The sequence below is a fragment of the Anomaloglossus baeobatrachus genome, chromosome 3 (assembly GCF_048569485.1).
Source record: "Anomaloglossus baeobatrachus isolate aAnoBae1 chromosome 3, aAnoBae1.hap1, whole genome shotgun sequence".
Classification (NCBI taxonomy): Eukaryota; Metazoa; Chordata; class Amphibia; order Anura; family Aromobatidae; genus Anomaloglossus; species Anomaloglossus baeobatrachus.
In genome coordinates, this window is record NC_134355.1 from 671,028,628 (window position 1) to 671,097,305 (window position 68,678).

At 47.8% G+C, this 68,678-nt stretch overlaps 2 protein-coding genes across 2 annotated transcripts; one reads left to right on the forward strand and one right to left on the reverse strand.

Moving 5' to 3' along the window:
- Nucleotides 1-524: 524 nt before the first annotated feature.
- On the reverse strand, nucleotides 525-16,771 carry MCM3 (minichromosome maintenance complex component 3). Its single transcript, XM_075341236.1, has 17 exons — nucleotides 16,515-16,771; nucleotides 12,183-12,295; nucleotides 11,897-12,105; nucleotides 9,983-10,113; nucleotides 9,420-9,658; nucleotides 9,167-9,275; nucleotides 8,288-8,441; nucleotides 7,424-7,555; nucleotides 7,137-7,345; nucleotides 6,111-6,285; nucleotides 5,831-5,957; nucleotides 5,593-5,743; nucleotides 5,197-5,337; nucleotides 3,999-4,102; nucleotides 3,463-3,539; nucleotides 3,249-3,321; nucleotides 525-1,618 (listed from the first exon to the last, which is right to left on the reverse strand). The coding sequence occupies exons 1-17, from the start codon at nucleotides 16,596-16,598 to the stop codon at nucleotides 1,420-1,422; spliced, it is 2,427 nt and encodes an 808-aa protein (XP_075197351.1). The 5' UTR covers nucleotides 16,599-16,771; the 3' UTR covers nucleotides 525-1,419.
- Nucleotides 16,772-36,977: 20,206 nt separating this feature from the next.
- Nucleotides 36,978-39,076, forward strand: LOC142295743 (uncharacterized). The gene is made up of 6 exons (XM_075338834.1): nucleotides 36,978-37,078; nucleotides 37,154-37,231; nucleotides 37,312-37,389; nucleotides 37,488-37,701; nucleotides 37,782-37,938; nucleotides 38,067-39,076. The coding sequence occupies exons 1-6, from the start codon at nucleotides 37,037-37,039 to the stop codon at nucleotides 38,764-38,766; spliced, it is 1,269 nt and encodes a 422-aa protein (XP_075194949.1). The 5' UTR covers nucleotides 36,978-37,036; the 3' UTR covers nucleotides 38,767-39,076.
- Nucleotides 39,077-68,678: the final 29,602 nt, after the last annotated feature.

Consider the following 68,678-nt stretch of genomic DNA (forward strand, 5'->3'; position numbering starts at 1 on the left):
ATTTAGTCAGTAGGGCCTCACCTTTTTCTAATCCTATCATCTGTGTATTGTGTTTTCCTATATCACCACAGTCTTTGAATGTGGGGGGGCTTGCTATTCTTTATCTATTTTTTGAGGCAGAGAGTTATTCATCTTTCCTTCCTTTAGGATAGTTAGTTATCCGGCTGGGTTCGCGGTGCACAGGATGTTGGTTCACCCCTCGGCTACTTCTAGTGTTGATGGTTAGTAAGGGGATGGCGGCCAGATTAGTTGCCAATGCTCTTGTCACCTTTTACCAATGATTTATGGTGGTCTTCCATGGTTCCGGATCATAACAGAGCGCCAAAAAAGGAAAGCCGGGAAGTCGGGAGAGCGCCAAAAAAGGAAAGCCAGGAAGGGGGGAGAGCACCAAAAGAGGTTAAGACTGGAAAAGAAAAAGCAATGGCCGGAAAACAGTAGCTACAAAAGATATCCAGTTACGTCATGTGGATTTGAGTTAATCTTATAATATCAGTTTCATTTTAAAACAAAATTAGGACAAAAAGTGACGGATTATACATAAACGTGCCTTTATTTGGCGACTATAAACAAGACTTCCAGGGGTCGCCCCATAGACATATTCATAAGATGGATGGGGGAGCAGAATGATAGGATCGGTGCAGGTACTATGTGAATGGACAGTAGTGAGTCACACTCATTTCTCCAATCACACGGAACTATGAGGTCCCAGCCTCTATTACCCATTATAGAATATACGATGTTTGGGGAACATCCCCACCTTAGTCAGCACAAAGCAAGCACAAAAAACATTGTGGAATAGTCACTTAACTTACTCCTACCTAGAAAGAGGTAAAAGCTCTATACAAAACACAAGGGAGATCGCAGTGACAAGGAGGCGACATGAGGGTATGAAAATATACCGAGAACGCATCAAAAATCTTCCATGAAACAAAAATTAAAAATTAGGTATTAACATTAGCAAAATATTATAAATCTATAAAATGGAAAGTCAAAATAAAAAAGCTAAAACTTCGGGTCTTGGGAAAGCCAAACATCTGCAGTGTTGTCACCCAGCCTTCCCCGAGCCCTGAACAGCAAATCTGTGCAACAACATATATACACAAATAATTTCTTCTTTTTTGTAAGGTGGAAGACTTTGGTGTTAATCACCAAATGGATTGATCCACATACTTAAAAGGGACTGTGACTGCAGTGACTGATGGGCCAGAGAATGAGAAACTAGAAGAGAGCTATAATGTAGCGCTGTTCAGGGGATAATATATAGTCTTACGTTTTCCTGGAGGATCCCTTAAAAGTAAAACATACACATATAGTGTACGACAATGAACGACCAGAACCCGCACTACATTGAGGCCTTTCCTCACACTGCTGCACAGCCAGCACCTTATTAACCCCTTCTCACTGCTTCTTAGAAGTCCATTAGATTAAGAAAACTATGTTTTCGGAAACCATTATATGGTTGGCTTCTTCCATCAGCTCCAGCGCAGCCTTCACTTCCCCATCTGAGAAGGGAGCATCGTTGTTCTTATTAATGGCATCCATGAGGGTCGGAATGGCAATGGACTGGGCATGGGCTGATTTGAAGGCATCTAGCAGGGCGGCTTTGAAATCCTTCAGCCTGTAAGGGAAAAATTAAACCAAAAATTAAATTAAGTAATATAATATATTATATATATATTTTATTTAGAGATATTAGAGAGATATAGATATATATATATATATATATATATATATATATATATATATATATATATATATATATATATATATATATATATATATATATATATATATTGTGTATGTATGATATATATCTATGTATATATGTATGTATATATGTACATATGTATAAATATATTATATTTAGAGATAGAGAGATAGATATATATATATTTTATATATACACACACACACACACACACACACACACACACACACACAATAAAAAACACACAACGACGGCAAAAAACCCTTATCTGTGACCCTGTAGTCATGTCACAGATGGGAGCAGGGAATGGTGCGCTTTCAACCAGCGACTGTTAAAGGGAACCTGTCAGGTGCAATATGCACCCAGAACCACGAGAGTTCTGGGTGTATATTGCTAATCCCTGCTTAACCGTCCCTGTATCTAACAGCATAGATGGAGAGATCTTAAGACAAAGTATTTAGAAAGATCCTTTATGATATGCTAATGCGGCCAATGGCATTCAGCTTCAGAGTTCACCGCTGGTGACGCTGCATTGAGTAGCATGGTAATATAACCCTGTGGGTGTACTAACATGCTAAGAGGTCGGGGGATAATAACTATAGCGCTGTTAATTCCACAGCAATTTACATACATTGCCAATACTGTCCCCATTGGGGCTCACAATCTAAATTCCTTATCAGTATGTTTTTGGAGTGTGGGAGGAAACCAGAAAACCCGGAGGAAACCCACGCAAACACGGGGAGAACATACAAACTCCTTGCAGATGGTGTCCTTGGTGGGAATTGAACCCAGGACCCCAGCGCTGCAAGACTGCAGTGCTAACCACTGAGCCACCACAAGACTGCAGTGCTAACCACTGAGCCACCATGCCACATGTAACAAAATTGCAACTAGTCCTGTCGCTCATTAGCATATCAAAGGATCGTTACAAATACTTTTCTAAAGATCTCTTTATCCATGCTACTAGATACAGGGACAGTTAGGCAGGGATTAGATATATGCACCCAGAACTGCTCGTGGTTCTGGGTGCATATTGGACCTGACAAGTTTGCTTTACATCACTGGCAGCGGGATTTAACTGATTAACAGCTGCAAGATGATGTCCATCTGCTCATGGCTGTTCGCTGATTAAATCAGTTAACATTTACAGGCTCAGCGGGTGATCCTGCATCAAAGACAGGAATGTGGCCTTTTAGGTCAAAGGTTGAGAAAGGGTTAAGGGGTTAATGTGTATGTGGGACATTATACACTGACCAGTGAGAAACAATACAAAAGAAAACAATTAAGTGCATACACTAGGCCTCATTTACTTGAGGAAGGTGGTTACCCCTAGCAACCAATCAATGCTCAGCTTTCTCTTGTGAACAGCTTTTACAAAAATAAAAGCTTAGCTGTGATAGGTTGCTAGCGGTAACCGCTTCCCTTTTAGACAATATACCCTTCTATTAAAAGAACTCTCCTCCTGTACCGAATAAATGGCGACAACAACAACTTGTGCCGCAGACACAAGGGGACAGGATCCGTTACTGCAATGTCTCACCTGTCTCCGGACAGTCCACCGCCCTTCTCAGAGGATTCGGATCGTTTGCTTGATGGCGCCTTGGGAGAATGAACTGTATTGTAGTGGGAAGAAAAAATAAAATTAGGTTTAATACATACACCCAAGAGGGGGTTGGGTAAGGTGGTGGTAAGCGAGCAGGGTGAGACCACCACAACATCCCCAGGCGGGCACTTAAAAATATACAGCCACTTACCATCGGGAGTTTCCCCTTCTGCATCACTGAAGTCATAGGGGTCGTGCGATTCCCCTTCTGTCCCATCCGCAGTTTTCCTGCAAAAACATAAGATTCTTTCTTGACAATTTCCATGAATGTAACAATGCCAGGAGTGGGTCACCGGCAGCCATGTTTTCCCCCTGCACACTCGCTGCCACCATGCAACCTGTCTATTGAGCGCCCAATCCTGTCTACTGAGCGCCCAATCCTGTCTACTGAGCGCCCAATCCTGTCTACTGAGCGCCCAATCCTGTCTACTGAGCGCCCAATCCTGTCTACTGAGCGCCCAATCCTGTCTACTGAGCGCCCATCCTGTCTACTGAGCGCCCATCCTGTCTACTGAGCGCCCATCCTGTCTACTGAGCGCCCAATCCTGTCTACTGAGCGCCAATCCTGTCTACTGAGCGCCCAATCCTGTCTACTGAGCGCCCAATCCTGTCTATTGAGCGCCCATCCAGACCCAGCTGACAGCCGAACATATACAGTGCAATATTAGCAAATATTAAGACCCCGACCTCTTCTTCCGGGTCCTCCGCTCTGTAGGAGTCGGCTGCTCCTGCTCTTCTTCCGTATCGGTGTCCTCATCTCTCTTCCTTCGTTTCTTCTCTTTTTCCAACACCTAAGACTCCCAAGAGAAAGAAACAATTAGCTCCAGGGCTTATCACTTTTTTGCCTCCAAAAAAAAAAAAAAAAAAAAATTGCACCAAAGTAGTGTAAGTAGCACGTGTGCATATTGAGATTTTAGCTCTCCGAAATATCAATCTGCACTTCCACGGCCCATTTTCTCGAAGTCTATCGTGTTAACAGTCGGCCGGCTCAACGGAGCATGTAGCCCTCCGCGATATCTGAATCGCTGACCCTCCTAAGCCACGACACTGCTGCAACAGCCCTGAGCCACAGTATCGCCAAGCCTCCGTCCTGTGCCCCCCGCTCTGCCGGGGCAACCCAATAAGCTTTATCTGGATTATGAGACGCACACCTATTCTCCCTCCTCCCCACCTCAAATATTTTTGGGGGGAGGAAAGGAGTCTTATAATTAGCTATTGGGACCCTCACTTCATAGTAAACATGTCAAGTAGCAGCAGGGGTCATCATCTGACCCCACGCTGCCATAGCAACCCATTGGTGCCCCCGTGATCGCGTCAAAGAGCCGTGGATAGCACTGGGGGGAAGGCGTGATCCCCACTGGAGCGCTTTAGATCGCGCTGTCAGAGTATGACAGCATGATCTAAGGGGCTAACAAGTGCGGGTGGATCGCCGATCCACCCACGCCTGTTAGCGGCACATGTCTGCTGATTGAAGAGCCAAACAACCACTGACGTATAGGTACGTCATTGCTCTCGAAGGGGTTAGAAGCCATTTCTTTTAAGTTTCACCCATTATGCAATTAGGTTTGTTACTCTTTTCGTAACAATAACAGATCACTACTCTAAAAAGGGCAAAAACCAAATAGTTTTGCCATTCTGTGCAAAAATTAATGGAAGGGGACATGTTGAAGAATTTGATGCAAAAACAGCAAAATATGGAAAAAAAAAAAAAAGAGGCAGATGACCAACTGTTCACAAAGCAATAGTGACACACAGTGGCCGTAAGTGGGTACTGCAGGATGCTGGTTGTACATGAGCAGAGTCAACACCCTCACCACCATGTTAAGACAGCGATTGCTAGTTAAGCAGTTGTCATACTGGTATGGCTTATATACGGCCGCCTCACCTTTTTAAAATAAGCGTAATGAACGAGTTCCACCGCCGCTTCGGCGTCCTGCAGCTGCACAGTTTTGCTCATCCGCACCTTAGCATGAGCTGTGGACAGACGGATCAGAGTCTCCAAGGTACGAGCGGTCACCGGTGAGGTCTGAAGAAAAAAATAATAATAAATAATAAATTTATAAAATATTCTTTTTATTCCTAATAATTATATATTTATATAATTAAAATAATGGAGGTTTAGACCTATACCTGCTTAACTGGGTAAGAACAAAACAATTCACTGACAGCAAGCAGAGATCCTGGAAACAGTAATGAGACTAAAGGCCGATTAAAGTGAATATCGGCAGAATTTGTAACCACGTCCCTTTATGGCTAATGCATGCGGAGCTTTAGCACTTACCCGCGCCACATCGGAGCTCATCTGCTCCTGGCTCCTCAGCCGGGTGTACTCCTCAGCAATGTAGTTTGCAGCTTCGGCGGTGAGCTGTGGCTTGAACAGTTTGGCCACATGTATGTACTTGCGCATGAACTCCACACTGATCGTCTTCTCTCTGCAGGGGTGTATTATGAACAGTGACTCCATATGCAGCCAGCAGGGGGCAGCACAGCCCTGCTTATTAACATCTCGGGGGTCTTACCGCTTCTTCCGTACACCGTGCAGGAGGCTGTCGTGCTTCTCGTACACCTGTAATTCCTGCTGCTCCTCGTGGCTGACATTCGGGTCGTTGGTGGAGAGGATGTCCACAGAACTGCCCAGGGGCATGGCTGAAAAACAGCAGACACAGGATACCCAAATGTGCTGTGATGCTAAAACTACGTATACCATAATGCACTGCGGCAGGGAGCTAATGAAGTGGTGAATGCAGCTTTGGCTGTGATTAGAGTAGACTCAATCAGTACAAGCTTCGGCCTCCTTACCATCTCCATCCTGCTCTCCTGTAGCTCTATAGCGGTGCATGCGCAACACGTGGTCCGAGATCTCACGGTCCTGCTCTGGATCCATCTGATCCAGCACAATAAACAGGAGATCGAAACGGGACAGCAGCGAGTCCTGGAGACCGATGTTCTCCATGGGAGTTTTGTACTGATCATACTGTGAAAGAAAAAAAGAAAAAATTAAGCTACAAATTTATACTGATCCACAGACTGTTGTGTACTCTCTGCAGCCTCTACACCACTGGTAAGCCCATAACCTGGAACTCACCCCTCCATTGCATATGTACTGTACTCTCTGCAGCCTCTACACCACTGGTAAGACCATTACCTGGAACTCACCCCTCCATTGCATATGCACTGTACTCTCTGCAGCCTCTACACCACTGGTATGCCAATAACCTGGCACTCACCGTCGCATAGACTGTGCCCTATACTCTCTGTAGCTTTATGCTCTCTCATAAGACCATAACCTATGACTTACCCATCCATAGCATATGCACTGTAATCTCTGCAGCCTCTACACTGTTGGTAAACTCATAAGCTAGGAGTGACACTTCCATAGCATATGGACTGTACTCTCTACACCACTGGTAAGACCATAACCTGGAACTCACCCCTCCATTGCATATGCACTGTACTCTCTGCAGCCTCTACACCACTGGTAAGACCATAAGCTAGGACTGACCCCTCCATAGCATATGCACTGTACTCTTTGCACCACTGGTAAGCCCATAACCTGGAACTCACCCCTCTATTGCATATGTACTGTACTCTCTGCAGCCTCTACACTACTGGTAAACCCATACGCTAGGACTGAACCTCCATAGCATATGCACTGTACACTCTACACCACTGTTAAGTCCATAACCAGGCCCTCACCCTTTCATAGCATATGAATTGTACTCTGCACCAATGGTAAGCCCATAACCAGAACTTCTCCCCTCCATACCAAATGCACTACTCTCTGCAGCCTCTACACCAGTGCTAAGCCAATAACCTTTAACTCACCCTTCCATAGACTGGGTTGGCTGCGGCCAGCACACTGCAGCGTGCGTTTAGCCTAGCGTGGATGCCAGCTTTGGCAATAGTGACCCGACCCTGCTCCATGACCTCATGGATTGCCGTACGATCCATATCAGACATCTTGTCGAACTCATCAATACAGACTACACCCCTATCAGCCAGAACCATGGCACCGGCCTCCAGTCTCCTCTCCCCTGGTGATAAAAGACAACATGATGAGGGAGAGGTCATTTCTCAATAGATGAGACAGAAGAGCAGCCGTCAGTACTCACCGGTCTCTTGGTCCGTAGTGACTGCAGCAGTTAAACCCACTCCTGACGAGCCTCTGCCAGTGGTGGGGATGGCGCGGGGGGCCGTGCAGAGCACATACCGCAGGAGCTGAGACTTAGCCACAGAGGGATCACCTAAACAAAAACTCAGTGGGGTTATTTACTACTTGGGGCGGCCATAATCTATGGGGTTGGCCATACAGCCAGGATCAGAGTTACCTCTGATCCCGGACAATTAACCCCAAAGATTCTGCAATTATGGCCTCAAAAAGGAGCAGGAGCGATACGAGTAAGACGTACCCCATTTTTGAGATGGGTGTAGAACCCTAGTTGGAAAAGTGGTTACTTACTGCCCGGACCAGCAGTACTTATCGGTAGAGCTGACTATGGCCCCCCCATTCATCTCTTTGCTTCCTTTTGCACTGGGGGAGCCTCAAGTGACAGCTGCTGCTAATCATCGGCCATGGATTGGCTGCAGCAGTCAACTGAGGCCCAGCAATGCAAGAGGAATTAGGAGATATGCAGCTTTAATGAAGTGGTGGGAATCCATTAGTGTATCTTAGCCCCCTGCTTACACACACAACCCCCCCCCCCCCCACAGCTATTTAAAAAAAAAATATTATAATAATAATAATAATAATAATAATAATAATAATAATAATAATAATTAAAAACGCAGAGGACAGCGCCTTAAGGGGATTAAAAACTTCCAGAACCCTTTAAAGCAGCCAAGCCACTTGAGCACTAAGCGCTGGGTCACAGAAGCCTGATTTGGGGGGATCCTAAAAGAGACAGCAGCTTTCTAAGGGAATGACATGAGAAGTTGTAGGACAGGAGGGATTCACAGCAAGACTCTGGACCTCGTACCTATGAGGAGCACGTTGATGTCTCCTCTGATTCTGGTCCCGTTTTCCAGCACCTTCTCCACCCCTCCGAGCAGCATGCACAGGATGGCCTTCTTTATGTAATTGTGTCCGTGAATACTAGGGGCCAGAGAGCGAGACAGCTGCTCAAACACATCCTGGGGAGAAGCAGAAGATGCAGATTAAGGACCCCCGAGCCCCATACAGGACAGAACCCCATACAGAACCCCATACAGGACAGAACCCCATACAGGACAGAACCCCATACAGGACAGAACCCCATACAGGACAGAACCCCATACAGGACAGAACCCCATACAGGACAGAACCCCATACAGGACCCCATACAGGACAGAACCCCATACAGGACCCCATACAGGACAGAACCCCATACAGGACCCCATACAGGACAGAACCCCATACAGGACCCCATACAGGACAGAACCCCATACAGGACCCCATACAGGACAGAACCCCATACAGGACCCCATACAGGACAGAACCCCATACAGGACCCCATACAGAACCCCATACAGAACCCCATACAGAACCCCATACAGAACCCCATACAGAGCCCCATACAGAACCCCGAGCCCCATACAGAACCCCGAGCCCCATACAGAACCCCGAGCCCCATACAGAACCCCGAGCCCCATACAGAACCCCGAGCCCCATACAGAACCCCGAGCCCATACAGAACCCCGAGCCCCATACAGAACCCCGAGCCCCATACAGAACCCCGAGCCCCATACAGAACCCCGAGCCCCATACAGAACCCCGAGCCCCATACAGAACCCCGAGCCCATACAGAACCAGACACCCATACAGAACCAGACACCCATACAGAACCAGACACCCATACAGAACCAGACATCCTCTTTACCTTTGAGTGGACCTTGCTGAACTTCTTGATTTTGGCCAGATCGTCCGCTGAGAAGACCGGGGACACCTCCTTGCTCATCTGAACCACGTTGCAAGCGATCATTATCGTTCTTTACAAAAGAAGACAACATTATTATAATATTAGGGGAGGGGGGGGGGAGCCATGGTGGTCAGCTCCTTGTTCTGCCCCAATAGTTCACGATTCTAGTCTACTCTTAAGAGAATCACCGGTGGCCAGAAAGGCAGATAGTCACCTGAATGAGCCCGATGTGTAGCCACTTTTCTTGGATGGAAGGCAACGATAGGTCCCGATAATCTGCGCCCGATCCCCGGGCTTCACCTTATCCACCAAATCATCATCCAAAATGATGTCCACAGAGCGCGGCAGCTGACCGGCAGGAGCCTTCTCCGGCATCTCCTGGATGGTGATGGTCTGGTGGTCCTTGTACAGAGAAAGGCCAAACTCTGTCTCCAGGGGGTTATTCTCCTCATCCTGAGGGGGGGGGGGGGGGGGGGGGGGGGGGAGGGATAAAAAAAAAAAAAAAAAATCAGTACGACCAGAAGAGCCGTCTGCCAATGACCAACAACTGTATTTCAGCGAAACTTTACTGTGCTGACATCTAGTGGCCATTTGGTGTATCGCACAACAAAATAATATAAAAAAAAGTTTCACAAGAAGCTCAATGTGTACTGTTTCACTTCAACAATTGCGATAGGTTTACAGTCAATGAATGGACATTTTTTTTCTGGTTCCTCTTAAAGGATATGCATTTAGAGCCTCTGCACTCACTTTATACTATAAGATCGCCATTCTCACCTTTGTAGGATACACTGCACTGGAGGGAAAGGCATCCAGACTGGTCATATCCGTATACTTCCGCTCAATCGTCTTCTTTGTTGCCGGACAGTAATGGACGCTGCGTACCACTTTAGGGCGAACCAGAGAACCTGGAAAATACAATTATATTCTAGAGTCCATAGGGTGGCAGTATTATAGTAGTTATATTCTTGTATATAGGGGCAGTATTATAGTAGTTATATTCTTGTATATAGGGGCAGTATTATAGTAGATATATTCTTGTACAGAGGGGGCAGTATTATAGTAGTTATATTCTTGTACAGAGGGGGCAGTATTATAGTAGTTATATTCTTGTACATAGGTGCAGTATTATAGTAGTTATATTCTTGTACATAGGTGCAGTATTATAGTAGTTATATTCTTGTATATAGGGGCAGTATTATAGTAGTTATATTCTTGTACATAGGGGCAGTATTATAGTAGTTATATTCTTGTACAGAGGGGGCAGTATTATAGTAGTTATATTCTTGTACATAGGTGCAGTATTATAGTAGTTATATTCTTGTATATAGGGGGCAGTATTATAGTACTTATATTCTTGTACATAGGTGCAGTATTATAGTAGTTATATTCTTGTACATAGAGGCAGTATTATAGTAGTTATATTATTGTACATAGGGGCAGTATTATAGTAGTTATATTATTGTACATAGGGGCAGTATTATAGTAGTTATATTCTTGTACATAGGGGCAGTATTATAGTAGTTATATTATTGTACATAGGGGCAGTATTATAGTAGTTATATTCTTGTACATAGGGGCAGTATTATAGTAGTTATATTCTTGTACAGAGGGGGCAGTATTATAGTAGTTATATTCTTGTACATAGGTGCAGTATTATAGTAGTTATATTCTTGTATATAGGGGGCAGTATTATAGTAGTTATATTCTTGTATATAGGGGGCAGTATTATAGTAGTTATATTCTTGTACAGAGGGGGCAGTATTATAGTAGTTATATTCTTGTACATAGGTGCAGTATTATAGTAGTTATATTCTTGTACATAGGTGCAGTATTATAGTAGTTATATTATTGTACATAGGGGCAGTATTATAGTAGTTATATTCTTGTACATAAGGGCAGTATTACAGTAGTTATATTATTGTACATAGGGGCAGTATTATAGTAGTTATATTCTTGTACATAGGGGCAGTATTATAGTAGTTATATTCTTGTACATAGGGGGCAGTATTATAGTAGTTATATTCTTGTACATAGGGGCAGTATTATAGTAGTTATATTCTTGTACATAGGGGCAGTATTATAGTAGTTATATTCTTGTACATAGGGGCAGTATTATAGTAGTTATATTCTTGTACATAGGGGCAGTATTATAGTAGTTATATTATTGTACATAGGGGCAGTATTACAGTAGTTATATTATTGTACATAGGGGCAGTATTACAGTAGTTATATTCTTGTACATAGGGGCAGTATTATAGTAGTTATATTCTTGTACATAGGGGCAGTATTATAGTAGGTATATTCTTGTACATAGGGGCAGTATTATAGTAGTTATATTCTTGTACATAGGGGCAGTATTACAGTAGTTATATTCTTGTACATAGGGGCAGTATTATAGTAGTTATATTCTTGTACATAGGGGCAGTATTATAGTAGGTATATTCTTGTACATAGGGGCAGTATTATAGTAGTTATATTCTTGTACATAGGGGCAGCATTATAGTAGTTATATTCTTGTACATAGGGGGCAGTATTATAGTAGTTATATTATTGTACATAGGGGGCAGTATTATAGTAGTTATATTCTTGTACATAGGGGGCAGTATTATAGTAGTTATATTCTTGTACATGGGGGTGAGGGGTAGACGTATTGCAGTTATATTTCTGCATACAGTGTATGATCCTTACACTTGGTGACGATCCCCTCCACACAGACCATAGAACCCAGGAAACGTGACGTCAGTGTCCGGGGTGTGACGTGTTTTGCACCAAAGCTTCCTTCCAGACCGATGTAGAAGTCCTCGTACTGTTTGGCATAAGTTCCATCAATGGAAGCAACAAAGTCCTTCAGCGCTCGCTGGAAGGCGATCAGTCCCTCGAAGGCCTTGTCCACGAGCCTGGGTAGACAGAAGACGACACAGTGAGTGTGATGTCGGGCAGCACTGGCACAGGCCCCTGCACCTCGGATACTTACTGACTCGCCCTCTTGTCGTTCTTCCTGCGGAGATCGTTGATGTTCACGATCAGGCGGTATTGGTTATCGCTGATCATGTCCCGCACTTTGCTCTGGTAAATGCCCTGATCTTCCTGCAGAAAGGGGAGAAAGGAGAGGGTGAGAGGGCATTGTTCTATGATATTAAGTGACTGAGCCGCTAATCTCGCACCGCTAGATCGGGACGCACCGCGGTGGACTCCACAGGCGCCAAACGGACTTTGGGCATGGGTATGTGACACTGGTGGGAAATCAGTCGCCCAAATTTTAAACTGTCGGACTAATATTGACGCCAGCTGATGCCGAGAACCCATCAGAAATAGTCCGGAATGACCAGAGTGTAATGCGGGGTTCACTATATGCAAGATCAATGACCCAATATTATTTAACCCCTTAAAAACACAAGTTCCTTATTCAAATTTGTAAAAATTGGAAATTTGGCCACTCTGATGCCCAAAACTAGTTCAGGACAGGCTGGAGTGACCCAAATTTGATGTGGGGCATCCCCATCTGTGCAACACTGGTGTGATATCAGCAAAACCAAAGTAATTTAACCCTTTATAGACACCAGTTACATGTTTAAATCTGTGAAAATTGGCTATTGGCCCACTTTGACGCCACTTCTGAGGCCCTGAGCCCATTGGGTTCGGCCTGGAGTCACCCACGGGCATCTCTGTATGTAATGGTGATGTGAGATCAGTGGCCTCAAAGTCATTTAAGCCTTTAATAAAAAAAAAAATCATTTTTATTTTTTATATCGCGCTAACATGTTCCACAGCTCTTTACATATAATCAGGAACACTGTCCCCATAGGGACTTTAGATTGTGAGCCCCAATCAGTATGTTTTTGGAGTGTGGGAGAAAACCGGAGAACCCGGAGGAAACCCACGCAAACACGGGGAGAACATACAAACTCCTTGCAGATTGTGTCCATGATGGGATTTTAATCCAGGACCCCAGCGCTGCAAGACTGCAGCGCTAACCACTGAGTCACCGCAAGACTGCAGCGCTAACCACTGAGTCACCGCAAGACTGCAGCGCTAACCACTGAGTCACCGCAAGACTGCAGCGCTAACCACTGAGTCACCGCAAGACTGCAGCGCTAACCACTGAGTCACCGCAAGACTGCAGCGCTAACCACTGAGTCACCGCAAGACTGCAGCGCTAACCCCTGAGTCACCGCAAGACTGCAGCGCTAACCCCTGAGTCACCGCAAGACTGCAGCGCTAACCCCTGAGTCACCGCAAGACTGCAGCGCTAACCCCTGAGTCACCACAGGACTGCAGCGCTAACCCCTGAGTCACCACAGGACTGCAGCGCTAACCCCTGAGTCACCACAGGACTGCAGCGCTAACCCCTGAGTCACCACAGGACTGCAGCGCTAACCCCTGAGTCACCACAGGACTGCAGCGCTAACCCCTGAGTCACCACAGGACTGCAGCGCTAACCCCTGAGTCACCACAGGACTGCAGCGCTAACCCCTGAGTCACCACAGGACTGCAGCGCTAACCCCTGAGTCACCACAGGACTGCAGCGCTAACCCCTGAGTCACCACAGGACTGCAGCGCTAACCCCTGAGTCACCACAGGACTGCAGCGCTAACCCCTGAGTCACCACAGGACTGCAGCGCTAACCCCTGAGTCACCACAGGACTGCAGCGCTAACCCCTGAGTCACCACAGGACTGCAGCGCTAACCCCTGAGTCACCACAGGACTGCAGCGCTAACCCCTGAGTCACCACAGGACTGCAGCGCTAACCCCTGAGTCACCACAGGACTGCAGCGCTAACCCCTGAGTCACCACAGGACTGCAGCGCTAACCCCTGAGTCACCACAGGACTGCAGCGCTAACCCCTGAGTCACCACAGGACTGCAGCGCTAACCCCTGAGTCACCACAGGACTGCAGCGCTAACCCCTGAGTCACCACAGGACTGCAGCGCTAACCCCTGAGTCACCACAGGACTGCAGCGCTAACCCCTGAGTCACCACAGGACTGCAGCGCTAACCACTGAGTCACCACAGGACTGCAGCGCTAACCACTGAGTCACCACAGGACTGCAGCGCTAACCACTGAGTCACCACAGGACTGCAGCGCTAACCACTGAGTCACCACAGGACTGCAGCGCTAACCACTGAGTCACCACAGGACTGCAGCGCTAACCACTGAGTCACCACAGGACTGCAGCGCTAACCACTGAGTCACCACAGGACTGCAGCGCTAACCACTGAGTCACCACAGGACTGCAGCGCTAACCACTGAGTCACCACAGGACTGCAGCGCTAACCACTGAGTCACCACAGGACTGCAGCGCTAACCACTGAGTCACCACAGGACTGCAGCGCTAACCACTGAGTCACCACAGGACTGCAGCGCTAACCACTGAGTCACCACAGGACTGCAGTGCTAACCACTGAGTCACTATGCCACCCTATAATACACAAGTTACTTACTGAAATCTGTATAAAAAAAAAAAAAAAAAGATTGCCCATTTTGATGCCAGCTCTTATGCCCAGAAAACATTTGGGTGAATCTCCAGAGACCCGTGTTTGATGTGATGGTCCTAATGAGCGATCAGCGGCCCGGACATTTAACCCTATAAACACCAGTTATTTGATTCTGTAAAACTTGCCCATCTGCCAACTTTGATGCCCAGAAACGATCGGGTTCAGCCTGGAGTGACCCCCTAGGCATCCCCATCTGTAACAGTGGTGTCAGATCAGTGGCCTCAGTCATTTTTCATGCCCAGAGCCAACTGGGTCCAGGCTGGAGTCACCTGCGTTTGATGTGGGCATCACAGTGGCCAAAACTCATTTAACCCTTTCTAAACACCAGTTTTGATTTTGGAATTCTTCATCTGCCCAGTTTGATGCCAGTTCTGACACCCAGAACCTATTTTATTTGGACCATCATGAAGTAACCCTCTTTGCAGGGCATCGTTATCAGTATATCGCTGGCCTAAAATCATTTAAAGGGAACCTGTCACCAGTTTTTTTTCCTATTAAACCAAAAATATCCCCTTCTGCAGCTCCTGGGTTGCATTCTATGAAGGTGCACCTTGTTGCTGACCCCCTCCTTGCAGACCCCTAAAAGAAATTTATAAAATCTTACCGTTTCCTATGCAAATGACCTGTGTTGGCCAGATGGGCGGGCTCTAATTCGGTTCCTGTCCCACCTCCTGCCGCTGTTCGCCGTTGTCATCGTCCACGCTGCTGGTGTCTCGCGCAGGCGCAGTTCGCTGTGTCCCTATCGCTGGACTCAGCATAAGTTTCCCTCGCGTGAGCGCCGGTGATGTAGTTGCGCAGGCGCGAGATTATGGGTGGGTACGAGGATGATGACGCTGCTGAGGTCATGCACAGCGCCGCTAATAATCTTGCGCCTGTGCAAATACATCACCGGCGCTCGCGCAAGAGAAACTTTATGCTGAGCCCCGCGATAGGGGCACAGCGAACTGCGCCTGCGCGTAACTCCATCAGCGTGGATGATGACGGGGGCGGCGTCATCCATGTAAATCATAACAGGGGGATGGCGAACAGCGGCAGAAGGGGGGACAGGAGCAGAATTAGAGCCTACCCATCTGGCCAGCCAAACTCATTTCCATAGGAAATGGTGAGACTTTATAAAGTTCTTTTAGGGGTCTGCAATGAGGGGTCACCTTCCTAGAATGCAGCCCAGGAGCTGCAGAAGGGGATATTTTTGGTTTAATAGGGAAAAAAACTGGTGACAGGTTCCCTTTAACCCTTTATAAACACCAGTTATGTCTCAGAGCCTGTTAAAGTCGTCCATTTGTCCACTTTGATGCCAGTTGTGATGCCCAGATCCCATTGGGTACAGTCTGCGGTGACCCTTACATGCATCCTTATCTCCGTGATGGTGAGATCTGTGGTCCAAACAAATTTAACCCTCTTAACAACACCCGTTACTTGTCCAAATAGTCAAAACTGACCATTTGACCACTTTGATGCCAGTTTCAAAGCCTAGAGCCCTGAATTTGATGAGAGGCATTGCTATCGGTGTGACATCACTGGCCCGTTTAACCCTTTCAGTAACACCCTCCACTGCCCATTTTTCAGCAGAGGTTATATATTTGTATTGGCAGCAGAGCTCCTGACTGCATTCTATTATTTCTTGTTATTAAACCTGTAAATAAAAAAATAAAAATAAAACTAAAAGGCACCGACAGCAACTGTTTAATGCTCAAGTGAAGCCGATGAGATCGGTGCAATCTGTGGCCGATTTGATCTGTACACTGTAGAAGGAATTACACTTTATAGACCCCGCCGCACAGACCATGATAAGAATCGCCCCTCACCCACCTCATCGTCCAAGAAATCGAGGAATTCACGCTGAGCCTCCCGCAACTCCTGATCATCGACCTCCACAGCCCCGGGAGCCGCCATTTCTCCGGTTCTATACCAAGAAGTGAGCACTAACAGGCAGAGAGCAGCGTGCGCGGTGTCCGCTCAGAGCCTCCGGTAATGGCTGCTGACGATCTGTCTCTGCTCCGAATGGCGCGAAAATCCAGCGAGGCTCTAGTTTTCCCGCGAAACGCGCTGCCAGTCCCTCACTTCCGATAGGATACACGGCTTGGCGCGAACTCCCCGGCAGCCAATCACAAGTACAGCGCTTGAGAGGGGCGGAGCAACTAGAAACGAGCAAATACTCAGTTCAAGTGGTCTCTGGACAAAACCGGAAATGACGTTCAACTGCCGGAAGTACAAGTAACGCCATGTTTGATGTGGTGAAAAGAAAAGAAAACGTTTGCCCATTCTTTTCATCTACTTTTTTCATATCGGTATTTTTGTTACGTGTCGGATTATTGGAATTACTAGAGCATTTAGTGACAGAATAATGGAAATTTATTATATAAATATGGCACATCGAGGGGACTTAACAACCTCCCCTGCATCTGAGGAGCGTGAAGACAGCGCTGATTGGCCGCAGGGGTCACGTGACATAACACATACTTTAGTATGCCGCCATTTTGTTTTATTGTGTTGTGACGTAATGTCACACGATGCTCGGGAGAGCCAGAGCTGGCACTGCTGGAAGGCACCAGCACTGGAGGTGAGCATAAGGGGTTAAGTCTGAGTAGTGGACAGCCCCTTTAAAGTTATTTGAATAAATAATTCCCTTTTATTGAATTTCAGTCTTCCGGGTAATCAAACCCATAACCTGTATCACTGAAGGCAGCAGCAAAATGGAGGATCCACAGTCTACAGTTTAGGCCTCTTTCACACATTCGTGAAAAACCACGCACGTTTTTCCCGGACGTGTCAGAGGTGCGTTTTAACTTCCGTGACCCGTGTTTATTGCCTACGTGTGTTCTCCGTGATAACACGGAGAACGGGAACTTTCTTCTCACCTGTCCCTGGCGCTAATCTGTGGTCTCCGGTCCTGCCGACTCCCCGCTGCTGCTGCTTCCGGCCTCAGTGAAGTGAATATTCAATGAGCATAATGAGCGGCGGTCGGAAGCAAGTGACAGCAGCGGCAGAGACAGGAGGGCTGGAGAAGGTGAGTAATGTTTTGTTTTTTCCTCTCAGACACATGTCTTTTCTCCGGTGTGTGTCACACAGAACACATCCGTGTGACCCGTTTGCGTTCCGTGTGACACCCGTGATGCCGGAGATAAAACGGACATGTTGGCGTGAGAAACACACGGACACATGTAAGTACGGAACGGACATACGTTCCGTGTGAAAAAACTTACATGTGTCCTAAACCATAGGAATACCTAGGTCTACGTGTGTACGTGTCTCCGGTACGTGAGAAAACTGCCAAACACGTACCGGAGGCACGTACGTGTGAAAGAGGCCTAAAGCCAGCTTTACACCTTACAATTAGGGATGCGATCTCGTATGCGATGTGACACGCCCAGGTCACATATGCGATTGAATGAGATTGCACGTAGGTCGTTCATTTGCTGTCACACGAGCGTTAGTAGTCTATGTTAAATTGATCAATTTTGTGTGCGATCCTTTAGATCATGTGTTCTGTGACGTATGCATTGGACACCCTTTTTGTTTTTTATTTATTGACTTGCCAAGCGTGTGTAATGTGTAGGGATGCGTTTTTACTATGTCATCTGCCATTCAGCTCTGCTACATGGCCGCTAACAGCAGACACAGACAGCCATGTAGCAGCGGTGAATGGCAGATGACAGCAGACACAGACAGAGCCGCACTGTCAGAATGAACTCGGGTGAACCTCACCCGACTTCATTGTCATGCTGCGGCTCTGTCTGTGTCGCGTCCTGATTAGCGGTCACCTGTGAAGGACTCACCGGTGACCGCTAATCCCCTGAGTAACTGAATTGAGCAGCCCTCTCTCATATACTCACCGATCCCCGATCCCCAGCGCTGCACGGCATTCACACTGCTCCGGCGGCTTTTACTGTTTTGAAAAAGCCGGCCGCCCATTAAACAATCTCGTATTCCCTGCTTACCCCGCCCACCGGCGCCTATGATTGGTTACAGTGAGACACGCCCCCACGCTGAGTGACAGGTGTCACACTGCACCCAATCACAGCAGCCGGTGGGCGTGTCTATACTGTGTAGTGAAATAAATAAATAAATAATTTAAAAAAACGGCGTGCGGTCCCCCCCAATTTTAAAACCAGCCAGATAAAGCCATACGGCTGAAGGCTGGTATTCTCAGGATGGGGAGCTCCACGTTATGGGGAGCCCCCCAGCCTAACAATATCAGCCAACAGCCGCCCAGAATTGCCGCATACATTATATGCGACAGTTCTGGGACAGTACCCGGCTCTTCCCGATTTGCCCTGGTGCGTTGGCAAATCGGGGTAATAAGGAGTTATTGGCAGCCCATAGCTGCCAATAAGTCCTAGATTAATCATGTCAGGCGTCTATGAGACACCTTCCATGATTAATCTGTAAGTGACAGTAAAAAAACACACACACCCGAAAAAATCCTTTATTAGAAATAAAAAACACAAACAAATTCCCTCATTACCAATTTATTAACCCCGACAAACCCTCCATGTCCGGCGTACTCCACAGTCCTCCAGCGTCGCTTCCAGCGCTGCTGCATGGAGGTGACAGGAGCAGCAGAAGACACCGCCGCTCCGGTCACCTCCACGCAGGTAATGAAGACAGCCGTGCGATCAGCTGATCTGTCACTGAGGTTACCCGCTGTCACTGGATCCAGCGGTGGATGCAGCGGTGGCCACGGGTAACCTCAGTGACAGCTCAGCTGATCGCGCTACTCACCTCAGTTGCTGACTGGAGCTGACCGGAGTGGAGGTGAGTAGCGCGATCAGCTGAGCGGTCACTGAGGTTACCCGCGGCCACCGCTGCATCCACCGCTGGATCCAGTGACAGCGGGTAACCTCAGTGACAGCTCAGCTGATCGCCGGCTGTCTTCATTACCTGCGTGGAGGTGACCGGAGCGGCGGTGTCTTCTGCTGCTCCTGTCACCTCCATGCAGCAGAGCTGGACGCGACGCTGGAGGACTGTGGAGTACGCCGGACATGGAGGGTTTGTCGGGGTTAATAAATTGGTAATGAGGGAATTTGTTTGTGTTTTTTATTTCTAATAAAGGATTTTTCGGGCGTGTGTGTTTTTTTACTGTAATTTACAGATTAATCATGGAGGGTGTCTCATAGACGCCTGACATGATTAATCTAGGACTTATTGGCAGCTATGGGCTGCCAATAACTCCTTATTACCCCGATTTGCCAACGCACCAGGGCAAATCGGGAAGAGCCGGGTACTGTCCCAGAACTGTCGCATATAATGTATGCGGCAATTCTGGGCGGCTGTTGGCTGATATTGTTAGGCTGGGGGGCTCCCCATAACGTGGAGCTCCCCATCCTGAGAATACCAGCCTTCAGCCGTATGGCTTTATCTGGCTGGTTTTAAAATTGGGGGGGACCGCACGCCGTTTTTTTTAATTATTTATTTATTTCCCTACACAGTATAGACACGCCCACCGGCTGCTGTGATTGGGTGCAGTGTGACACCTGTCACTCAGCGTGGGGGCGTGTCTCACTGTAACCAATCATAGGCGCCGGTGGGCGGGGTAAGCAGGGAATACGAGATTGTTTAATGGGCGGCCGGCTTTTTCAAAACAGTAAAAGCCGCCGGAGCAGTGTGAATGCCGTGCAGAGCCGCGCCGGGGATCGGGGATTGGTGAGTATATGAGAGAGGGGGTAAGAGGGATAGACTGACATGGACAGAGAGAGAGGGACAGAGATAGTGACCGACTGACAGAGATTAGTGAATGACAGACATTGTGAGGCTTTTCAGCTGCGCTCTGAAGCGGACCTTTTTTAAGCTGCGGTGCAGAGCGCACACCTGCGCACATAGCCTCAGACACCAAAATCGTATGAGGGATGTCACACGTTACAATTGACTAGTTTCGTACTACCAAACGTCCAATCTATGAGGAATAAACGACGTGTATGCGATCACCGTATTTTCGTTCAATATCGATCGCATGTAGGTGTCACACGCAAACACGTCACGAACGATGCCGGATGTGCGTCACTTACAACTTGACCCCGACGACGGATTGAAGGATTTATTGAAGTGTGTAAAGCGGGCTTTACAGCATTGGACAGTGCTTATTTGTAGGCCTGACGCAACGTTGTGGAAGCAGCGCGCCTATGATGTCAGCAGGTAGAAGGGTCATAGGACTTTGGACCGGTGACCACAGAATACTGACCCCTGGACCAGGGCCTGAGAATCGATTCTCTCATCTCTACCACTGACATATTGTGGGGTCAGATCAAAGAAGACAATTTATACACGAAAAAGATAATAACACTTTTACAGATCTTGCAATAATATGAATTGTTGTCTGTTCCACGGGGCCTTTACATTCTACTCCCGACATGATGGGTTGTTACCTGTGCACGGATTGGTGGAATCATATGAATGGATGAATGGGATCATGTATGACATTCATTTTTATACCGCCATTATTTATATTCCATTTTTATTTTTAGTGTAAGCCCTCCCTACAAAGGCTGTGTATGGTAGTATGAGGGCTCTGTATGGTAGTATTATGTGGGCTCGGTATGGTAGTATTATGTGGCCTCTGTATGGTAGTATGAGTCCTCTGTATGGTAGTACAGTATTATGTGGGCTCAGTATGGTAGTATTATGTGGGCTGTGTATGGTAGTATTATGTGGGCTGTGTATGGTAGTATTATGTGGGCTCGGTATGGTCGTATTATGTGGGCTCGGTATGGTAGTATTATGTGGCTTCTGTATGGTAGTATGTGGGCTCAGTATGGTAGTATTATGTGGCCTCTGTATGGTAGTATGTGGGCTCAGTATGGTAGTATTATGTGGCCTCTGTATGTGGGCTCAGTATGGTAGTATTATGTGGCTTCTGTATGGTAGTATGTGGGCTCAGTATGGTAGTATTATGTGGCCTCTGTATGTGGGCTCAGTATGGTAGTATTATGTGGGCTGTGTATGGTAGTATTATGTGAGCTGTGTATGGTAGTAGTATGTGGGCTCGGTATGGTAGTATGTGGGCTCGGTATGGTAGTATGTGGGCTCGGTATGGTAGTATTATGTGGCCTCTGTATGGTAGTATGTGGCCTCAGTATGGTAGTATTATGTGGCCTCTGTATGTGGGCTGTGTATGGTAGTATTATGTGGGCTTTGTATGGTAGTATATGGACACTGTATGGTAGTATGTGGACACTGTATGGTAGTATTATGTGGGCTCGGTATGGTAGTATTATGTGGCCTCTGTATGGTAGTATGAGTCCTCTGTATGGTAGTACAGTATTATGTGGGCTCAGTATGGTAGTATTATGTGGGCTGTGTATGGTAGTATTATGTGGGCTGTGTATGGTAGTATTATGTGGGCTCGGTATGGTAGTATTATGTGGCCTCTGTATGGTAGTATTATGTGGGCTGTGTATGGTAGTATTATGTGGGCTCGGTATGGTCGTATTATGTGGGCTCGGTATGGTAGTATTATGTGGCTTCTGTATGGTAGTATGTGGGCTCAGTATGGTAGTAGTATGTGGGCTCAGTATGGTAGTATTATGTGGCCTCTGTATGGTAGTATGTGGGCTCAGTATGGTAGTATTATGTGGCCTCTGTATGTGGGCTCAGTATGGTAGTATTATGTGGCTTCTGTATGGTAGTATGTGGGCTCAGTATGGTAGTATTATGTGGCCTCTGTATGTGGGCTCAGTATGGTAGTATTATGTGGGCTGTGTATGGTAGTATTATGTGAGCTGTGTATGGTAGTAGTATGTGGGCTCGGTATGGTAGTATGTGGGCTCGGTATGGTAGTATGTGGGCTCGGTATGGTAGTATTATGTGGCCTCTGTATGGTAGTATGTGGCCTCAGTATGGTAGTATTATGTGGCCTCTGTATGTGGGCTGTGTATGGTAGTATTATGTGGGCTTTGTATGGTAGTATGTGGACACTGTATGGTAGTATGTGGACACTGTATGGTAGTATGTGGACACTGTATGGTAGTATGTGGACACTGTATGGTAGTATGTGGACACTGTTTGGTAGTATGTGGGCTCAGTATGGTAGTATTATGTGGGCTGTGTATGGTAATATTATGTGAGCTGTGTATGGTAGTATTATGTGGGCTTTGTATGGTAGTATGTGGACACTGTATGGTAGTATGTGGACACTGTATGGTAGTATGTGGACACTGTATGGTAGTATGTGGACACTGTATGGTAGTATGTGGACACTGTATGGTAGTATGTGGACACTGTATGGTAGTATGTGGGCTCTGTTTGGTGGTAATATGTGGGCTCTGTTTGGTAGTATTATGTGGGCTCAGTATGGTAGTATTATGTGGGCTGTGTCTGGTAGTATTATGTGGGCTTTGTATGGTATTATGTGGACCCTGTATGATAGTATTACATCGGCTCTTTATGGTAGTATAATGTCGGCTCTCTATGGTAATATGTGGGCTGTGTTTGGTAGTATTATGTGGGCTCAGTATGGTAGTATTATGTGGGCTGTGTATGGTAGTATTATGTGGCCACTATATGGTAGTATGTGGGCTCTGTATGGTAGTATTATGTGGGCTGTGTATGGTAGTATTATGTGGGCTGTGTATGGTAGTATTATGTGGCCACTATATAGTAGTATGTGGGCTCTGTATGGTAGTATTATGTGGGCTGTGTATGGTAGTATTATGTGGGCTTTGTATGGTATTATGTGGACCCTGTATGATAGTAGTACATCGGCTCTTTATGGTAGTATAATGTCGGCTCTCTATGGTAGTATGTGGGCTGTGTATGGTAGTATTATGTGGGCTGTGTATGGTAGTATTATGTGGCCACTATATGATAATATGTGGGCTGTGTATGGTAGTATAATGTCGGTTCTGTATGGTAATATGTGGGCTGTGTATGGTAGTATAATGTCAGCTCTGTATGGTAGTATTATGTGGCCACTATATGGTAGTATGTGGGCTGTGTATGGTAGTATAATGTCGGCATTGTATGTTTGTGCAGCACCCTATGGTGTCAGGTGTTGCTAGGAGACAATGAAATCCCCGTCTCCTGGAGTGCAGAGCTGGCAGCCGACAACAGACATTCAAATTGTCCACTTCCCAGCCCAGGCAACAGGTTAGCAACGGGTTTAGAGGAGTCGCTGCCCATTGGCTGGGACCTGCCCAATCCGGGAGCTGGAAGCCCAGGGAGGGGAGTGGTCAAGGAGTCAGTTAAAAAGTAATGGTTTGGTGAGGAGAAAATGAAGGAGGAGTGGAGGACGGATGTGTGTGTGGAGGACGGATGTGTGTGTGGAGGACGGATGTGTGTGTGGAGGCTCAGCTCCACTGCAAGGGCCTGAGGTGGTCTTAGTTGGCGCATAAGGCTAAGTTCACACTTCAGTTGTTTTGCATCAGTCACATGCATTGCTTGACGCATGTGACTGATGCGTTGTACAACGGATGACAACGGTGACAAAGAAAAGAATTTCTTTGTCGGACTCCGTTGTGTGCTGGGGGCGGAGTTCGGGGGGCGGAGCTGAGGACGTCAGTGCCGCGGTCTGCATGGCTGGGGACAGGTGAGTGAGTGTGTGTGTGTGTGTGTGTGTATGTATGTATGTGTATGTGTGTGTGTGTCTACATGTGTGTGTACATGCGGAGAGTGCGGGAGGGGGCGGAGCCGTGGAGCTGAGGATGTCAGTGCCGCGGGGACTGCATGGCTGGGGACAAGTGAGTGTTTGTCTGAGTGTACACATGCGGAGTGCGGGAGGGGGCGGAGCCGAGTGGTGAAGTGTCGGCCTCCTTGCACACTGTATCCAGGGTAAATATCGGGTATAAGCAAAGCACTTTTTGCTTGATTACCCGATATTTATCTTGGATACCAGCTTAGCGCGGGCTCCCTACACCCGTAACCACTGTAAATATCTGGTAACTAACCAAAGCGCATTGCTTGGTTACCCGATGTTTATCCTGGTTACGGGGGCGGGGAGCCAGAGAGCGCATGCGCAGCGAAATCCTACTGATCTCGCTGCTCAAAAAACGTTACATGCTGCGTTGCTCCCGCCCGGCGGTCAGTTAAAAAACAACTGACCGCGACGCAGCGGATGCAACGCAGCATCATCAGTCACAATCCGTCACTAATAGAAGCCTATGGGGAAAAACAGGATTCCTGCAAAATATTTTGCAGGATACCGTAATTCCTCAAGGCGACGGATTGTGACTGATACAAAACAACGGAAGTGTGAACTTAGCCTAAGGAGTTTTTGCCAGGGAGTTGAATAACAGGAACTCCAGGGACCAAGGCACGGCAGGGTACAGAGCTTTAGGCCAGGTGGACGTTTCAGGCCCATTTGGCAAGTCTGCAGGTGACGGGGACTTTCATGGTTCATCACCACCAGAGTGTCCGGGACACAGTGGCAGAGAGGGAACCAGGGAGCGACACGAAGGTCCGGCCCCGCATCGGTTCTCGCCAACAGTCATACGGGCCAGCAGCAGGAGAGCGAGAATCAGGAAGAGACCCCAAACAGCTTCACTCCACGGGTACCCCCAATTACGAGGTGCCAGAGACAGAGCCAACGGAGCCACAGGACCAGCACTGGACGAAGGGAACCTTGGACCCCCGCAACCAGCACCAGGCTGCATCTTACCACCTGTGTGAGTAAAGAACCGCTTACCTTCAGTCCCTGTGTGGTCTCCATTACTGCTGCATTCCTGCATCACGAACTAAAATACCACCAACATCCTCCCCTGGGGCACTGCTCTACTTGTGGAGAGTGATAACACCCAGGCTGCCCTATACCATCAGCCCCAGTGGTGAGATATTGTGCAGGGGCGGCTTCTACACATTGCCGCATACCGCAAGTGGCGTCACGGACATTAAAAACTATCCCCTGTAAATATAACCCCTTTTACAAGCGGCCCCTGGGGTCTCGGAATCGGGCACTGGCCACCACTGACATGGACTATGAGAACCGGACGCCCAGGTCCGATCAGCTCCCCTGCAGGCCCCGGGGCGCGGCAGCTTGGCCTCTGTATGGTAGTGTTATGTAGGTTCTGTATGATAGTATTATGAGGGCTCTGTATGATAGTCTTATGTGGACACTGTATGTGAGTATCATGTCAGCTCTGTATGGTATTATTATATAGACACTGTATGTGAGTATCATGTCAGCTCTGTATGGTACTATTATGTGGACACTGTATGTGAGTATCATGTCAGCTTTGTATGGTATTATTATATAGACACTGTATGGTAATATGTGAGCTCTGTATGGTAGCATTATGTTGGAGTTGTATGGTTGAATTATGTGGGCTCTGTGTGGTAGTATTATGTAGGTTCTATATGATAGTATGTGGGATTTGTATGATAGTATTATGTCAGCTCTTTATGGTAGTATAATGTCGGCATTGTATGATTGTATTATGTGGCCTGTGTATGGTAATAATGTAAGACCTGTTGACATTTTTATATATATATATATATATATATATAGGTTAAAAGACTGTTTGGTGGACTTCCTTGTGTTATGCTGCCACCTGCTGTCAAAACAGAGAACAGCGGGAAAAAGTCCTGCTGCTCAAGTGATTTGATTGAGTCTGGAACAGGAGGAGGAGGAGGAGTCTACATGTGGCTGTTTGTCTGAGAGGAGTGTGCTGGAGTGGGCTGTAAGATAGAAGGCCTCAGTCTGCCCTGTTTTTCCGAGGTCCAAGTACCTCAGAGTGTTGCGTGGTGTCCCCCCCAAGACACAGATCCAAAGAGGCTGGATGTGGAGCGAGGGGCCAGACAGCACGTGCAAATTACAAAATTACAGATCCAAAGAGGCTGGATGTGGAGCGAGGGGCCAGGCAGCACGTGCAAGTTACAGACCCGGGACAAAGACTGAACTTTAGAGGTGTCTGCGGCGGAATACGGGCCCCAACGGTGACGAGGTACCCCACGCTGAAACCTGCAGTTAAGTGTGCACACTACTTTTAGTTAGGGACAGATAGGAAAAGACTCTGCACTGTGTTATACAAGTAAGATAACAAGGACTCTGCGTTTTTTTTGTTTAATAAGGATTTCTGTGTTTTGCTTTTGGGAGTACAATCTGAGGCTTCCTACCCTTGACAAGTTATTCAAAGTAGTTGTATATATATTGCATTATCTGTACTGCTGTGCACATTCCCGCTTTTCTCCCCTTCCCACACTTTTCCTCTACCTGTGTTGTGCAATACATTATTAAATTTGCATTGATTAACCCCCATGGTTCCGTGCAGTCCTTGCGTATCCCGTTACCTGCAGGTTATTACATTTGGCGTAGTCGGCAGGATACGCAGGCTGGTACGGAACAATGGACGGACAGGGGGGTGTCGCTGATGGGGGTGTCGCTGATGGAGGCGTACTAATACAACCTGATGGGGGAATACCAGCAAGGCAGCTGTCCCTGGGGGCTATGCTGACCCATATACCAAAATTTACTGGCAGCAATGTACCTCTCCATGACTGGGCGCAGAGAGTGAGGGGCATGTTGAGAGTAGCAGGAGTGACTGCAGAAAATCAAGGGGAGATATTGCTGATTGCCCTTGAAGGCCATGCTCAAGAGACTATTTTATTGCGCCCTGAGAGTGAACGAAAGACGTTAGAGCAGGTGGTGAAGATTCTCGAGAGAGTGTATGGCGGGAAACCAGAAGCAGGAGATTTACAGGCGCAACTGTTCTACAGGCTGCAGGGTGAAGAAGAAGGTCTGCCACAGTATGCAAATGCACTCCAGAGAATAATGAGACAAATGCTTACAGCAGAGCCAGAGCTAGCACAAACCCCCGGTTATGCTGACCGTACCCTACGAGATCAATTCCTCCGTGGATTACATAACCCCAAGATCAAAGGTGCCCTCCGTGAACGGCTCAGGGTAGAAAAAAAACTAACTTTCCAGGAAATATTGGAAGAAGCAGTCTCCCACACACAAACTGAAAATTGCCACCCGCAGAACGCCTGGGGTGAAGTTTGTATACATAAGATAGTCCCGGGTGAGAAAAACAAAGAACCGAGCCAGCTTGAGGCTAAAGTGGATCAGTTACAAGAGACTGTTACTGCTCTACAAGAGTTGCTGAAGAATATGCAAGCCCCGGCGTCAGAAGTAAGAACGACAGCACCGCGATCAAATACCCACACGCATACCTATCAAGAAGAGAGGGGACAGATCGAGCAGAGACGACCGAGAGCTGCTGGAGACTACCAGTGTTGGAACTGTGGAAATCAGAACCATTTATTCCGACACTGTCCGGAGAGGAAGACGTCGCAAGAAAGACCGCCGTTAAACTAGTGCCTCCCTCCATGGATGGGCACATGGCGGGGAGACCAACTGAGCTTAGAGAAAACCAACGCCCTGAAGATATAGCAGCCTGCACGCCGACGATCACGGCCGAATTTGAAGGGAAAGAAGTAAAATGCCTGATGGATACTGGGTCCCAAGTGACCACCATGCCAGAACAGTTCTTCTACCAACATTTTGGACAAACTGTATCCATTGACAAAGGGGCACATATCAAACTGAGGGCTGCAAACAATCTTCCCATTTCGGTTGTAGGGGTCGTGTGGATGAACATACGTGCCTGTGGCCAGAACTTAGGCAAAAAAGGGATTGTGTTAACGGAGGGCCAGTACGACAGAGAGGTGCCAGCTATCGTGGGCATGAACGTCCTGAAAGAATTAGACCAGTTGCTCTTCAACAAGGGGGGCTGTGATTACTGGAAGACGACAGTTGCTAACAGGCCTGCCCAAAAGGTCTTCCAACACCTTATCCGTGCCCGAGGACTGTGGAAGAATGGTGGGAGCCGCTACCCGGTGGGGAGGGTTCGAGTCCCAAGACAGACAACAATTACTCTACCTCCAAATCGTGAGACAGTCCTCACCTTGCCAGTCGGGGCTCACCGTACACTCGAGGGGATGGAGGTGTTGGTGGAGCCTTACCGTGGTGAAGAGAACGGAGACGAACCGTTGGTGGCTCGCACTTTAGCAACAGTAAGAAATGGAAGGGTCCCTTTCCGTTGCGTGAACACCGGTGAACAGGCCTACACCTTGACCTCGGGAGTTGTTCTGGCCCATGTCTACCTGGCGCCTGAAGAGGTGGCGGCTGCAGAATCGATTGAATTGCAGCCCATGGCAGGGGAAGCCTGGACTTGGGCTGTTTCTATGGAAAGAAAAGAGAAACCCACTGATCAGTGGAACAGTCGCGTCATCTTAGGGCAGATGGGAGTGGACCTGAGCCCCTTCGATTCGGAGCAAGCCCAAGCCATAGAGGACTTTATTTGGGAGAATCAAGCCACGTTCTCCCGTCACGCAGAAGATTTCGGCTGTACTGACAAGATTCAGCACGAAATACCCACAGGAGATGCCCCACCGATCAGGGAAAGGTACAGACAAATACCCCCAAAGCACTACCAAGAGGTAAAAGAGCTTTTGGCGCAGATGCTGAAGAGCGGGGTGGTAAGAGAAAGTCAGAGTCCATGGGCTGCCCCAATCGTGCTGGTCAAGAAAAAGGATGGGTCTACCCGCTTCTGTGTTGACTACCGCAAGCTTAATGGATGCACGGTTCGTGATTCCTACCCTCTGCCCCGGATAGAGGAGTCCCTGTCGGCGTTGGGAAAGGCACGTTACTTCTCCTCCCTCGATCTGGCCAGCGGATATTGGCAGGTCCCTGTGGCAGAGAAAGACAAGGCCAAGACTGCATTTATTGTACCCATGGGACTCTTCGAGTTCAATCGCATGCCGTTTGGACTAAATAATGCCCCAGGAACTTTTCAGCGCCTCATGGAAAGTTGCCTTGGAGACGTGAACTTCGAGGCCACATTGATTTACCTGGACGACATAGTAGTGTATTCTGCAACCTTTGAGAAACATCTAGAAAACCTGGGCCAAGTGTTTCAGCGGTTACGGGGCCATGGGCTTAAACTGAAACCAAAAAAATGCCGGATCTTTCAGGAAGAGATTGAATATCTCGGACACAAGGTGTCGGAAGCCGGCGTACAGCCCTCCGATGGGAAAGTGAGAGCAGTGCTACAATGGCCCACACCCAGCACAGTGCGGGAGGTTCGAGCTTTCCTAGGGCTAGCCGGTTATTACCGTCGCTTTATCAAAGATTTCGCGAAGGAGGCAGAACCTTTGCACGAATTGCTCCGAGGCACTGCGAAAGGACCAAAAGCACAGAAAATTTGCTGGGGACCAAGACAAGCAGAAGCCTTACACCGATTGAAAGAGGCCTTGGTTAGCGCCCCTGTGCTTGCCTATGCAGACTATAACCTCCCCTTTCGGTTGTATACAGACGCGAGCCTCTACGGCCTGGGTGCAGTACTGGCCCAGGTACAGAATGGTACTGAACGGGTGATTGCATATGGAAGTCGGACGTTGCGAGAAGCCGAGCGCAACCCCGAGAATTACAGTTCCTTTCGGTTGGAGTTACTGGCACTAGTATGGGCAATAACCGAAAGGTTCTCGGAATATCTCACGGGAGCTCAAATTGAAGTCTATACGGATAATAACCCCCTGGCTCACATCTCCACCGCCAAACTGGGAGCAATGGAACAGAGGTGGCTGGCACGACTCTCCAGATACAATTATCATGTGCAGTACCGCTCTAAGCATGAAAATCAGAATGCGGATGCCCTTTCTCGTGTTACCACCGAAGCCCCAGTGGGGGAGAGAGATGAACAGTTGGAGGAAGACGAAATTCCGGACTTTAGTAAATTCACCGCTCAAGTGGTAGAGGCTCGTATGCTGGAAATTACGTCGGGCACGACATCACGCCTGCTTGGCCAAACCAGAGAGGAATGGGTGAAAATCCAGTCATCTGACCCAGAACTGCTTCAAGTGAAAGAGTGGGTGATCCAGCAGCGCAAGCCTAGAAAGGAAATACGGGCCACGCTGTCGCACGTGGCCCTCCAGATTCTCAGCCAGTGGGATAAGCTGTCGGTGCAAGAGGGGATGCTGTATCGGAAGGTGCACCTAGCTACAGAGTTGGAAGTACGGTGGCAAGTAGTGATACCCCAGAAGATGGCAGTACCATTGGCCCGAGAGGCGCATGAGAAGGGAGCCCATTTCGGACCGGACAAGACTTACCAGTGGTTGCAAAGAATAGTATACTGTCCTCAGATGCTTCGGGCAGTAGAGAAGGCCTGTAAACTGTGCCGTTCCTGCGAGTTAAGTAAGGCTCCTCCACAGCAAGCACCAGTACAGACTATTGTAACCAAAGAGCCGTTGGAAGTACTCATGATCGATTATCTCAAGATTGGCCACTCCCACCGGGGCTATCAGTTCTGCCTTGTGATGACAGATCACTTCTCCAAATTTGCGGTGGTGACGCCCACCAGAGATCAGACGGCTGAATCAGCTGCTCGAGCCATCAGTGATGACTTTATCCGGGTGTACGGCTGCCCCAAAAGAATACATTCTGACCAAGGAGCTTGCTTTCAGGGCAGTGTCATGAGAGAGCTGCAAAGGATTTACGGAATGCAGAAGTCAAGGACTACGCCTTATCATCCACAGGGCAACGGAGCCTGCGAGAGATTTAACCGGACCCTCCTACAAATGCTACGCACGTTGGAGGATGATCGTAAGAATCACTGGCCCGGCTATCTCGCAGAACTCGTGTGGGCGTACAATAATCGTGTCCACTCCACCACTGGGTACACCCCGTACGTGCTACTGTTTGGAAGAGCCGGAAGAGGCATTGAAGAGCTGAACCTAGCTCCCCCCGAGATCAGTGAAGGTCAGAGCGTAGGTTCCTGGGTTGATTGTCACCGTCGACGGCTGGAGACTATCCATCGAATTGTCACCAAGCGGTTGCAAGAAAAGACACACCCGCAGCGGAAACCTATGTGTGAAACCCCGTTCTTACCAGGAGACAGAGTACTAGTTGCAGAGAAACACCCGAGACACAAGTTGAGCGAGCGCTGGAAAACAGAGCCGTACATTGTGATCAGAAGAATCTCGCCCCATGGATCAGTATACGAAGTGAGAGGCGAGCAAAGAGGCGGCACCCTCATCCTGCATCGTAATATGCTGAGGCCCTGCTATTCAGAAGACAGGACCAGACAAAGTACCTCGGAGACGGTGCCCGTGCCTGTTCCTGTTACCTTCGAAGAGGGCTCTGACGATGAAGAATGGTGGCGGGCCCCGACCAACCCAGCAGACTCGGAGAGATCCACACCCCCATCCGTTCAAGACACAGGTGCCACCCCTGCAGAGCAGGAGTCACCAATCGCCAGAGATGGGAACGAGAATACTGTACTCCCTGATACGGCGCCGACGTCTGGTGACTTAGCCGTAGTACCACGCCGGACTGAGCGGGCTAATGCTGGTATTCCCCCTGATCGGTACTTGGCAGATGAATTTGTGTGTTCTGTCACTGAATCCTGTTTTACGACATTGGCTCCCAAGCAACAGGTTGTGAAGCAGGGCAGGAGTTGCCACCGTGTGCCCCTTTGCAGAGTGCCTCAGGAGTGTATCGGCCGGGACGGCCGAGGTTAAAGAGGGGGGGAAATGTAAGACCTGTTGACATTTTTATATATATATATATATATATATATATATATATAATATATATATAATATATATATAGGTTAAAAGACTGTTTGGTGGACTTCCTTGTGTTATGCTGCCACCTGCTGTCAAAACAGAGAACAGCGGGAAAAAGTCCTGCTGCTCAAGTGATTTGATTGAGTCTGGAACAGGAGGAGGAGGAGGAGTCTACATGTGGCTGTTTGTCTGAGAGGAGTGTGCTGGAGTGGGCTGTAAGATAGAAGGCCTCAGTCTGCCCTGTTTTTCCGAGGTCCAAGTACCTTAGAGTGTTGCGTGGTGTCCCCCCCAAGACACAGATCCAAAGAGGCTGGATGTGGAGCGAGGGGCCAGACAGCACGTGCAAATTACAAAATTACAGATCCAAAGAGGCTGGATGTGGAGCGAGGAGCCAGGCAGCACGTGCAAGTTACAGACCCGGGACAAAGACTGAACTTTAGAGGTGTCTGCCAGCGGAATACGGGCCCCAATGGTGACGAGGTACCCCACGCTGAAACCTGCAGTTAAGTGTGCACACTACTTTTAGTTAGGGACAGATAGGAAAAGACTCTGCACTGTGTTATACAAGTAAGATAACAAGGACTCTGCGTTTTTTTTGTTTAATAAGGATTTCTGTGTTTTGCTTTTCGGAGTACAATCTGAGGCTTCCTACCCTTGACAAGTTATTCAAAGTAGTTGTATATATATTGCATTATCTGTACTGCTGTGCACATTCCCGCTTTTCTCCCCTTCCCACACTTTTCCTCTACCTGTGTTGTGCAATACATTATTAAATTTGCATTGATTAACCCCCATGGTTCCGTGCAGTCCTTGCGTATCCCGTTACCTGCAGGTTATTACAATAATATGTAGGTTCTGTATAATAGTATGTGGGCTCTGTATGATAGTATTATGAGGGCTCTATATGTTAGCATTATGTGGACACTGTATGTGAGTATCATGTCAGCTCTGTATGGTAGTATATAAACACTGTATGGCAATATGTGGGCTCCGTATGGTAGCATTATGTCGGAGTTGTATGGTTGTATTATGTGGGCTCTGTGTGGTAGTATTATATAGACACTGTATGGTAATATGTGGGCTCTGTATGGTAGCATTATGTTGGGGTTGTATGGTTGTATTATGTGGGCTCTATGTGGTAGTATTATGTAGGTTCTATATGGTAGTATGTGAGCTCTGTATGGTAGTATTATGTGGACACTGTATGTGAGTATCATGTCAGCTCTGTATGGTAGTATTATATAAACACTGTGTGGCAATATGTAGGCTCCGTATGGTAGCATTATGTCGGAGTTGTATGGTTGTATTATGTGGGCTCTGTGTGGTAGTATTATGTAGGTTCTGTATGGTAGTATGTGAGCTCTGTATGGTTGTATTATGTGGGCAGGGTATTGTAGTATGTGGACACTATATTGTAGCATTATGTGGCACTGCATGGTAGCATTATATGGGTTCTGTATGGTAGTATTATGTGGGTGCTGTATTATGATGGCGTTGTACACTCCCCTGCAGGAACGTAACTATTGCTATGGCCTTCGGCCCATCCATGATCCCCGTCCTCTCTGCCTCCTTCCTCTGGACGTAGATGGTAGAGTGAAGACAGCACTGATTGGCCTCAAAGGTTGCGTGACATATCAATGTTATTCTATCCCCGGGTGAGTAAGTAATGACACCTCTGGAACAGCGCCAGCATCAGAGGTGAGTATAAAGGGTTGAGTATAAGAACTGTGAATGCAATGTCCGAGTATTGGACAACCCCTTTAAAGTCATTTGAATAAATAATTATTTTTCTTGAATTTCGGTTTCCCTGGAAATCGAGCCCACAACCTGTATCACTGAAGGCAGCAGCAAAACGGAGGATCCACAGTCTGCACTGTAGAGCATGGGAGAATTTTCCTTACTTGAAAATGCAACGTATTGTACAGGCTCAATGCACTGGTATACATTAATATTATTTATTTATAGAGCAACATTAATTCCATGGTGCTGTACATGAGAAGTTACATGCAAAATACAGATATAGGGGCCCTGCTCTTGCATCTTAACATTGTACAGCATAATGGGGAAGGAGGCAGTAGGTTGGTCAGCTCTGGTGATGGTGAGGTGACAGCGGGGATATTGCAGGCTGTAAGGATGAGTTTTCAAGTTCCATCTGAAGGCTCTGAATGTTGGAGACAACTGACGTGTTGGGTCACCGAATTCCAGAGAATGGGGGAAACATTGGAGACGATCGGGTAAGGAATAGAGATGAGAGATCCTGCCAAGGATCAGATTGGTTCAGGATTGCCGAGCCCGCTTAAAGATCGCCGATCCTAGCCGAACCCATTAACTTCAATAGGAGGCAAAAGTGATGTGCTGAAAAATGGTGTAGGGGGCTGTAAAAGAAAGAAAATAAAAAAAAAAGGGGGTTAAAGCAGTACCTACTTACCGAGTCCCCATGACTGCAGCACTGCTTCCGGGTCCGGCAATTATATCTAATGCATATTCACTGATTTTTCCGCCCACCGGCGGCTATGATTGGCTGCAGTCAGACTGCGCCCACAGACAGTGTCTGTGATTAGTTGGAATCACAGATGCTGTCTGCGGGTCTATATTGTGGTATAAAAGAAATAAATAAAACAATTGGCATAGGGTCCCCCCTATAGTGATATCAGCACAGATAAAGCCCACGGCTACAGGCTGCAGCCCCCAGCCGTGCGCTTATCTTGGCTGTGTATCAAAACAAGAGGAACCGAATGCAGCTTTTTTTTTTTTTTTAATCTAAATAAATAATTAGAAAAACTACCATGCGGTCTTTGGCACGGTGGCAATCGGGGTAGTAAGGGATTAATGACAGCCCTGAGCTGCCACTAAGCCCAGAATTAGTAATGGGCAGACGTTTGAGACTCCCCCCACCCATCAATAATACTATAAGTAAAGAAAATAAAATACAAACATCGAGAAAAAGCCTTCATTTGAAATAAATACAGCAGCCTCTTTCCCCTGTTTATTAACCCCAAAAACACCCTTTAAGTTCTGCCGTAATCTACACGACGTCCCACGTCGGTCCTGACTGCTACATCCGAGCCTGGAAAGACCGAAAACATGTCCGATCTCTCCAGGCTCCGGGAAACACTGACAAAGGGGACCCAGCTGGTAGCAGTGATGTCACTCAGTTCACCGGTCACACCCGGGTTCCCACGATATGACCTCTGGTGACCTGAGCACCGCACTCTGGTTTAAAGTGCGCGGCCGTGGCTCGCACCCCTCCAGCCCTTTAGCAGTGACAGTGACAGTCGGGGAGTGCAGGAAATCCCCGCATCCACCTCCCTGTGGTCGACAATGTCACTGTTAAAGTGCAGGGCCATGCCCCGCACCCTGCCAGTTTTTTAATACTGACAGTGCCAGGCACTACAGCACCAACCGCTGTAGTGCCTTAAGGGCCTTTTTGTGTCCTATTTCTGCCTTTTTTACATGCTCATTGTTTGCTGGGCCTTTTATGTGGCCCATTTCTGCCTTTTATTTGTGGTCACTGTTTACTGGGCCTTTTTGTGGCCCGTTTCTGCCTTTCTTACATGTTCTTCGTTTGCTGGCCTTTTTGTGGCCCGTTTCTGCCTTTTTTACATGTGCACCATTGATTATGTTTCCTGCTGGTTACCTCTCTCTTCTGGCATGGCCACAATGTAACATAGATATTGGCACTGACTGGCTGCAGCGGTCATGTGACATTCTATATGGTAGGTGAGTATCTGTTCTTTTATATTGTGGGACCGCCATGGGTCTATATTTAAATATTAGTGAAAAATTAGGATTTTGTGTAGAGTAACTGACAGACACCAGGGGCAGTCCTGCTGACAGAATTACCATATGGGCCATGTGGGTCCAGCTCAAATATAGGACTCACTAAATACAAAGAAAGTTATAAAACTTTTAAAATTAATATAATATGAACATTGTTGTCTGTCACTCGGAGACTCCACATCCCACCCCAAGCATGTGATACTATCCATAGTACACTGTACTACTTATGTTGTGCAGTGCATCACCAGATCTATCAATGGGTAAGGCTACTTTCACACATCAGTTTTTTGCCATCAGGTACAATCCGGAAAAAAAAGGATAAAACGGATCCGGTATCGCATCCGGTTTATCCCCATAGACTTGCATTGTAACCGGATTGTACCTGATGGCTTTGCGTTGCATCCGGTTTTTTCCGGATGCGGCAAAATAATTAAATGCGGCGGCCGGATAGAACGTATCATGTAACGTTTTTTTGCCCCTTAAAAAAACCGCATTCTGCCGGATCCGGTACAATGCGGCATTGTATACAATGGGTGTCTATGCATGCCGGATCCGGCGCAATGCGGTTTAAACCGGATGCGGTGACCGCATCCGGTTTGGTAAACAGAGCATGCGCAAATTTTTTTTTTTCATCATCACAAAACTTATAAAAGGATCCAGCACATTCTACACACCTCCTGCCGTTGGTTCCTGACTTCAACTTCTGCTGTCCTCCAGTCCAGTGCTCCAGGGAAGAGGTAATGTCCACAGTACTGTCCACAGATAACTGTTGTGAGCTGCGTACATGTACTTAGACATTTTTTTTTCTTTTTTTACAGGTGCAGTGTTGCGGTCAGAGTTTGGTCCAGCCAGTTGCTGGGTACGTTCGCTTCAGTGCCAGTCAGAATTTCTTTGGAGGAGAGTGTTCCTGAGGTAATGTCCACAGTACTGTCCACAGATCACTGTTGTGAGCTGCGTACATGTACTTAGACATTTTTTTTTCTTTTTTTACAGGTGCAGTGTTGCGGTCATAGTTTGGGCCAGCCAGTTGGTGTGCGAGGCCTGTAATAAAAAAAGATATGTCGTCTTCTGGTAGCCCGCCCTCCGGTTCACAAACTGAGGTATATTTTTTTTTTTGGGGTGTTTTTTTTAAAAAAAAAAAAAAAAAAAATTTTAAATAAACGACATTTACACAGGTGGCCGAAACATCACAGGAGATGCTGCCAGAAGAGGACGGAAGGGGTGGAGAAATACACGGAGCGGGCGGTCATAGTGTAAGTTTCATACAGGAATTGTTTACCACAGCACACCAAACACATAAGTAAATAATGGTTTTTTTTTTTCTTCACTAAAGGCTTCAACTTCTAGGGCTCACGATAGAGCTCCCCCAAGACCGTCCCAGGGTCGTCGTCGAGGTGGCGGTGGTCATAGTGTAAGATTTTTTTTTTATTTTTTATTTTTTTTTTCATGTCAGTGTGAATTTATGTCTAATATTTTTTTTTTTAATTTCTTTTTTCTTTCTTTGAACAGGCATCACAGCGTGCTCCCGATTCTGACGGTGAGGAGGCCGGATTTATCAATATCGACCTCCTCATCGATGAAGTTAGAGAGAGGGAGCCGCTGTGGAACATGGCTGACCGCCGCCACGCTGATTCTATCGTAACCCGTCGACTCTGGGACGAGGTATGCCACGCAGCGATAGAAGGTTGGGGGGAGCTCAATTCTCGTGGCCAGAAGAAAGCGCGTAAGTATTCACAGTTCAGTAGGTTATGCTGCAGGATGTAATGTGTTGTATACTAACCACTTTGTGCTTTCCACTTTCAGGTGACAAACTTCAGAAGCGGTGGCGGTCTATCAGGGATCGCTTCAAAAAGGAGTTGAATCAAGAGATGCAGGCCCCGAGTGGATCCGGAGGACGCAGATCCAAATACCGTTACTTTAGAGCGTTGTCGTTCCTCCGGACAACTATGGTGTGCAGAAGGTAAATATTCCCCACAATATGTACAAAGTATAATATTTTATGTCTGATTTTTTTTGCCTTTTTTTTTAGTCAGTGCCAATGTATAGCAATTAAATTAATTATTGTTTTGTTTTTCCTCTTTTTAACAGCACCGTCTGCAGCACTCGGGAGCCTGCATCGAACCCGACAGGAGCGATCCCTGAACAGTCCGCCACTGGGGAACACAGGCACAGACCCCACCCATCTGAACCTTCCCTTCCATCTACATCTGTCCCATCCACCTGCGCTGGAGCTTCCCGTGAGACTTCATTACCTGAAGCTGCTGGTGACGAGATAGCTTTTCCCCTACCCCACCCCTCTGACACTGCTGCCCTCAGTAGAACACCTTTGGGTTCTGGGCGTCAGCGTCATAGGGGTCAGGAAAAGAGCTATGCGCCCGAGTTCTTGCATCTAAATGCAGCCTTCCAGAACGCCATTCAATTATTAGCCGAACAAAATCGTTCAAGTTTTAGCTTCATAAATGCCAATATGGAAAAAAATACACACGAATTGTGCACGCGTCTGGACAGGCTGCATTTAGATGCAAGTAAATCACCCAATCATTGTTTTTTTCAAGCCGTACTAGAGCGCATGGAAAAGCTATCTCCTGACCAGCAGATGCATGTAATGCAAGCCACAGGTTTCCTCCCAACCACCTCCACCCACCCCTCCTCCAGCACCTGCCCCCCCTCCAGCCATTGTCCCTACTCCCCCTGCTGCCCAGTACCAGCCTGCTGCCCAGTACCAGCCTGCTGCCCAGTACCAGCCTGCTGCCCAGTACCAGCCTGCTGCCCAGTACCAGCCTGCTGACCAGTACCAGCCTGCTGACCAGTACCAGCCTGCAGCCCAGTACCAGCTCCCAACCACATCTGCCCCTACACTTCCTACCCACTACCACATCTCGCCTTCCACACCCATCATGACCCCAACTCAAGCCACTAATTCACCCGCCACCTCTTCTGTCTCACAATCCCTCCACTCCACCCCTCAATCCTTACCAAATCCCATCCCATCTCCTGGTTTCCCTCTTGGTTTCTCAACCACACCTTCACCTTCTGTTACTTCCCCACCACCACCACCAACACCACTTTCCATCCTCAATACTCCAACTGTGCGTGTGTTCCCATCTGTCAGCCCCTCCAGTACTATCTCCACCCCAAGCCCAAGATATACAAATTTATAATTTATGTATGTAATAAAAATAAAAGTTTTTTGTTGAAAAGTATTTTTCTTTGTCGCTCCATTGGGAGACCCAGACAATTGGGTGTATAGCTACTGCCTCCGGAGGCCACACAAAGTATTACACTCAAAAGTGTAAGGCCCCTCCCCTTCTGGCTATACACCCCCAGTGGGATCACTGGCTCACCAGTTTTGTGCTTTGTGCGAAGGAGGTCAGACATCCACGCATAGCTCCACTGTTTAGTCAGCAGCAGCTGCTGACTATGTCGGATGGAAGAAAAGAGGACCCATACTAGGGTCCCCAGCATGCTCCCTTCTCACCCCACTTTCTGTCGGCGGTGTTTGTAAGGTTGAGGTACCCATTGCGGGTACGGAGGCTGGAGCCCACATGCTGCTTTCCTTCCCCATCCCCTCAGGGCTCTGGGTGAAGTGGGATCATATCGGTCTCCAGGCACTGAGACCGTGCTCCATCCACAGCTCCTGGGAATCTGCTGGACATGGAGCGGAGTATCCTCAGGGACATGGCCCTGCTACGTTGAGGTACTCTGTGTCCCTGTGGGGACCGCGCACGGACACACGGCAGCATTGCTGGGTGTGTTAGTGCGCCAGGGACGGCGGCGCTGCCCGCACTAGTGCCATCGCACACTACAGCTTGCTGGGTGTGTTAGTGTATTAGGGGACTACCGCGCTAACCGCCGTTGCCATTTTTATTTCGGGCGCGGCTGGGACTTGTGGTGCGCCGGGGACTTCCGCGCCGACCAAGGCTTATATGCCGGCCGCGCTTATCACTCGAGTCCCCGGCTTGCGCGGCCTAGTCTCACTTCGTTTCCGCCCACAGACCTGCCAGTCAGGGTAGGGGCGTGACGCTGCACAGCACGGCAGCGCTGAGAGCTGGAGTATGCTTTGCATACTCCACCCCTCTCACTGTGTGCACTGTGAAACCGGCAGCGCTGAGAGCTGGAGTATGCTTTGCATACTCCACCCCTCTCACTGTGTACACTGTGAAGCCGGATTCCCGCATTTTCTCAGGCACGCCCACGGCTTCCTCCTTTACACAGGACGCCGGCAGCCATTCTTGTCAGTGTTTTCTGTAGCGACAGAAGAGACAAGTTTGGGAATCCCTGGCAGGGATTCGGATAGTCACACAACCGCTGTGACCAGGCGTTAAGCAGCACCTGTGGGGCTGACTCCACTAGTGCCGAAGTGCACATATACATATATGCTTATTCACTATGCATTGCACTGTTTAGCTGCATTTTTGTATATACCCTCCTTGATTGTGCGGAGGACATAACAGCATATTGTCTGTGTAAAACAGAGGTGCAGAAGCACATGTTTTCTATGCAGCCGGTACAGCATGTACGGCTATATGGCCGGCAGTGTACATAGACCCCCATTGTATACTACGGAGTCTCTGCTAATCGTCAGGACATGGGGACGGAGCCTGCAGTATTTACTGACAGATCTTCTGAGACTATGGCTATGATACTAGAAGCCTTGCAGTCCAGACAAGTCTCTCAAATCCATGGACACTGTTCATTCATTATCCATGGTCCCCTTCAGTGGGAACAGCTTTGAGCTCCGAGGGTGTCATGTGCTTCCCAGAGTGACGGCTCTGACACGGACGACAGTCCCAGACAGCCTGAGAGGCTCACTATGAGCGGCCCTCGACTTCATCACACTAGTCAGGGTCCCAGCAAGCGGACTCTCTGTGTGATGTGGCGGAGGTAGCTGCTCAAGATCTTATCCTGAGACCGATCTCAATCTGGATACACCTGATGGTGACGCCATAGTCAATAATCTCATAGCGTCCATCAATAGAATGTTAGTTATTTCTCCCCCAGCTCCTCCGGTGGAAGAGTCAGCTACATAGCAGGAGAAATTCCATTCACGTATCCCAAGCGTAAATTAAATACTTTCCTTGGCCACCCTGACTTTACACAGGCAGTCCAGGAACACCACGCTTATCCAGTTAAGCGCTTCTCCAAACGGCTGAGGATACACGTTATCCCTACCCCCTGACGTGGGCAATGGCTGGACCCAGTGTCCCAAGGGGCATCCTCCAATCTCCAGCTTGCAGCTAGATCCATAGTTGCAGTGGAAGATGGGGCTGCACTTAAAGATGCCACTGACAGACAGAGGGATCTCTGGTCGAAATCCATCTATGAGGCTATCGGCGCGCTGTTAGCTCCAGCATTCGCAGCCGTAGAGGCACTCCAAGCTACTTCAGCTTGTCTTACACAGATGCACACGGTCACACGTACATCTGTTCCGCAAGTGTCATCCTTAACCGCTCATATGTCTGCATTTGCGTCTTATGCGATTAATGCTGTCCTAGACTCTACGACCCGTACGGCAGTGGCGTCCGCTAACTCCGTGGTTTTTACGCAGGGCCTGGGCGTTAACTGAATGGAAGGCAGATTCCGCTTCCAAAAAAGGGCTTAACCAGTGTGCCTTGTTCTGCTGACCGACTGTTTAGTGTGCGTGAGATGTAATCATTAAACAGTTCAAGAGTAAGGATTCTTCCTTGCCTCAGCCCAGACAAAACAAATCCCAACATACCAAGGGACAGTCGGGGTTTTCGGTCTTTTCAAGGCTCGGGCAGGTCCCATTCTCCTCGTCCAAAGAGGACTCAAAAGGATCAGAGGAGCTCAGTTTCTTGGCGGGCTCAGTCACGCCCAAAAAAGACAGCCTGAAAACCCGCTTCCAAGAGGCTTCCTCATGACTTGCGGCCTCCTCTCTCCGCATCCTCGGTCGGTAGCAGGCTCTCCCGCCTTGGCGACATTTAGCTGTCACAGGTCAAAGACCGTTGGGTGAGAGACATTCTGTCTCACGGGTACAGGATAGAGTTCAGTTCTCGTCCTCCAACTCAATTCTTCAGAACTTCTCCACCTCCCGACCGAGCCGATGCTCTTCTGCAGGCGGTGGGCACTCTAAAGGCACAACGAGTGGTGACCCCCGTTCCTCTTCAGGAACAAGGTCACGGTTTTTACTCCGAATTATTTGCGGTGCCAAGAAAGGACGAGTATTTTCGTCCCGTTCTGGATCTAACACGGCTCAACCAGCTCGTGAACACCAGGCGGTTCCGGATGTAATCCCCCCGCTCCGTCATCGCCTCAATGTTTCAAGGAAATTTCCTAACATCGATACACGTCAAGGATGCTTATCCCCACGTGCCGATTGATCCAGAGCTCCAGCGTTTCTACGCTTTGTTATAGGACGCGAACACCTTCAGTTCGTAACTCTGCCTTCCGGCTGGCGATAGCCCCACGGGTCTTCGCTAAGGTCATGGCAGCAGTAGTACCAGTCCTGCAATCTCAAGGTCACTCTGTGATCCCGTATTTGGGAGATCTACTTGTCAAGGCACCCTCTTAAGGAACATGCCAACACAGCCGAACGTTGCGCTGGAGACTCTCCAGAGTTCGGGTGGATCATCAACTTTTCAAAGTCAGATCCGACCCCGGGCCAATCACTAACATATCTAGGCATGGAGTTTCATACTCTCTCAGCGATAGTGAAGCTTCCGCTAGACAAACAGCGTTCACTACAGACAAGGCTGCAATCTCTCCTTAGGATCAGTCGCACACATTGAGACGCCGCATGCACTTCTCACGTAAGATGGTAGCAATGGCGGCAGTCCCTTTCGGGCAGTTTCATCTGCGTCCACTACAATGGGACATTCTCCGCCAATGAGGCGGGAGGTCGACGCCCATCGACAGAGACGTCTCCCTTTCTCAGGCGGCCAAAGAATCTCTACGGTGGTGGCTTCTTCCCACCTCAGGGTCAGAAAAAAGGTCCTTACTACCCCCATCCTGGGCGGTAGTTACGACAGGCACGAGTCTATCAGAGTGGAGAGCAGTTTTTCTCTACCACAGGGCTCAAGGTACGTGGATTCAGCAAGAGTCCACCCTTCAGATCAATGTTCTGGAAATCAGAGCAGTGTATCTTGTCCTACAAGCCTTCCAGCAGTGGCTGAAAAGCAAGCACATCCGAATTCAGTCGGATATCTCCACAGCGGTGGCATACATCAACCACCACGGAAGAACACGCAGCCGGCAAGCCTTCCAGGAAGCCGGCGGATTCTGACGTGGGTGGAAGACACGGCATCCACCATATCCGCAGTTCACATCCCAGGCGTGGTAAACTAGGAAGCAGACTTCCTCAGTCGCCAGGGTATGGACGCAGGGGAATGATTTCTTCACCCGGACGGGTTTCAGGAGATCTGTCGCCGCTGCGGGATGCCGGACGTCGACATAATGGCGTCACGGCACAACAACATTGTCCCGGCTTCATAGCACAGTCTCACGATCATCGAGCTCTGGCGGCGGACGCCTCAGTTCAACATTGGTCGCAGTCCCGGCTACCTTATGTGTCCCACCTCTGGCATTGTTGTCCAGAGTGCTGCGCAAGATCAAGTCCGACTGTCGCCGCGCCATCCTCGAGATTGGCCGAGGAGGTCGGGGTTCCCGGATCTGTGGTACCTCACGGCAGGCCAACCGTGGGCACTACCAGACCGACCAGACTTGCTGTTTCAAGGGCCCTTTTTTCCATCTGAACTCTGCGGCCCTGAACATGACGGTGTAGCCATTGAGTCCTGGATCCTGGCGTCTTCAGGATTATCTCAGGAGTGGTTGTCACCATGACGCAGGCCAAGAAGCCAACGTCCGCCAAGATCTACCACAGCTCGTGGAAGATATTCTTATCTTGGTGCTCTGCTCAAGGAGTTTCTCCCTGGCCATTTGCATCGCCTATTTTTCCTTCCTTCCTACAATCTCGGTTGGAAAATGGTTGGTCGCTCAGCTCCCTTAAAGGACAAGTGTCAGCGCTATCTGTATTTTTTCAGAAACGCCTAGCCGACTTCCGCAGGTACGCACGTTCCTGCAGGGAGTTTGTCTTCTCATCACTCCGTACAAGCGGCCGTTAGAGCTCTGGAGTCTGAACAAGGTTCTAATGACTCTCTTGAAGCCGCCTTTCGAGCCTTTGAAAGTTGTTTCCCTTTTCCGTCTTTCACAGAAAGTGGCCTTTCTAGTAGCGGTCACGTCTCTTCAGAGAGTGTCCGAGCTAGCAGCGCTGTCATGCAAATCTCCATTCCTGGTCTTTACCAGGACAAGGGGGTTCGGCGTCCGATTCCGGACTTTCTCCCTAAGGTGGTATCCCACTTTCATCTCAATCAAGATATCACCTTACCTTCTTTGTGTCCTCATCCAGTCCATCAATTTGAAAAGGATTTGCATCTGTTGGATCTGGTGAGAGCACTCAGGATCTACATTCCCGCACGGCGCTCCTGTGCCGCCCGGATGGACCCTTTGTCCTTGTCGCTGGTCAGCGTAAAGGGTCGCAAGCTTCCAAATCCACCCTGACTCGGTGGATCAAGGAACCAATTCTTGAAACCTACCGTTCTGCTAGGCTCCCGGTTCCCTCAGGGCTGAATGCCCATTCTACCAGAGCCGTGGGTGCGTCCTCGGCATTACGGCACCAGGCTACGGCTCAGCAGGTGTGCCAGGCACCTATCTGGTCGAGTCTGCACACTTTTACCAAGCATTATCAGGTGCATACCTACGCTTCGGCAGACGCCAGCCTAGGTAGACAAGTCCTTCAGGCGGCGGTTGCCCACCTGTAGGACAGGGCTGTTTGACGGCCCTATCACGAGGTATTCTTTTACCCACCCAGGGACTGCTTTTGGACATCCCAATTGTCTGGGTCTCCCAATGGAGCGACAAAGAAGAAGGGAATTTTGTTTACTTACCGTAAATTCCTTTTCTTCTAGCTCCAATTGGGAGACCCAGCACCCGCCCTGTTTTCTTAGGGTTTTTTTCGGTACACATGTTGTTCATGTGAATGGTGGCAGTTCTCCGATGTTTCTTCGGATTGAATTGGTCTTTAAACCAGTTATTGGCTTTCCTCCTTCTTGCTTTTGCACTAAACTAGTGAGCCAGTGATCCCACTGGGGGTGTATAGCCAGAAGGGGAGGGGCCTTACACTTTTGAGTGTAATACTTTGTGTGGCCTCCGGAGGCAGTAGCTATACACCCAATTGTCTGGGTCTCCCAATTGGAGCTAGAAGAAAAGGAATTTACGGTAAGTAAACAAAATTCCCTTCATTTGTTCTTGTTTTTTTGGGGGGGAATATTATTTTGCAAGTTAAGTTAATAATAAGGTAATACAAAAACATAACATGTTGTAATTTGACGGTGTAAAAATTACAAATTTTTAAAGCGAGTGAAAGATTAAAATTAACAAGGTTAACAAGATATTTTTTAATTTATTTTTAACTATTTTTATTTGTTATAAAACTAAACAAAAATCTTATACCATTTGATCTTGCCAATCTACTCTACCTTCTGGGGACACAAAATAGTCAGCATATTTGTCACGTATTGTTGAACAGGCAACACTACTCCTAAATCCAGGACTGGTGTAGTCAGTCAAAGAGGTGGATTCCAAACTCTGGTCATCCAAGGACAAAGGTTCCTTTGTTAAAACAAAATTGTGCAGTACCACACATGCTTTCACTATTTCATCAACAGTTTCAATGTTTAAATTAATGGCTGTTAACAACACTCGCCATTTGCTGGTTAGTATCCCAAAGGAGCATTCCACCATTCTTCTGGCTCTGGATAATCGGTAATTATATATTTTTTGTGTTTGCGTCAATCCACGGCTTGCATATGGCTTCAATAGATGTTGGGAGAGTTGAAAGGCTTCGTCGGCCACAAAAACAAAGGGCATTGGGGGCTCACATGTGCCAGGAAGAGGTCTTGCAGGAGGGAAATCAAAAGTATTCCCATAGATTCGCCGCCCCATTGGGGACATTTTAAAGACCTGAGAGTCATTGGATCTCCCATATGCGCCAATGTCCACTGAGATAAATTTGTAGTCCGCATCCGTTATTGCCATTAGGACAATTGAGAAATACTTTTTATAATTGTAGTATTCTGACCCCGAAGCAGCAGGTTTCACAATTCTTATATGTTTGCCGTCCACTGAGCCAAGGCAATTTGGAAACTGACAAATGTTATAGTATTGTTCAGCAATTGCAAGCCATCTGTCCCTGGTGGGCTGGGGGATGAAATCCTCATGGAGGCAATCCCACAAGGCTTGGCAAGTGTCTCTAATGATTCCCGAGATGGTGGAAATTCCTAGTCGAAACTGGTAGTGGAGGGACGAAAGCGACTCTCCAGTTGCAAGGAATCTGTAAAGGAAAGACAATAATTATAAAAAAATAATAGCAAACACATTACAGTTAAAAGTCAATTTACAGGAGGATACAATTAAAAAAAAAAAACTTACCTAAGCGTAACCAGCAAACGCTCCTCGGGTGTTATAGAGTAACGGCAGAAGGTGTCCGTTTTACGTATGTTGTCCGCAACAAGGCCAAGGAGGACGTCAAAATTATTCACTGCCATCCGGACATAGCTTGTGAATTTTTCATGGTTTCCACGGAGCTCCAGGTATAGGGTTGAAAACACCCCACGTGTCAGTCTCTGGGCAGTCAGGGGATGGATCCAAAAGCGTCGATGTCGCTGACGCCTCAGTCGCTGTCGCTCCTTTTCTCTGACGATGATAGCCAAGCGATTTGCCTCAAATATAAAATCTGCAGTGATCTTTGTGTAATTTGCAAGAATAGCATCCATGGTTTCTGATTGTCTCTGTCTTCATTCTGTAATATATGCTTCAAAATACTGTATATATACTATATTTTCCCAATAGCCAATCAGAATACGGAACACGTTAATTGTTTGTTTAGTGTTTAAAAAACGGATCCGTAAAAAAACGGACAGAACGGATGCAAAACGGATGCAAACCGGACCCACCGGATCCGTTTTTTTCCGGATCCGGCCCCGACGGATCCGCTTAAAACCGGATCCGGTGGGTCTGGTTTGCACAACAAAACCGGAAACGTTGGATACGGAAAAAAAAAGGACTGTACCTGAATACAGAAAACTGATGTGTGAAAGTAGCCTGAGATGTAGCTTATCAAGTCCCCACCTCCTGCAGGATCTGATACTTTGAGGCCCTCACCGACCGGATACTCTAAGAACAGTTAATTCTGGGACTCTATAATGCACCCTTGAGGTGGGTTCTGTCAGAAAAGGTCCAGGCACATCCGGCCTTTACAGTTTGTCAAATTCTGGCTGAGGTGGTGTTCGAAGCAAGGAAGAGAGCTACAGTTAGGTTCAGAAATCTTTGGACAGTGACACAATTTTCGCGAGTTGGGCTCTGCATGCCACCACATTGGATTTGAAATGAAACCTCTACAACAGAATTCAAGTGCAGATTGTAATGTTTAATTTGAAGGTTTGAACAAACATATCTGATAGAAATTGTAGGAATTGTCACATTTCTTTACAAACACTCCACATTTTAGGAGGTCAAAAGTAATTGGACAAATAAACCAAACCCAAACAAAATATTTTTATTTTCAATATTTTGTTGCGAATCCTTTGGAGGCAATCACTGCCTTAAGTCTGGAACCCATGGACATCACCAAACGCTGGGTTTCCTCCTTCTTAATGCTTTGCCAGGCCTTTACAGCCGCAGCCTTCAGGTCTTGCTTGTTTGTGGGTCTTTCCGTCTTAAGTCTGGATTTGAGCAAGTGAAATGCATGCTCAATTGGGTTAAGATCTGGTGATTGACTTGGCCATTGCAGAATGTTTCACTTTTTTGCACTCATGAACTCCTGGGTATCTTTGGCTGTATGCTTGGGGTCATTGTCCATCTGTACTATGAAGCGCCGTGCGATCAACTTTGCGGCATTTGGCTGAATCTGGGCTGAAAGTATATCCCGGTACACTTCAGAATTCATCCGGCTACTCTTGTCTGCTGTTATGTCATCAATAAACACAAGTGACCCAGTGCCATTGAAAGCCATGCATGCCCATGCCATCACGTTGCCTCCACCATGTTTTACAGAGGATGTGGTGTGCCTTGGATCATGTGCCGTTCCCTTTCTTCTCCAAACTTTTTTCTTCCCATCATTCTGGTACAGGTTGATCTTGGTCTCATCTGTCCATAGAATACTTTTCCAGAACTGAGCTGGCTTCATGAGTAGAGTTGAGCGCGGTTCGTGGTTCGAGGTTCTCCAGTTCTAGGCTCGAGTGATTTTGGGGCCTGTTCTAGATCGAACTAGAACTCGAGCTTTTTGCAAAAGCTCGATAGTTCTAGAAACGTTCGAGAACGGTTCTAGCAGCAAAAAAACAGCTAATTCCTAGCTTGGTTTCCGCTGTAATAGTGTAAGTCACTCTGTGAATCACACTATTATGACATTTCAGTGTATAGTGTGCGTGAACAGCGCCTTCAGATCACTCCTGTTTGTATAATGGCGATCGCCATTTTTTTTTTTTTTTTTCCTTGTCTTCCTTCCCTAAGCGCGCGTCTTGTGGGGCGGGCCAGCATGTCAGCCAATCCCAGACACACACACAGCTAAGTGGACTTTTAGCCAGAGAAGCAACGGCATGTGTGATAGGATGTCCATGTCACATGTCCCTGCATTATAAAACCGGACATTTTCCTCAAGGACGCCATTATCTCTTCTGCGTCTTTGGTGTCAGACATCACTGTCGCAGCTCCGTCCTTTGTCCTATCGCTGATACAGCTGTATGCGCTCCATACACAGCGTTAGACAGCTTAGGGAGAGCACTTTCTATCAGTCCTTTTAAGGGCTCAAACCGGCAGGGTCAGAGCCATAGGTGACAGGTCCTGAAAACAGAGACAGCGTCTGTGTAGCCAAGGTCAGGGATTTCGTCGCTGCATTTCACCATTAGGAGGGAATAGAAAGGCAGGCTTCCATTCCACTACCCATACCCACAATCCTGGCACTGTACCCTCCTGTCCTCTGCACACTCCAACTCATTATAACTAAGCCATTATACTAGCAAACAGTCAGTGTACCTAGTGGCATCCTAAACGTGGCTATTGTACTTTTGTCTATTCACACTATTGTAAAGATATTTGCAGCACGTCTGCCTGCATTGCACACTCCAACTTTTTTTAACTAAGCCATTATACTAGCAAACAGTCAGTGAACCTAGTGGCATCCTAAACGTGGCTATTGGACTTTTGTCTAGTCACACTAGTGCAAATCTATGTGCAGCACCTCTGCATGACACCCTCCTGCTCTGTTTTTAATAAGCTATAATGATAGCAAAAAATACTGCCATTTAGTGGCATCATAGAACTGGCTGTTGTATTCCATTAGTGCCCCACTGGTGACAAGCTATTTCTAGCACCTCTACATCACACCCTCATGCACATTTTGCTACGCTAATGTTATAGCAAACTCATGGAATTCATTGCTGCATTTGATAATTCGGAGGGATAGAAAGTCAGGCTTCCTTTAGCTTTTCCTTCTGTTCATAGACAGCATCTCCAAGAGCAATTTCCCCTCCACGTCTAAGTGTGGAGAGGCAGCTAGTGCGCATGCGTGTGCCGATTTACCCCAGCTGCAGCCTAATTACAGTGTTTCGCCTAGTGAGTATGCTCAGCCTGACTGTGTTATTCCTGACGCTAAGTCTTCATTTCGGGATACAGCGCATGCTCCCACACTAAGTGTGAAAAGCCTCTTTGCACAGGTGCTTGCATTCCGTGCCGGGTCTAAGTCCTGTTTTGTGCCTAGACACCATGCTAAAGCTGATAGTCTTTTTTCAGAGACTGTATTTCCTGCTACTGAGCATGCTCAGGCACTTACTGCATCAGAGACTAGGTCTGGTAATGAACTCTTTGGCCCTGCCCCTGATGTGGGGGGGCACATATAGACCACAGGGCATCAGGTGTCCTCCCAAATGGCTTGCAGAGGCCCACCCCTATGACTTTTCACCGCATTATTGATGGTCAGACGATGACTGGTGAGGTGTTTGGGTCATGGCAGCCATGAGGTCATCATTGAAGTTGCGGTTCCAAATAGGACGCTAGTTATGCCACTCATGACGTGTCACTCTACTTTTGTCTCCAGGAGGTGCATTGTGGTTCACCCTGGTTTGGGGCGGACCCAGGTTATAAAAGGGGCTGGAGACAACAAGGAGGTGCGCAGTCTTCTATTATGCTCCGAAAGAGCACACCTCCATGTGTTGAACCCATTGTGGCTTTAGGCCAGAGGTAGGCAGGGATAGGGCGTTGATGCAGGCCACCACCACAGTTGGTAACGCAGAACGGTTAAGACCAGCTACTGTCCTACCAGTCCTGCTTGTGCAGCCCAGTGGCATTAACAGGCCTGCTGCTGCTGATGCGCCTGCTGTCCACAGGTGTGCCCCTACGCACACGGTCAGCGTACTCAATGGCCCCTGTGTTGTTAACAGGGAGTTCCTGGGCTGGGTGGGCATGTGGACCCTGTGACGCTAACAGGGCTCCCAGTCTCCAGATCCGAATGGCGTCTAACTCGGTTCAGGCTACTATTAGTTTCATAGCCACACAGCTCTGTATCCTCCACCGAACCTTCCAGTTGCCAATCTCTCCTTTTCCATCTGGGAGCACGGTGGACACTGACTGCTGATGGGGATATATACCTTTTCTCTTTCTTTTCTTATTAATTTTCGTTATATAGCGGTAACATAGTGTATACCACTTTATCCAAATCTGCCAGTCCCACTGTAACAGATGGTGTTTCTTCAGCAAATGTTACTGTTGCTTAACCACCAAACCCACGGACAAAAACTTTTTTCCCCTTTCCAACACAACTGTTCCCCTTTCCACCCGCATCTGTCCTTTTTCAACTCATTTTGGTATATGACCAAAAGTGCAACTCTGCAGGGACACCGTACTCAACGCCATCTCAGCACAGCAGCCATCCCTCGGTCCCTCAGATGTGGACAAGTAAAAGACCATTTCCTCCTATCCATGACAAAGCGTTGAGATTCACTCTGTGCAGCACTGGTGTTTAGTGGAAAAGCAGATCTAAGATTGCGTACCACATTCTGCAGATACTCCTGTATACGTGCGTCCATTTCTATGGCAGGAATTATTTTGCCAAATTTTGTCTTGTACCGGGGATGTAACAGTGTGGCAACCCAGTAGTCAGCATTACTTCGAATTCGTACAATCCGAGGGTCATGTTGTAGGTAGTGCAGCAAGAAGGCGCTCATGTGTCTTGTGCATCCAGGAGGACCAAGTCCTTGGTGTGTTGGTGGCAGAGAGGTGAGAATCGTGCCTCCTTCCTCTGCCCTCTCCCCCCAACCTCGCACAACCGAAATGTGAGCAAGCTCTCACTCATGTGCTGAGTCTTCCATGCCCATCGCCAGTTCGTCCTCCATTTCTTCATGGGCTCCTGCACCTTCCTCAACACTTTTTGCTGATACTATGCGCCCTTGTTAATCCCTCTCCCTCACCATGACTGCCACATAGGTGCCGCTGACCATCTGGACCTCGTAGATCTTGTTATCCCTTCCGCATATGCAAAATTGAATAGGAGCGCACCAATAGTCTGAAGTATAGAAAAACAATGAAAAGAGGGGGGTGCTACCTGGTGCGGTAGGGTAATTGAGCACAACAAAGAAGAAAAAAGCAACCGCACATGTATCAGATGCACACCAGAATATAGTGTCGGCCTGCCTGACCTGGGCATTTGTTTGTGCCATTCTGTGCCTTTTTGCTAACCTTTTTGGGTATTGTATCTTCCGACTATACTTCGGTGCAGTTGCTTGTCAGCAGTGCACTATCTCTGGTATATACACAGGCTGCATGCACTGTACCCTCATATACAGGTCTAGGGAGTTTAACCAGGTCACTTGACATGGTAATTTTCCATTCAGGCTAATATCCTTTTTGATGTATTTATGATGAATATCTTGGATTATTGCATCTCTTCATCATTTATGTAATTCATGCCTCTGTGACCCTTCTGTTTGAATTATTGTATTCACTCTTGCTCCCTTTGGATACTGCACATAATGGTTATTTTCATACCCCTGGTTGTCTTGATTCAATATTGTTAGGCATTCAGCATTATATATTGGCACACTTCTTCCACAGCAATAATTCTCTTTTCGATTGTTGCATTTATGTATGTGATTAATATTGTTACTGTGATCTTCTCTGCCCAGGGTATTCTTGCCTCCACCTCTGGTGGCTTGTACAATTGGACTTTTTAAATGTTTTTAATATTGGTATACAATAAAGGCAATTTTTTATTCTATATTCTGGTGTGCATCTGATACATGTGCGGTTGCTTTTTTCTTCTTTGTTGTGATCCCTTCCGCATATGACTCCTCCTGTACTTCCTCCCCTTCCTCTTGTCCCAACACCTGACTCCGAATAATGCTTACAGTGTGCTCCATCATGTAGATGACCAGAATTGTCACGCTGAGAATGACATTGCCAGTGCTAAACATCTTCGTCGACATTTGTAAACTGTGTAGAAGGGTGCATAGGTCCTTGATCTGACACCACTCCAGCAGCGTGATCTGCACCACCTCTGGATCAAGTTATCCCAGGGTATATGTCAGACCGTATTTCAGCAGGGCTCTGCGGTGCTGCCACACACGCTCCAACATGTGCAGATTCCAATTCCTGCGTGTCGGAACATCGCATTTCAGGCGTTTAACCACCAGACCTAAAGACTTCTGTAGCGACGAAAGTTGTTGAGCTGCTGGGTGCGCACGATGGAAGTGAGCACATAGCGAGCGTGCCCGCTGCACAAGGCCATGTAGGCCGGGATGGTGTTTTAAAAATTGCTGGAGAATTAGGTTCAACACGTGAGCCATACAAGGCACGTGTGTCACATTGCCCTGACGATGGCCCGCAGCCAGGTTTGCATCATTGCCGCACACGGCTGTTAAGTCACCAACGGAGTCCGCTCCGTCAATTTGTACTCCGGTCGCCAGGTGACAACGTGTTCCTTTCATGCATAGTGCTGATGATGGGAGAGGAGTCGATGCCAGCGGCGCAGGTGGACGCAGGTTATGCTCACCCACTGGGCTGCATTACCTTGACAGATGCAGAATCTCTGGCTGAATGTAGCTGGTGGGTATCTCACAGATGAAATACCATCATTCAGCTACAACCAATGGGAAGACACCACACCCTTTTTTATGCCCATCCTGTCTGCAGACCACTGCCAGACATAGCTCTGCTTTTACCCCCAGTTCAGTTTTATGATTTTGTGTGCTTGTTACCTGACTACTTTTCCTGCTTGCTGTTTATGTACCTTGTTGGCCGATCCGCATTTCACCTCTGCTTGTTTTCTGATTAAGTCCTGGCCGTCCCATTCTGTTCCTGTTCCTCAATTAATGTTTTGACCCTGCATGACTACTATTCTCTGGAACTGCAGCCTTCCACAGGTATTAATCACCTTGGGCCCTGTGCAATTCCTAATCCCTGTATAGGGGTTAAAGGGTTTCAGGGTTCTAGGGGTCCTGCTTGGTGAGTGGCTTCCCTCTAGCCTATCATTAACAGCCCATCTGAGTGTGTGGATCAAGGAAGGCGTTACACCGTGCTCTCTGCAGAAGGCCATGTGGGCCAGGATAGTGCTTTAAAAATTGCTGGACAACCAGGTTCAACACGTGAACCACACAAGCCATGTGTGTCACATTGTCACAGCGAAGGGCCGCACCCATGTTTGCATCATTGTCGCACCCGGCCTTCCCTGGCTGCTGGTTGAGTGGAGACAACCATTGATGAAACTCGGTATCCAGAGCTAACCGTCCACAACTTCTCAGCGGTGTGACTCACATTTCCCATACATTTCAAAGTAAAACTTTGACCGCCTGATGGCATTGAGCTCTGCTGCCAGCATAGTAAGGAGGTGTGTGGTAGTCCTTGTGCGCAGTTACAAGGAAGGGTGGCCTGACCACACAGGGTTTGCGCCAAGGTGGAGGACCCACACGAGGTTGAAGAGGCAGAAGCAGTGTATTAACTTCTACATACAGAAGAAGGATTGAAACAACTCGTGGGGACGGCAAGACTTGTACAGCAGACCCTTCTCCATCTCTCACCATAGTTTGCCAGTGCCCAGTCAGTGACATGTAACGTCCCTGTCCATGCTTACTGGTCCAAGTATCTGTGTTGAAATGCACCCTGTCGCACACAGAGTTTCTCAAGGAAGTGGTGATGTTGTGTGCGACATGCTGGTGTAGCGCGGGCATGCTTTTCTTGGAGAAGCAGTGGTGATTGGGCATCTTGTACTGGATCACAGCGACAGACATAAGGTCTCTAAAATCCTGTGTGTCCACTAGGCGGAAAGGCAGCATTTCGGTAGCCAACAGCTTAGGGATAGAGTCAACCTCTTAGCTTTGTCATTGGTCGCAGGAAGTGGCCTTTTATTTGACCACATCTGAGGGACAGAGATCTGGCTGCTGTGTGTAGACTGTGTTTGAGTAGGGTGTCCCTGGAAAAATGCAGGTTTGTGAGGAAAGTGCAGGCGGAGACATGATGTTGCCTTCATCCAACGTTGGTGCTATCAATGTCTGAGAGAGCTGTACACACTCACTTGTTTCCCCTTCCAAACCAACTGACGACCTACCAAGCAAACTGCCTGTTGCAGTTACAGTGGTGGAAGTTGTGGGTGGAAAAACAGGTGTGACAGCTGTCCCCACAGTCCTAGAAGATGACGAGCGCGCGGATGCACTGGAAGGGGCAGGCGGTGGATGGTTCGCTCCGCTAGGCCGCATTGCAGCACGGTGAGCTTCCCACCGGGCCATATGATATTTATTCATGTGACGATTCATGGAAGAAGTTGTCAAACTGCTGAGGTTTTGACCTCTACTAAGAGAACCATGACAAATTTTACAGATCACATAATTTGGGCGATCTTTTTCTATGTCAAAAAAGGACCAGGCTAGGCAAGGCTTAGAGGCCATGCGACCTGTTGATCCACCCCGAATAATGCTCAGAGGCAGAGTGGTGGCTGAGGATGCAGTTGTAGACGTGCTACCAGTGCTCCGACTCTGTCCAGGAAGGCGCAAGGTAACTTCGTCGTCGGTTGCATCCTCCTCCACCGCCTCTGTTGACCTCCTCGAGTGTCTGACTGTGGGTTGACAGTAGGTGGGATCTAGAACTTCATCATCAATTGTTGTGTTTGCACTCCCCTCCCCCTCAGACCGAGCCTCTTCTTGCCCTGACCGAATATTTAAGTTGTCATCCCAATCGGGTATCTGCGTCTCATCTTCATCAGTATGTTCCTCATTGTCTATAACCACAGGTGTTGGAAAGGCAGCATTTTGGTAGCCAACAGTTTGCAGATGCTGAAAGTCAACCTCCAAGCCATGTCATGCCCTTCTAAAAGCATGTAAAACACAGCGAGGGGACTCCAACCACAGTCTCCCTCGTTTCCACTAACTGGGCCATACACACCCCACTTGACTGGCATCAGTTGACCCCCATTTTCAAGATGAAAAAGATGCTTTGCATGAAGCACTCTCAAAAATACGCGTGCCTGTCCCATCCCCTGGCTGACCCAGGGGAAGAAAAGTCCTCTGAGAGCCATGACTTGTTCATCTTGGTTCTTTTAGAAACACAGCGAGGGGACTCCAACCACAGTCTCCCTCGTTTCCACTAACTGGGCCACACACACCCCACTTGACTGGCATCAGTTGACCCCCATTTTCAAGATGAAAAAGATGCTTTGCATGAAGCACTCTCAAAAATACGCGTGCCTTTCCCGTCCCCTGGCTGACCCAGGGGAAGAAAAGTCCTCTGAGAGCCATGACTTGTTCATCTTGGTTCTTTTAGAAACACAGCGAGGGGACTCCAACCACAGTCTCCCTCGTTTCCACTAACTGGGCCACACACACCCCACTTGACTGGCATCAGTTGACCCCCATTTTCAAGATGAAAAAGATGCTTTGCATGAAGCACTCTCAAAAATATGCGTGCCTTTCCCGTCCCCTGGCTGACCCAGGGGAAGAAAAGTCCTCTGAGAGCCATGACTTGTTCATCTTGGTTCTTTTAGAAACACAGCGAGGGGACTCCAACCACAGTCTCCCTCGTTTCCACTAACTGGGCCACACACACCCCACTTGACTGGCATCAGTTGACCCCCATTTTCAAGATGAAAAAGATGCTTTGCATGAAGCACTCTCAAAAATACGCGTGCCTTTCCTGTCCCCTGGCTGACCCAGGGGAAGAAAAGTCCTCTGAGAGCCATGACTTGTTCATCTTGGTTCTTTTAGAAACACAGCGAGGGGACTCCAACCACAGTCTCCCTCGTTTCCACTAACTGGGCCACACACACCCCACTTGACTGGCATCAGTTGACCCCCATTTTCAAGATGAAAAAGATGCTTTGCATGAAGCACTCTCAAAAATACGCGTGCCTTTCGCCTCCCCTGGCTGACCCAGGGGAAGAAAAGTCCTCTGAGAGCCATGTCCACATTGTCAGTGGACAGACGCGTGTGCTTATCTGCCAGCAGACCCCCAGCAGCACTGAAGACAGGTTCCGAGAGAACGCTGGCTGCAGGACATGACAAGATCCCCAAGGCGTACGTGGCAAGCTCAGGCAATTTATCCAGATTGGAAGCCTAAAATGAGCAGGGCTCAAGTTGCACAATAATGGAATCGATGTTTCCTTGCATATACTCATATATCTGTGTGTCCTCCTTTTTTTCCTTGTCCAGCTGTTTTGTTTTCGCATGAGTATATGTCCTTGTCACTTTCCCATGTGTTTGTGTTGTGTTGTGAGTTGTTTGTCACCTTTTGGACACCTTTTGAGGGTGTTTTCTAGGTGTTTTTCTGTGTTTGTGATTGCCTGCCATTGTTTCCCATGCAGTTCGAGTTCGGTTCGTCGAACGTTCGACGAGCCGAACTCGAACGGGACCTCCGTTCGGCGAACCGACCTCGAGCCGAACCGGGACCGGTTCGCTCATCTCTACCTATGATACTATGTGTTCTCACTGAATAGTTCTTTAACATTCACTTTTATTTTCAGGCGTCGTCCTCACCACATCTTCTCCCTATTTCAGTTTCCCATCATCACTCTGGTATGTAGTAGTTTTTTTCATCCTTTTTCATCCTATCTTTCCTTTTTAACTCATGTCCACCTACAACAGTATCCATGATTATTTTGCTGTATGTATTACACTGGTCCTGTCTAAAATTCTTCGCGCCATAATTTTCTTGTATACGATCTGTCATTTTTGTATCACTGGACGTTTCTTCTTTATGCCCATCTCTTCCACATTGGTACATGTATTTTTAACTGATATATCCTTTATACACCAGATACTCTGTACTGCAAATGTGATGCTCCCTGTCCTGCTTCAGTGACGGTTGTCCAAGGTGACCCGAACTACATTGCATCCTTACATCAAGTATGTGTCTACCCTGTACATGTTTAAGAGCGTCATAGGCTATGTTGTGAGGCGAAATTTTAACCCTGCGCGTTCCAATGTACCAATCAATTTTGCCCCTATCTACATAATGGGGAAAAAGTGAAACGAAAAGTGTATCCACACTGTCGCATTTACAATCACAAAATTTTGCACAGACACCTCATGTGACCCAGGGAACGTCATAGACTATGTTTTGACAGGAAAATGTAACCCCGCGCTTTACAGTTACTCTCCAAAAAACATGGCTCCATTAAAGTAAATGGAGGCTGGAACTACAGTTTATTAGTAGGAGCTGTGAGTGGTTGCTATAGGAACAAAAGACAGTCATAGTATAAGAAGCTTATATGTGAGGTAATAAGATGTCGGTGGGGAGACGGATAGAGAGAGACAGACAGACAGAGAGACAGACATAGACATGGAAAGAGACAGAGAGATAGAGAGAGACAGGGAGAGAGACAGACCTGGAAAGAGACAGACCTGGAAAGAGACAGACCTGGAAAGAGACAGACCTGGAAAGAGACAGACCTGGAAAGAGACAGATGGGGAAAGAGACAGATGGTGAAAGAGACAGACAGACATGCAGACAGGGACAGAGACAGGGAGACAGGGAAGGAGGAGACAGCCAGAGAGACAGACAAATATAGATGGACACAGACCTTGATAGAGACAGACAGCGAAAGAGACAGGGAAATAGAGACAGACAGAGACAGGCAGACAGGGAAAGAGACAGACAGGAAAAGACACAGACAAAGACAGGGAGACAGACGGGGAAAGAGACAGACCTGGGAAAGAGACAGACCTAGAAAGAGACATATGAGGAAAGAAACAGAGAGAGACAGACGGGGAAAGAGACAGACGGGGAAAGAGACAGACGGGGAAAGAGACAGACGGGGAAAGAGACAGACGGGGAAAGAGACAGACGGGGAAAGAGACAGACGGGGAAAGAGACAGACGGGGAAAGAGACAGACGGGGAAAGAGACAGACGGGGGAAAGAGACAGACGGGGAAAGAGACAGACGGGGAAAGAGACAGACGGGGAAAGAGACAGACGGGGAAAGAGACAGACGGGGAAAGAGACAGACGGGGGAAAGAGACAGACGGAGCACATTACTTGGCCAATTTAGTTAAATCTGTGTGGAATATCTGTGGTGTTGAAATATATGTTGTGAAATGCTTCTATTAGCTTAGTTTTTGCCTTTTAATAATTACATTTCTATTTTGTTTTGTGGTTTTTGTGTGCAGAATACATTTTTGTTAATATATTCTATTTTGTTAACAACAGTTATTAACCCGGGCGAAGCCGGGTAGTACAGCTAGTTGTATATATTTTTCACTTGTATATATTCACTTTGTATTTTTAATCTTTGCCGGCAACAACCTTGAAAAAAGTGTAAAAACCGAAATGTTGCTGTTGCTACTGTCAGGGTTCACTTTTTTGCAGTTTGTCAATAAAAACACTTGCATCAAAAATATTTTTCTCCTCTTCTTTTGAGTGCTGTTTTTTTTCCATATTAGTAGTATACATTTTACCCTACAGCACCTAGTCTATAGCAGTCGAGCCAGACCTTATCTATATACCATTGTCTCTCTATCTCTGTCTGTCGGTTTGCCTTTTTCCCTGTCTGTCTCTGCCTCTTTCCCTGTCTGTCCCTCTCTGATTACCTCTTGTCCTGTGTCGCTGTCAGTTTCTCTCTCCGTCTCCCCACCGATATCATATTACCTCACACAGAAGCTTCTTATACTATGAATGTCCTTCGTTGCCGATCCAAAACAATCATGGCTCCTATTAATGACCTGTAGCTCCCAGCTCCATTGACTTTAATATAAGGAGGTTTTTGGCAAATAACTGTAAAGCGCGGGGTTAAAATTTCCCCTCAAAACATAGCCTATGAGTCTAGTTCCCTGAGTCACATGAGGCGTCTGTGCAAAATTTTGTAATTGTAAATGCGACAGTGCGGATTCCTGTAGCGTACATACACACAGCTTTATGTGAGATATATATTATGAAAACATTTGCCCATGTGAGTTGCAATGTTTCAGTTCCATGACAGTTCAATGTTTTCAGTCTCTGTATTAGGTTTCGCTCACATTATCGTTTCAATCGGACAAGTGCAATGCAAGAAATCTTAACACCACTGACCTGAACTTTTACTTGAACTTAACTGACTGGTTTCCGCCCCCGGATCCTCAAGACCCCTAGGTGGGCGCTCCCAATCCGCCTGGTCCTGCCCACTGGTGTGTCCTTCTTACCCTGAGGGGGGTGGCTAGGATTTGGTGACAGGTGGTACCTGGTGTGGGATGGTGTTGTATCGGGTGTATTGTTTCTCTATGACCACCTGGTGGCGCCAGGGCGTGACAGGAGCATGATAGGAAAATGCGGGAATACAAGCGCATGCTAGTAAACAGACTACTGAATGCAGTCCCACCTGAACACAAGGCTCAGTGGAAGCACAAGGCAGAGGAGGAAGTCGACAATGCAGCTGGTGCACCGGCACCCCCTCGGAAAGGAGGGTTAGCGTGGCTGAAATGTGGAAAACTTCCTCAGCATGCCACAACATCCAGCGCCACCTTCTGATACAGTCCGTATTAGCAGGTGGCATCATTTTAATAACATAGTGGAACAGTATGTCTCCTCACGTCTCCGTGCCTGCCTCATGTAACGTCTGGGTCTCCGAATTGTACACATGGCCTGAGCTTTCCCTTTACGCCTTCGAGGTGAAAGCTGCCCTGCGTCAAGTGTATTGTTGGAATATGTGTTTAGCACGGCAGGGGGTGTGATCACAGACAGGCTCATCCGCCTGTCCACAGCCAACTAGTGACACTACCAGCCGCACCCAGTCATTGCTATCCACCACCGCACTTTGTTCTATTTGCCATTCCCAATGTTTATGACCTCCTCAAATATAATTAAAAATACAAAAAATGTTGGCTACCTCCGCCTCTCCCACCTACACTATCATGTCCACCTCCACCCAAACCTTCTCCTACACTTAAGGCCCCGTCACACACAACGAGATCGCTAACGATATCGCTGCTGAGTCACAGTTTCTATGACGTAGCAACGATCTTCCCAGCGATCTTATGTGTGACACCTACCAGGGATCAGGCCCCTGCTGTGAGATCACTAGTCATTGTGTGGCGCCCTGGCCTAGCCAGGTCGTCACAGATAACACACAAACACCCCACCCCCCATTAGACAGGGACACCAGCCAAACACAAAACCCTTGTTGCCTCCCTCCAGGGTCTGATGTCCACACCAGGAGGGGTGGAGCTAAGCGGTTGGCTCCACCTACCGAGGAGTTCACAGGCCTGGAGGCGGGAAAAGTGTCAGTTAGTGAGAGTTAGGAGTTTGAAGTGAGAGGAGTGAGCACTTGGGTGTCTGTGTTTGTGGCCCAGACACTGACAGCAAGGTCGGCAGACGGTGGTGGCCATCTGCAGGAGTGATGAATCGACGCGGAACCGTAGGATCGGGGACGGGCGACGGCCCACCGGTACCATATACGGATAAAGCTGCACATCAAACTTAGATAATAGTATAATGCCTCAAGCATATGGACAAATATTGGAATATACAATGAAAAATGCTACTTGCTAATTTGAACATGTGAATAATGAATTGCATACCTGCCATGAATATTAGGAAAAAGGAGATATTTAGCAATCGCATTGATCAATGTAACTGAGCCCCAAGGCCTCGTCAAGGCATATCTCTATATTGGGGTCCCTAGCTCTGTGACCCTAACTGTGTGTCATCTCATTGCAATTAAAAACTGCTATGGGTGGAGAGGGGTAACTAAGGACTTTCTTATATAGGAGATGGAAAAAACATGGCCGAAAGGGGCGGAGCTGTGTTCACATTCAGAAAAAAACTACATATAACTGAATAGGATAACTGAAGTGAGCACTAATATATATATATTATGAGTGCAAGCCAAAAATTACATACTATATACGGATAAGGCTGCACATCAAACTTAGATAATAGTATAATGCCTCAAGCATATGGACAAATATTGGAATATACAATGAAAAATGCTACTTGCTAATTTGAACATGTGAATAATGAATTGCATACCTGCCATGAATATTAGGAAAAAGGAGATATTTAGCAATCGCATTGATCAATGTAACTGAGCCCCAAGGCCTCGTCAAGGCATATCTCTATATTGGGGTCCCTAGCTCTGTGACCCTAACTGTGTGTCATCTCATTGCAATTAAAAACTGCTATGGGTGGAGAGGGGTAACTAAGGACTTTCTTATATAGGAGATGGAAAAAACATGGCCGAAAGGGGCGGAGCTGTGTTCACATTCAGAAAAAAACTACATATAACTGAATAGGATAACTGAAGTGAGCACTAATATATATATTATGAGTGCAAGCCAAAAATTACATACTATATACGGATAAGGCTGCACATCAAACTTAGATAATAGTATAATGCCTCAAGCATATGGACAAATATTGGAATATACAATGAAAAATGCTACTTGCTAATTTGAACATGTGAATAATGAATTGCATACCTGCCATGAATATTAGGAAAAAGGAGATATTTAGCAATCGCATTGATCAATGTAACTGAGCCCCAAGGCCTCGTCAAGGCATATCTCTATATTGGGGTCCCTAGCTCTGTGACCCTAACTGTGTGTCATCTCATTGCAATTAAAAACTGCTATGGGTGGAGAGGGGTAACTAAGGACTTTCTTATATAGGAGATGGAAAAAACATGGCCGAAAGGGGCGGAGCTGTGTTCACATTCAGAAAAAAACTACATATAACTGAATAGGATAACTGAAGTGAGCACTAATATATATATTATGAGTGCAAGCCAAAAATTACATACTATATACGGATAAGGCTGCACATCAAACTTAGATAATAGTATAATGCCTCAAGCATATGGACAAATATTGGAATATACAATGAAAAATGCTACTTGCTAATTTGAACATGTGAATAATGAATTGCATACCTGCCATGAATATTAGGAAAAAGGAGATATTTAGCAATCGCATTGATCAATGTAACTGAGCCCCAAGGCCTCGTCAAGGCATATCTCTATATTGGGGTCCCTAGCTCTGTGACCCTAACTGTGTGTCATCTCATTGCAATTAAAAACTGCTATGGGTGGAGAGGGGTAACTAAGGACTTTCTTATATAGGAGATGGAAAAAACATGGCCGAAAGGGGCGGAGCTGTGTTCACATTCAGAAAAAAACTACATATAACTGAATAGGATAACTGAAGTGAGCACTAATATATATATTATGAGTGCAAGCCAAAAATTACATACTATATACGGATAAGGCTGCACATCAAACTTAGATAATAGTATAATGCCTCAAGCATATGGACAAATATTGGAATATACAATGAAAAATGCTACTTGCTAATTTGAACATGTGAATAATGAATTGCATACCTGCCATGAATATTAGGAAAAAGGAGATATTTAGCAATCGCATTGATCAATGTAACTGAGCCCCAAGGCCTCGTCAAGGCATATCTCTATATTGGGGTCCCTAGCTCTGTGACCCTAACTGTGTGTCATCTCATTGCAATTAAAAACTGCTATGGGTGGAGAGGGGTAACTAAGGACTTTCTTATATAGGAGATGGAAAAAACATGGCCGAAAGGGGCGGAGCTGTGTTCACATTCAGAAAAAAACTACATATAACTGAATAGGATAACTGAAGTGAGCACTAATATATATATATTATGAGTGCAAGCCAAAAATTACATACTATATACGGATAAGGCTGCACATCAAACTTAGATAATAGTATAATGCCTCAAGCATATGGACAAATATTGGAATATACAATGAAAAATGCTACTTGCTAATTTGAACATGTGAATAATGAATTGCATACCTGCCATGAATATTAGGAAAAAGGAGATATTTAGCAATCGCATTGATCAATGTAACTGAGCCCCAAGGCCTCGTCAAGGCATATCTCTATATTGGGGTCCCTAGCTCTGTGACCCTAACTGTGTGTCATCTCATTGCAATTAAAAACTGCTATGGGTGGAGAGGGGTAACTAAGGACTTTCTTATATAGGAGATGGAAAAAACATGGCCGAAAGGGGCGGAGCTGTGTTCACATTCAGAAAAAAACTACATATAACTGAATAGGATAACTGAAGTGAGCACTAATATATATATTATGAGTGCAAGCCAAAAATTACATACTATATACGGATAAGGCTGCACATCAAACTTAGATAATAGTATAATGCCTCAAGCATATGGACAAATATTGGAATATACAATGAAAAATGCTACTTGCTAATTTGAACATGTGAATAATGAATTGCATACCTGCCATGAATATTAGGAAAAAGGAGATATTTAGCAATCGCATTGATCAATGTAACTGAGCCCCAAGGCCTCGGTACCGACCGGGGAGCGAAGTGAAGCCAGCACACACAGGCAGGTCCATCAGACCCCGACCAGGCTTGTAGCCGCCAACAAATAGTCAAATCCGATTGCGACCGGGACCCCAGGGGTTTCCTAGCAGCCAAAGACCCGATTGAAGGCAACCGCCAACACAGTGAGGGTAACAGCTACCGCCTAAGGCTAAGAGACCCAAGGACCAGCGCCTGCGGGCAAACGAGCTCCTCTGGTACCCATACACCGGGGAGCGGACTACCGTTGGGAACCCATCGTAGTCAAACAAGAACATCAAGGTGCAGGGAAAGACAGCCGCCATCACCTGTCCGGGGAGGGACACTGCAGCCGGCTGCGAGACCCGTCCATCCAGCCGTTTGGTTTACCGAGGACTTTGTACATTTCTTGCTGAGTGAGTACACCCGTGCCATCCAGCACCGCGCCGCGCTGTCCCTGCAACCCTGCACCTCACCCACCTTGCCTCCCCGTCACCTCATCAGCCCCGGGACCAACGACCCCTACCCACGGAGGGGGGAAACAACATCCCAGCTGCTCCCTACCATCGCTCCCGGGATCCCCGTGACCAGCAGCGGTGGTGCCCATCTTCACCACGAACCGTGGGTGGCGTCACGGACTAAATCCCCCAAACCAACCACCCCTTTCACTCACGGGCGAGGAGCGCCGCTCGAGTCCCCGGATCCGGCCCACCGCTCAAGCCACCGAGCAACCATCGCAGTAGCGCCGGACCCGAGCGTTAGCGAGAGCGCAGCAGCGACGGCGTCCTCCCTGCCCGCGACAACTTGGCGTCACGAACAGGATTGAACCCATCTACTTACCAGTAGAAGTGCGCCTTGTGATCTCCGCCGGCGGTGTCCGCCCGAAACTTTTGAACCGCCGCCATCTTGGCGCGAAAATCTCCCGCTGGAGCATCTTCTCCGAGCAGGGAAGGCGCGAAAGCGAAGCCCCGCCCCCAAAAACGGAAGTGCTGAAGAGTACCAAGGGGGGACGGGAAAAAGATGTATGCGCCCGACAGAGCTGTTGAAGGAGTGGCGGCTGCAGCTCCCGCCGCGCCCGTAGATGGAAACTGGATAGCCCCTGCTCTGGTCACAGGAGCAGGGGAGGCCGCGGGCCCAGCGGTCACCCAGGTGATGCCGTTCTCCTTACCCTATGTGCCCGGTGCTACCTGGCTACCGCAGTACGATGGGAAGCCTGATACTTTGCAGGTGTTCCGGAAAAAGATCTGCCCGGTCCTCGATTTGTATCCCTTGGCCGACAGACAGCGGGCAGCGGTAGTGCTGGGGCAGCTAACCGGTGCGGCTGAGCAGGAGGCGGAGACCTAGACCGACGCGGACCGGGCCTCGGTGACTACCATTTTCGAAAAACCACAAGTCGATTTTGAGACCCGCACTGAAGCGGAGCTGAGGATGCAGTTTTATCAGTGCCGACAACGGCCTGTGGACAATGTAAGAGATTACGCCCTGCGCCTGCAAACAGCCCTCCGTACACTGAAACGGATGGACACTATTAATGAGGTGGACAGTAATAAGATGATAGTGGAGCAATTCCTGCAGGGGCTGGGGTCCGTGGAAGACCGCAAGCAGCTACGGCTGTGGGCCCTGGAACACCCCAGTCTGGACTTTGCAGTACTGAAGAGCGGGCCATCAAGGCCCTGCAGCCCCCAGCGCCCGACGCTCCTGAGGCAGCCCCATGTCCAGCTGAGACTGCTCCTATCGCGGTGGCGCCTCCACCCCCGGCTCCACCGGCTCCTGCTGCACCCATCGGGATGATAGAAGAACTAGCCGCCCAGGTCCGCGGCATGGATGGAGACCTAGCCAATGTCCTCGCCGCACTCCAGCTTCCGACGAGAGTCAAGCCCCCAGGAGGGATCCAGCTCGCCGACAGCCCGGAGGACGTCCCCTGGATGCAGCGGAGAAGGACCAATGACTCACGGTATGGGCCTCCTATCTGTTACAGGTGCAGCAAGCCTGGCCACTACTCTAGGCGGTGCCCGTTAAACGAGCAACCCCTGGGGCCAAGGGCCAATCCTCAGGAGTAGATGTAACGTCCCTGTAAATGGTTTGTTACAGGGTATTAAATGTTACCCCATTTTTCACGGGCAGGAGGAAGAAGGGTCCCCACAACACACACTCACATCACACTGGCAGGAAGGAGTTAATAGCTTTTGCAGCATGAAGTTTGTTCTGAGTCCATGACTCATCCTGTCTCCTAAGGCCTTGTGCGCACTAGCCGTTTTTGCTGCGTTTTTAGCGGCGTTTTTTACCGTGTGTTTGTGCTGAAAACGCAGTGACATTGCTTCCCCAGCAATGTCTATGGGTTTTCATAAGTGCTGTCCGCACACAGCGTTTTTTTGTAGCTGCGTTTTTGTGGTGACCACAAAAATGCAGCATGTCAATTATTTCTGCGTTTTTCACTGCGTTTTTCACCCATTGAGTTCAATGAGATGTTCAACAACGCAATGAAAAACGCATATAGCTGCGTTTCTATGACTAAAAACGCAGCTATAAACACAAGGGGTGGGCAGTAAAGTGACGTGTACAGGAAGAGGATTCCTTCTGTTGGTAAACACAGAAGCATGAATCCTCCCGGTACCGTCATCGCTGCGTTCACAACCCGCCCGGTGCCATGTCAGCTCCGTGCGGCGCCATGTCTGGGCGGGAGGTGGAGGCAGCGGCGAAAACCAAAGTGAACAGTAGAAAAAAAAAAATTTGTCATACTCACCTGTCTGCAGGTGCCATGCCCGCTCCTGTCCCGGTACCGCCGCTCTGGCTGTGTGCAGTCTCCCCGGGGCACGTACGAAGCTTGCAGGACCTGGCGGTGGATCACCTGATGCAGTCACCTGATGCATCAGCTGATCATAATTCTCGCGGTGTCGCCGGCTTATTCGCGCCCGGCCGGCTATCAGCTGATCCTGCGTCAGGGGACTTCATCATTACCGGCAGCTCCTGCAGCGATCGGACAGGATCAGACTCTCATCCGATCACTCCAGGAGCTGCCGGTTATCAGCACAGACGTGAGTATTTATTTTTTTTTTGCACTGATGCATCAGCTGATTGTATAATCGGCTTTTATACAATCAGCTGATGTGTGATGTGATTCACGTAGTTAACCTGACACATCATCTGATCGCTTTGCCTTCCAGCAAACCGATCAGATGATATTGGATCCGGATTGGACGGCGCGGGACCCTTGACTCAGGATTATTGCAGAGTGGGTTCTTTATTTCAATAAAGATGGAGTCACTAATTGTGTTGTGTTTTGTTTCTAATAAAAATATTTTTCTGTATGTTGTGCTTTTTTTTTTTATCATTACTAGAAATTCATGGTGGCCATGTCTAATATTGGCGTTACACCATGAATTTCGGGCTTAGGGCCAGCTGATAATATACAGCTAGCCCTAACTCCATTATTACCCAGCGAGCCACCCGGCATCAGGGCAGCTGGAAGAGTTGGATACAGCGCCAGAAGATGGCGCTTCTATGAAAGCGCCATTTTCTGGGGTGGCTGCGGACTGCAATTCGCAGCGGGGGTGCCCAGAAAGCTTGGGCATTCTGCACTGCGGATTCCAATCCCCAGCTGCCTAGTTGTACCTGGCTGGACTCAAAAATTGCGCGAAGCCTATGTCATTTTTTTTTTTAATTTCTTGAAATTCATGAAATAAAAAAAAAAAAAGGGCTTCCCTATATTTTTGATTCCCAGCCGGGTACAAATAGGCAGCTGGGGATTGGGGGCAGCCCGTACCTGGCTAGCATACAAAAATATAGTGAAGCCCATGTCATTTTTTTTTTCTTTTTGGGCAAAAAACTCCTGCATACAGTCCTGGATGGAGGATGCTGAGCCTTGTAGTTCTGCAGCTGCTGTCTGCTCTCCTGCATAAACTAGTTCTGCAGCTGTCTGCTCTCCTGCATAAACTAGTTCTGCAGCTGTCTGCTCTCCTGCATACAATGAACATTTTGAAGAAGGAAATGACATCAGACCTTTTTTTTTTTTTCATCAACAATCTTTAATGCACTGATTAAAAACGCAGTGAGCAAAAACGCAGCAAAAAAACGCACCAAATCGCGGTAAAAATGCATACGTTTTTGTCACGTTTTTTAGCCGCGGGTGCGTTTTTTGAGACAAAAATGCACATAAAAACGCAGCGTGACAAAAACGCCTAGTGCACTTAATGAGCAGGTGGGTGGACACAGGCAGGTCCCCATGACAACCAAGGGGAGGGGGGCCTGAAGGAGTGAGTTTAGTGCAGAGCACACAGAAGTTTTAGGCAGAACGTCAGAGGCTGCAAGGGAGTGCAGACGTCCAGAGAACAGCTCTTGTTGAGGAGATGCCACGAGACCAGGGCTGATAACACATAGAGGAGGGGAATGGAGCTGAGGACTGGTGTTCCCTGGAGAAAGTTGTACCCGGTGGCGGTTGTGTTAGGTCCGCTACCGGGGATGAGAGAGACAGAGAGGCGGCGAGTTCCCAAGATGCTCTATGCCACGGGGATGGCACTAACGCACCGAAAGGGAGAGACCCCCAGAACACCTCACCGGACACCCCTTCCTCCTACCTGCCCGGGACTGACCAAAGGCTACAGGCGGCGAGGACCAGCACCCTGGTGCGATGTGAAACGGACTTTAAATAAAGAACAACTGGAACCGCACACCGTGACTGCTGTGAGTAATGCCGCCGCACTGTGCCCCCGGTGTCCCTCAGGACTGTTGCCCTGGGTCTCATTAACCTCCCGGGGCTCCCCCGCTCCTCCCGTGGGGAGCGATATCATCTGGCTGCCCGTAACACCTGCCCCGGAGAGAGACCGCGTAGTGGCGGCTGAACACTTGGCCGCAAACCACGGGTGGCGCTGCAAGCATCCCCCGTCCCCATCCCGTACCGTTT

Bases quoted from the DNA above. Each gene is read 5' to 3' on its own strand.
- MCM3 (XM_075341236.1), bottom strand. From the start codon at position 16,598: ATGGCGGCTCCCGGGGCTGTGGAGGTCGATGATCAGGAGTTGCGGGAG. The intron at 7,556-8,287 runs GTACGAGGTCCA...GTTTTTGTTTAG, and splicing joins CATCAACGTGCTCCTCATAG to GTGATCCCTCTGTGGCTAAG. The intron at 1,619-3,248 runs GTGAGACATTGC...TTTCCCTTACAG, and splicing joins GGTGGACTGTCCGGAGACAG to GCTGAAGGATTTCAAAGCCG.
- LOC142295743 (XM_075338834.1), top strand. From the start codon at position 37,037: ATGTCGTCTTCTGGTAGCCCGCCCTCCGGTTCACAAACTGAG. The intron at 37,232-37,311 runs GTAAGTTTCATA...TCTTCACTAAAG, and splicing joins ACGGAGCGGGCGGTCATAGT to GCTTCAACTTCTAGGGCTCA. The intron at 37,702-37,781 runs GTAAGTATTCAC...TTCCACTTTCAG, and splicing joins TCGTGGCCAGAAGAAAGCGC to GTGACAAACTTCAGAAGCGG.